General features: G+C 42.5%; 4 protein-coding genes across 4 annotated transcripts; all 4 read left to right on the forward strand.

Annotated features, from left to right (window-relative positions):
* Positions 1-23,085: 23,085 nt before the first annotated feature.
* On the forward strand, positions 23,086-23,652 carry LOC145417110 (uncharacterized). The gene has a single exon (XM_080285895.1). It carries the CDS (start codon positions 23,086-23,088, stop codon positions 23,650-23,652), a length of 567 nt encoding a protein of 188 aa, XP_080142021.1.
* A 5,024-nt stretch (positions 23,653-28,676) lies between these two features.
* Positions 28,677-34,283, forward strand: LOC145417111 (uncharacterized). Its single transcript, XM_080285896.1, has 3 exons — positions 28,677-29,041; positions 29,106-29,214; positions 34,044-34,283. Exons 1-3 carry the CDS (start codon positions 28,677-28,679, stop codon positions 34,281-34,283), a joined length of 714 nt encoding a protein of 237 aa, XP_080142022.1.
* LOC145417112 (uncharacterized) lies at positions 34,284-39,879 on the forward strand. The gene is made up of 2 exons (XM_080285897.1): positions 34,284-34,823; positions 39,640-39,879. The coding sequence occupies exons 1-2, from the start codon at positions 34,284-34,286 to the stop codon at positions 39,877-39,879; spliced, it is 780 nt and encodes a 259-aa protein (XP_080142023.1).
* On the forward strand, positions 39,880-40,446 carry LOC145417113 (uncharacterized). The gene has a single exon (XM_080285898.1). The coding sequence runs from the start codon at positions 39,880-39,882 to the stop codon at positions 40,444-40,446; it is 567 nt and encodes a 188-aa protein (XP_080142024.1).
* Positions 40,447-72,089: the final 31,643 nt, after the last annotated feature.

Raw genomic sequence — 72,089 nt, forward strand, 5'->3', positions numbered from 1 at the left:
AAATTAATACAAAGGAGTATTTATTTTACGGAATATTTTTGGTGTAATCTAATAAGTTCTTTTTAGTATTTTCAGGTCAGGAAATCAGAGGTAGATAATGAGCCACATGACACAATATTCAGCACTGCCTGACTTCCTTGCTCACTCGCTCGAACACATTCCACACTTTCAATGTGGACGCCTATTAAATGTTAAGTACGAATGTACTAGTTTTAGGGGTATAGGTCTCTTGATCGTCGTAGGAAAGGTGTATGGTAGAGTGTTACATAAGAGAGTTAGAGAGGGTACAGAGGGAGTGATTGATGATGAGCAGAGTGATTTTAGGAGGGGGAGGGGGGATGCGTGGAGCAGGTGTTTGCTGTAAGACAGGTGGTTAATGTATATGGCGAAAAATAAAGATGGGCGTTCATAGATTTAGAGAAAGCGAATGATAAAACTGATAGGGAGACTTTTTGGACTATTCGAGATTGTTTGGACTAGGTGGTAAGTAGTTAAAAGGAGAGAAAGGTTTCTAGGTAATTAGTAGAGCGTGTGTACGAATGGAAAATACTGAGTGATAGGTTTTCCGTAAGAGTGTGGCTGCCGCAGGGATGTGATATCTCCTTGGTTGTTTAATATTTATATGGATGGTGTTGTAAGGAAGGTGAATGCGAGAGTGTTAGGTGTAGGTCTGAGTCTGGTGAATGCTGATGGTAGAGAGTGGAATCTGAATCAGCTCTGTTTATGGATAATATTGCACTGGTGGCTGATTCGGAGAGACTAAGACAGTTGGTAGAGGAGTGTAAAAGAAGGATATTGAGAGTAAATGAGACTAAAAGTAAAGTGATGAAGTGTATGAGGTTGGTAAATGGTAGGAGGATGAATGTAGTTTTGAATGGCCAGTTGCTTGAGAAGGGAAAGTGTTTTAAGAATTTAGGGTCACATGTTGCTCTGGATGGTAGTAGAGATATAGAGGTAGACTAAAAAAAAAAATCTAAAAAAAATAAAATCACAGAAAACACCAAAAAGAAGCACTTATCAGTACGATTTAAACACTGAATACCAGTTCTTATGAAGCAGTCCAGCTGCCTCCACAAAGTGGAGGGTTTGCCCTCTCATGCAACAAGCAATCTCCCCAAGCACTGACGAAAGATGGTACGAGCCATTACCCGCCTGGAGCTCAGACATGTACCGACTGAGTAAATCCTAAACACTGTAGCGCTGTACTAGCAAGTGCCGAACAGTCAGGTTAACCAAGCATTCCTCACAAAGATGAGGGGGAGTGCCAAGAAATAAAAATCCACGAAAGAACCAGGTGTGGCCAATTCACAACTGGTCTGTCTCTGATGAGACAGACTCAGTAAATGAAGGAACCCACCTCACCACAAATAGCATGCATCTTGTTAGCCTCCACTGCATCCCAGTTGTCTTACCAACGACGCTGAATCCGTCCAGCAATAAAAGGGCAAATCTCATATGCAGACTGCTGATGCAGAGGAGAATGGGATCCCACAGTAGCAGGAGGTCGAGCCAATGCTGCCTTAACCAGCAGATCAGCACACTCATTACCAGCCATCCTCACATGTGCAGGAATCTAACGAAACTCCAGTGCAGAAAGAACACAGCAGGAGTAACTAAAAACCACAGAAACAGACTGGGGGATGGTAAAAAATTGGAGAGCAAATGAAATGCAGTCAGTTCTACTACAAAAACTGAAGTCCTAACAGGAAGGTTACCACCCAGACAAGGTAAGGAAGATGACACCAAGGCCTATTCCAGTATTAGTCTTCGATCCATCACTGAAGACAGGGACAGAGCCCTCACGAGTAGAAGCATGTTCTAAAATGAGAGAAAGAGACAGGGACACATGAGAGGAAAGTGAGCTCATTTTACCAACAATGAACCTATGTCATATGAGGGAGTAGCCAGAAACTCACCTTCGGGATCCAATCTCGGCAAATTGTCAGCCAAGGAAGAGAGTGGGCTGACAAAATATACCAGATCCTGTAACCAAAGAGCTTCTGTAAACTACAGTGAGTGTCAAACAGAAGATCGGGAATCGTGGAAGATCATGGCACAAGCCACAGAAAATGGAAGGCGATGAAGACAGTATCGACACCTCATCATCAATGACTGGTAATGTAAATCCAAAGGGAGGGTATCAACTTCCATGAACAAACTCGAAATCATGGACGACCTGAATATCCCAATTGCCAGACAAACACCAGCATGATGTATTGAATCTAACATCCTGAGATGGGCATCTGTTGCAAAGGAATAGACTTCACATCCATATTCAAGCTTTGAAAGAATAAGGGATCCATGCAAGAGGAGGAGAGTTTAATGGTCAGTTTCCCTGGTAGTATGAGCCAAAACCCCCAGAAGACTCAAAGCCTTAATACAAGCTGTCTTAACATGATAAATATGGGGAGACCAGGTCAGTCGTCTACCAAATGTAAGACCTAGAATCCGAATCTTCCACACAGGAGTTTTGGCAGCCGTAGCGATACAGGTCAGGGCCTTTTTTACGAAAGGAAAAAGGAACCAAAGGTCAGGGGCCTGCAACTTGTTCCCTCCAAGAAAAAACAAAAACAAGATAACAGACAGCCATATTCACGATTCATTCATTTCCAGATGCCTGGACACAATGCTTTTGAAAGACTGAAGATTGTAGACAGTAGGAAAACCAGACAGAGGGAGAGAGTTCCAGAGTTGGCCTGTTGCATACATGAAGGACTGGAAGTAACGGTTAACTTTTGCTTTCGAGAGTTGGACAGAAAAAGGATGAGAGTTTGTTGCTAGACAGGTGCTACGTGCCCACCATAGTGGTGGAGGGATTCAATACTGTAGACAGTTCAGAGGAGCAGTGACCATTGAAGATAGAAAAGAGATAAAGATGCGACAGTGTAGCGAAGGGACAGAGGTTGAAGGGAGCCAGTAAGAGGAGAGTTAATGAGATGAAAAGCATTTGACTCCACCCTATTGAGAAGAGCTGTGCGTGGGGAGCCTCCCCACACATGACAGTTGTACTCTACACAGGGGCGAATAAACCCGTTTATAAGTCAACAATTGCGCAGAGGTAAAGAAGGAACAGAGTCGGCTTAGCACACCCAATCTCTTGGAAGCTGATTTTAGAGAGAGGTAATATGTTCCTTCCAAGATAAATCCCGAGAGAATGAAACCCCAAGTATGTTTAAAGACGATGCAGAATTGAGCTGGACATTGTTAAAAATTAGAGGGTACTCCTATGAAAGATTTTGTCGAGTTGCTAGATGAAACAACTGTGTTTTTGATGCATTAAAAACAAGGTTATCTCTACACCAATCAGACATAAGAGCCAAGTCAGACATTAAGTGTGCCATAGCCTCATCCCTTGTTTGTTGAAGCAACTGCTGAGATGGACACTGCGGGAAGCGAATGTAAAGGTGAAGAGTGGAGTCATCAGCGTATGAGTCGATTTGCTTAGATGTACAGCTTAAGTCATTGATGAATAAAAGGACGAGAGTTAGTGATAGGACAGAGCTCTAAGGAACACCACTATTGATAGTTCTAGGAGAAGAAGAGCGGCCATCTACAACAGCATCAATAGAACGACCAGAAAGGAAACTAGAGATGAAGGCACAGTTAGAAGGATAGAAACAGTAAGAGGGTAGTTTGGAAATTAAAGATTTATGGAAGACTCAATCGAGAGCATTTAAGACGTCAAGGGCAGTGGGAAAGGTTTCATCAAAGTCCTGAAAGGAGGATGACCAGGAGTCTGAAATGTAGGTGAGATCACCAGGGAAGCATCTCTGGCAGAACCCATACTGACGATCAGAAAGAGGGTTGCGATAGGATAGATGCTTTAATTTTTTTTTTTTTTTTTTTTTGTGATAAGCATAGACTCGAAAAATTTTAAAATATAGGATGTTTTAGTAACTGGGCAATAGTTAGAGGCTGGGAATGGTCACCCTTCTTTGGGACAGGCTGAATGAAAGCAAACTTCCAGCAAGAAGGAAAGGTGCAAATTGACAAAGAAGAAAAAGTTTACCTAGGCAGGGCACAGTTCTTGGAAACAGCAGGAGGAACCCCACTAGACTCATATGCCTTGTTAGTAATGAGGCCAGTGATGGCAGAAAATACATCAGCACAAGAAATTATGTCAGCCATGAGGAAGTTAGAGGCGGGAAGTGATGGAGGAACAGCACCAGAATCGTCTAAGGTGGAATTGGACGAGAAAGTCTGTGAAGAGTTATGTCTTATCAGAGCCATCAGAGAGTAGAAGAGGAGGGAAGGATGATGAGGTAAAGTTTTTAGAAAGGTCTTTGACGAGGTGCCAGAAGGAGCGGGAAGAATTCGAGTTGAAGAGCTCAGAGCAATTAGTATGCAAGAAATTATTTTTAGCAGAGCAAAGAACAGACTTAGCACGATTCCAGGCAGAAATATAAAAATATGAGATTCAGGGGTGGGTTGGCTCCAGTACCTTCTGTAGGTGCTTCTCCATGTTGTGGAAGGCATTATAACAAGCATGATTAAATCAAGTTTTTTTTTTTTTTTGCATTATTCAAAGGATATGAGAAAGGAATGTATACTTCCATGCCTGAGAGAATAACCTCCATAATGCACATGGAACACTCAGATGGCTCTCGGTCATGGAAGCCATAATAATTCCAGGGAAAATCAAAGAAATACTGCCTTAGGGCCTCCCAATCAGCAACTCCAAAGTGCCACAACCGATGTTTCTTTAGAGGGTCCATAGGCCGTACTGGAGCAATAGGACAGGTTAAGGTAATAAGGTTGTGATCAGAGGAGCTCAACAGAGAGGAAAGATTTACATCGTAAGCAGAAGGATTAGTTGTAAGGAAGAGGTCAAGTATGTTGGAACTCTCTCCAAGGCAATCAGTGATATGGGTAGGGTGCTGTACAAGCTGCTCTAGGTCATTAAGAATAGAAAAGGTGTTGGCTTGTTCACCTGGTGGATCAGTGAAAGGAGAGGAGAACCAATAAATCATTGTGTACATATATGCAACAACCACCTTTGGCTTTGAAATGAGTGTAGAGAACACAAGAGGATACAGAGAAGGGTATGCTATCAGTTGCCTCAGACAGCTGAGTCTTAGTTAGGAAGAGAAGGTGAGGTTTAGAGGAGGAGAGGTGTTCAACAGAGAGAAATTTAGAGGAAACACAGCGAATGATGCAGAAATGAAGAAGTGAGCCAGACAGTTGTTCTAGGCATCACGCTGGGTCGTCACCGGGAGAGGGGTGGATGGTGGGGGCAGTTATGGTCCCCTTCCCCTGGGGACTCCGAGGCTTGGTTAAACGAAGCCATTTTTGGTTAATTTTGATTAGGAAGTGTAGTGTGTAATGCGCATGTAGTTTGGTGTTGACAGAGTTACTTGTTATGGAGAGCATACTGGGCTACTCTGTTACTGAAACACTGAAAAAGTTCAGCAATGGGAGATGGTCAGGAAGTGGTCTCGAGGGCTGATGAAACGGGAGCTCCAGGTCTCTCTGTCACCAGCTTTTCATCCACCTTGCGAGCACCACCCTGCTCAACTGGTGCTACAGTTTACTCCTGGGTGAAGCCCATGAAGTCAACAAAAATGTAATAGTCACTAATTTTTAGAAAAAAAGAAAAAAGAAAAAGAAACCATGATACTCAGTCCACTGGGAAACTTTATTAAGAGCCAACTGAACTTTCAACCAGGGACACTCGAGATGCAGTAATGGAAATCGAATGGCCATCCACATAAAGTGGGCCACGTACACCACCTGGGAGTACACTGATTACTGATGGCCACAGCAAAGAGAGTAACACTGTTGATACTCCCCTGTGGCATTCCATCTTGAAGTGCAGGGGCATTAGAAAGCATCCCCTCCCCCCTCAAATCAAGCCGTTAATAAAAATAAACAAGCTCTCACAAAGACCAAACTCATGAAAAGAGAATATAAATGCCATGATGCCAGCCAGTGTCATAAGCCTACTCCAAATCAAAGAAAACCATGACCTGGTGTTGGTCAGTGGAGATTGCCTCACAGACAGTTGATTCCAATGACAGTAGGGCATCAGAGGTAGACCACATTTTAAGAAAACTGTACTGGACAGAAGATAAGAAGTCACCTCTCTCCAAAAACCACACAAGCCGACGACTGACCATCTTTTCCAAGACCTTACATATACAAGAAATTAGAGAAATGAGCCAATACTCTTTCACCTGTAGATGGTCTTTATCTGGCTTGAGGATGACTATAACTACAGCAACGCTTGACCAAGCCGAAAGTTCACCAGTACACCGCATCTTATTAAACAATGACAGCAAAAACGACAGGGAACCATGATACACGTGATGCAAAAAGGCATACAGTAAGGAATATCATCACAGCCAGGAGAGGAATCATGGCACTGCAACAAAGCTGCCTGAGTCCAAAAACAGAAAAGGGGACATTATAAGACTCTCCCCCAGAAGAGGCAAAACTGAGAAATGAAACTCTAAGCTCCGACGAGGGCATGCCAAAGGCTAATCTGTGTTCTTCTGTGACACAATGGTAAAATAATTGACGAGCAACTCTACAACAGAAAAAGGATCAGTCACAGTCCCATTTGTCCTTTTCGTCGTTTTCGTTTTTGAAGGCTCCAACATGCAAGCATGCATCGGCCTTGATCACCTAATAGCGACTGTCCATGCTGCACGATCTCTGGCAACTTTCCTATTTTGTCCCTTAACCCTGAAGTCACACTCAATGACCTCGTCCCAGGTCTTTTTCGGTCTACCTCTCACTGCCTACCCCCAAAATTAACTCTTCTCACTTTCTGCACCCAATCATCATCTCCCATCCTCTCCACATGCCCAAACCATCTCAATCTACCTCTCCTCATCACAACACCAATATACTCCAGTCCCATCTTACCTCTCAACTCTTCCATCGTAAACTTAGCTCTCCCAGGCCTCGCACTCAAATTGTACTGCACATCCACCTAAATGTTGCCATTTCTGCATGTTTGAGCTTGTGAATATCCTCTTCCTTTACTGTCCAGGTCTCACTACCATACAGCTTAACACTCCTAACACATGTCGCATACAAAGATCCCTTCACACAGAGGGAGAGCCCTCTCAGTGTCAGGAGAGGGAAGAGCTTCCTGAACTTCTTCCAACCACTCCTCACTTTAGCCACAAAGCTAAATCTTTCCCCACCTCCAGCACATAACATGTCTCCCAAATAACAAAACACTTCTACACACTCAAAAGACTCACCAGCAAGTTCAATCCTTTCATACCTGGCCATATCCACATGCTCTCCCTGACACACCGCACACATGAAATCAACATTATCTCGCAGTCTACCTCTAATACCACTGCATCTCTTATGCACCTACCTATCACAAACACTGCACAAGATGGAATTACTTCCCAAGCCCTTGTGACAAATTGCACATGCCTGCTGTCCACTTTCTTTGACAGTACCATCCCCAGCCATAGCTACCATCACTATTGCTTTATCTGCATTTACTCTTAAGCCCTTGTGCCCCGTACCATCTCTCCATTTCTTAAATCTTTCCTCAGCCTCCCTTTCATTCTCTGCAACCAACACCAAATCATCAGCACACATTTCCCACGGGAGTCCGTTGCTGAAGTCACGTGAAAGGGCTTCAAGTACCATGATAAACATCAAGGGGCTCAAGACTGACCCCTGATGCATACCAAGATTCACGTGTTGCAGACGAAACAGGAGCGAAGAAAATGGTAAATATTTCAGAAACTTTCCTCACCTGGTTCCTCACCTGAGGGAGGGAAGACTGCGAACTGATGGAGGAAACACCCTTTCCAGGATGAGCGTCTGGCATCCTTTATAACCTAGAGCACATGAACTCTTACCTGAAATACACCACCAAATACCGAGGATCCCCACGGTGGTGCTGAAGCTGCAAGAAGGAGATTCATTTGGCTCTTACTGTGGAACTGCAATGAGGGATCCACCAAGGAACTGGATGTTTAGGAGACTGACCTTTCTTTTTTGGAATAGATAACAGGGTCGCTCAGTGCAATATTCAATGAAAAAAAATACTGCCTCATTAACACAGCAAAAATCAATCAAAGAAATGTCAATGGAACTTAAATGAAAAGTGTCCAGTCTGCCCTATCCAGGCACCAGCAAGCAAGACAAGGATGAGATCCCCCTTGACAGCAGTTAAAAGGAATGGGACCTGGTCGCTGCCATACAGGTGTAGCAACACACCCCAGCTAAAATGTAAAAAGCATCAGCTGAGCAGAGGGACAAACTGATAGCGGTAAAATTCCCAGTCTGGCTATGGAAATGCATCTCACTGGAATTCAAAACTACCAGCTCTTCATTCTTCACAAAGGAAGCCAGTATAGCACCCTGAGGATTGGTCTCACTGTCACTCCACTGTGGTTGATGAACATGCAAATCGCTCAGTAAAGAAAGGGGGAAGGAAGACTATGAAGAAAGTGTTCCAGACCCACCCTTTTGACAGTAGCACTAGGGAGAAGATAACTAATATAAACTGTATATCAACGACATAGAAAAACCTGGTCAGCAATAGCTTTCAGGTGAGTGAACACGTCCGGATGAATGAATGGAACATCAAAATGAAGAAAGATGGCAGCACCTCCGTGACGACCTTGGCCTGGAACAGGATAAGAATAATGGGTAGGATCACCTGAAGGAATGGAAGAAACAGCATCACCAACCATGGTCTGGATGCACAGGCATACATTATGCAAACGTGTGATGCGATTCCTCCCAGTTGGCACATAATCCCCAACAGTTCTACTGAATGATAGAACCCATTGTGGAGAAAGGCTTAGGATAAGCTGTAGGACTGCACTGCCCTTGACAACCAATCAGGTTTGGATTGATGCCTAAGACAGACCATCAAAAGAGATCACTCAGCATCAGGAATCTGCACATTGTACCAAGCATCCGAGGGCAAATGTGAGGATGAGAAAGAAAAAAGTTTTACAGTGCTACTCTTCTGATCCTGAATAGCAGGATGTTTGGAAGGCAGCTTGCAGTCTGCCCTGGGTGAAGTAGAGCAGGCGGCTAGTGCTACTACCAGAAGCCTCAGAAGTAGAAGCAGACTCCACAGAACCAGAAACCTGTGAAGATGATATCCTTGTTGCAGAACTAAAGTAACAACAATACATGCAACACCATTCCCAAGCAGGGGCTGGACCACCGGTGAAACACCAACTTCAGCCAGCACCTGGCTAAACTCCAGAGATTGAAGGGCAGGGGGAACAGTAGAGGTTCCATATCGGAGACTTGGTGCAAGGTCTTCCAGCTCAGAGGGCTCTGAAGAAGCACGGCGATGCTTAGCAGGTACAGATGCGACTCTGAGGAAGCTGGAAAAAGCAGGACAAGGAGACATGTCAGCGTGGACATCAGCCAGACCGTTCAAGGACAGTGTCCAAAAGATGCAGCATGGGGACCCCTACAGTGATAGCATTTATGTGGTCCTGGACAGTAATCAGCATGGCTTGAGCCACCACAGGAGACAGACAACAGGAAGGTCAGCCTGTGCATGATGGCAAAAGTGGCTAACATGTCTATGCCTTTGTCAGCGGAAAGGTTGCTTTGGGGTCGGCACGTACAGCTGCATAGGAAATGATAGCCAAGTGAGTTTCACAGAAGCAGGCAACATTAACTTGTAAATTATCAAGAACAAGGTCGGAGTTGGGGTCAGAATTACATTTACTTTTGTAGGCACTCAACAATCACCACGCCAGAAGAATGTTGCTCCTCCAATAACCATGCCTCTGAGTATTGGATGTCATAGGAAAAAATGACACCCTTACAGCAGTACAAGGTAGCATGAGGAACACAAGAAATATAATCAGCAGCAACAGGTCAAAGACTGTAGACAAGAGCTCTCATCTCGGAAGAACACCTCAACAAGGATACTTCCATGCCCCTGGGACAAGATTTTATGTTCGCAGTCACAGGGATAAAAAATGGCATGATGCTAGTCAAAAATGACAAAATCCAACACTGGCCCACCCACAGAAGATTTCAGCAATAGATATTTCACATAATTTATAAACCACTGTTTCGTCAGAGCCAGAGCCAAAAGCCGCACCATCCTAATGCGAATGCCTCCCAGTCCCAGTTGGACACTGTGGCAATGGAGGACTGTCCCCAGGGGTCTCAAAAGGCTCCACAGTGGCTATGAGAGATGAGTCCAAAAAGCCAGGTTAGAGACAGTCCGAGTCATCAGCATAATTATTTTGCAACGAAGTCATATGTAGCAAAAAATACTTTGTTCCCTCACCCTTCCACCTTCCATGGAGCCCAGCAAAGGGAGGCTATATGCCAGGGATGACACCGGTGGAGATCCCAGAGGCAGTGTTGAGTACACACAAGTAACCACCAAGGGACCCGGACAAGGGTGACACTAGGACGACGGGAGCCACCAGGCCCCACAGTGCCCACTTAACCCTAGTTAACAAGTGACCACCCGACTGACCTAGCTAGTAAAGGGGACCAAAGAGGTGTGTTGCTAACTACAGGGTGCATCATGCAGCATCATAAAACCCCCAGGACTCCCATTTCCGAGCATTACAGGTTTAAACCACCTCGAAGGAGTGGATTGACGGGAGATCGAGGCTGGCAAGTTTCAAAATAGATATGGAATTATTCTTTCTTTGTCAACATACGTATGAGATTATTCTTCCCAATGGCAAACAGGTGGGGGAGGCAAAAGCCTTGCCAAGATACGGGATGAGTAGGGATAAGAAACATCACCAGCAGGCCTTCTCTACCAGTGATGTGAGGGAGAGGTGAGTGGTCCAAAAGACAGACAGATACCGAACCCTACAAAGGTAGGCAGGCCTCCAAAGTAGATGGCATTGCCAGCCACACTTCAAGTCCTGCCACCATATCAAGGTGACCCCCCTTCGCTTCAGTGGGGAACCTTGCGTAAGAACCCCCAAATATACAAAGAGTAAAACTGGAGGTGCGTTTTCATGCACAGCAATATATATAAATATATATATCTATATATATCTATCTATCTATCTATCTATATATATATATATATATATATATATATTGTTACGGAACAGAGATAGATAATGAATACTTCAAGTGAGAACACCAAAATCACTACTGTCCCGCAAAGTTCCAGGTTTAAAACAAAAGAGTTAGGTAAAATTACAAGTTAAAGTTTAATGCTCAAACTAACAACTAAACATTCAGGACTCATAAGGATAATGTAATGGCAAAACAGGTTACATATATGGTTAACTGCAATATCCTCTATTAACACGAATTTAGCAAGAACAAATTTATCTAAGGCAGCCCTGATAAAACGAGAAAACCGGATAATGCTCAGTTAGAGCAAGATATATTATTACAGATACAAAATATTATTAATAATGGCTGACATCAAAAGCTCTACATGAATCACCAAAAACCTTACCAGGCCTACGAATTAACGCCTTATGCTATACAGTACAAGAAAATATGTAATAACACTTATACTCAAATTTTACAGCAGCTAGATGGTTGGAGACTTCCTGAGCACTCACAAAGATAATACACTATACAGGAGAGGACAGAGATGTGAACAAAATGAGGAGTAGATCTTAGTGCCAATTAATGCAGAGACTGAGCTCATTATATAGGGGCCAGCAGAGCTTGATACAACTTGTAAGAGGACGCGCAAATGAAGCCATAGGGGACAAAGAGTTCACAATCCTGCTCTGAACAACAGAAAGAACGACTTACTCTACTACAAGGGGGAGAAAGGGGGAGTGAGGCAGAACACGCAAGTCCGGTCACTATGGAAGCCACGAGGCGAATCGTGATCAAACATGCAGCATACTGTACGTTAGAATTATACAAAGGATGATGAAATCATAGGCTATGTAACACCTCCCCACAAAGAAAAAGAAATTTACAAAGGAAATTTCTTATTACTCTAAAATAATCTGTCTAAAGTCAAGATAAGCAATCTGCAATAACATTTTCTTTCCCCTTGACATGTTGTATGTCTAATGAATACTCCTGAAGAAGTAGACTCCATCTTGTCAATCTCTGATTTTTATCTTTAAACTTACTAAGGAATCTCAGTGGGTTATGACCGGTATAAATGACTATGGGGTCAAAACCAGAACACAAATAAAATGAAAAATGCTGTAAACCCAAAATCAAGGCCAAAAGCTCTTTCTCAATAGTGGAGTAGTTCTTTTGAGGTGGAGTGAACTTCTTACTGTAATAAGATACAGGGTGTTCAATACCCTGATCATCCTCTTGCAGCAAAACAGCCCCAGCTCCTGTATCACTTGCATCAACAGCCATCTTAAAAGGCTTAGCAAAATTTGGAGTAGCGAGCACTGGCTGACTTAATAGGATAGCTTTAAATTTGCTGAAAGAGGATTCACAGTTATCGGTCCAGACAAATTTAACTCTCTTTTTCAGTAGGTCTGTAAGTGGTGATACAAGAATTGAAAAGTTAAGAACAAATCTCCTGTAATAACCTACCTCTCCCAAAAATCTTTGAAGCTCTTTCCTACTTTTAGGTCTGGGAAGATCACTTATAACCTGAACCTTAGCTGCTGGTGGTGCAACATGTCCATCACCAATTACGTACCCAAGGTACTGAACTTTAGCTTGACCAAACTCACACTTTGATAAATTAGCTACAAGATTAGCCTGAACCAAACGCTCAAGAAATTTACTGACATGGCATAGGTGATCTTTCCAGTTGTCACTAAAGATTAATACATCATCAATATAAACAACACACCCTGCCAAACCCTCTGTTACAACATTCATGAGCTTCTGAAATGTGGCTGGTGCATTCTTCATACCATATGGCATTACAGAACATGCAAAAGTCTTTCCTAGTGTTACAAAACATGAGATCTCCCTAGCACGTTCAGTCATAGGTACTTGCTAGTATCCCTTTAACAAATCAAACTTACTTTACCTACCCTTTCCGATCTTCTCTATGCAATCTTTCACGCGAGGGAGAGGGTAAGTGTCTGTTTTGGTTATCTGATTAACAAGTTTGTAGTCGATGCAAAGCCGCTGTCACCCACCTGGCTTAGGAACTAGAGTGACAGGAGAACTCCACTCGCTCTGACAGGGCTCAATCATCTTGTGGTCCAACATGTAGCCAAGCTCCTTCTGGATGAGAGGAACTTTCACTGGGTTCACACGGTAAGGAGGCAGTTTAAATGGTTTTGCATCTCCAACATCGACATCATGCATCAACAAAGTGGTTCTTTCTGGAGTGGCACGGAACACTTTCGGGTACTCCTGCGGTAATGCCGAAAACTCCTGCCTTTCCTTGGGAGCTAGATGAGAATTCTTAGTCTGGAGATCATTCATGATATCAGGATTCTTCCCCATCACTCAGGCTCATGCTGCATGGGAGAACTTCACTTGCAGACTCGGGTGGAACAGCTACAGTGCAGACTGGCTTATTTTCGTCCCGCCTGTGATATAACTTTAGCATGTTGATGTGACAAAGTTGCTTGTTCTTTCTACGATCTGGTGCGGCAATGACATAGTTGACATCACTGAGTTTCTTCTCCACGAAATAAGGACCACTAAACTTGGCTGGAAGAGGTTGCCCATGCACTGGTAGCAGAATCAAAACCTGATCTCCTGGCTGAAAGTGGCGTAACCTGGACTTCTTATCATACCAAGTTTTCATCTTCTGAGCAGCTCCTAAATTCTCTCTCGCCAGCTGTAAAACAGTGGACAGCCGTTCTATGAACTTCATCACATACTCCAGCAGATTGACGTCATCTTCCTCCGACAGCCAGCATTCCTTGAGTAGCTTAAGGGGTCCTCTTACTTCATGGCCAAACAGTAGTTCAAAGGGTGAGAAGCCCAGCGATTCATTTGCTGATTCTCTTGCGGCAAATACAACAAATGGAAAACCTTTATCCCAGTCTTTCTGATGTTCCAAACAGTATTTCCTGAGCATCGATTTGAGTGTTTGATGATATCTCTCCAACGCTCCTTGGGTCTGGGGATGGTAAGCTGAAGACGTGATCTGGGTGATGCCCAACTCTTTCAGAGACTGCTTGAAAACATTTGACATGAAATTACTTCCCCGGTCTGACTGTACCTCCTTGGGCAGACCAAACTTGGTGAAGAACCCTAGCATTTCCTTAACCACGTTCTTTGCTGAGATATTTCTAAGTGGAATGGCTTCAGGATAACGAGTAGCCATATCAATCAGGGTCAACACATAAGAAGTCTTAGGAAGAGGGCCCACAATATCCACAAACACACGGGTGAAAGGCGCCTCAAAAGGAGGAATGGGAACTAGAGGTGCAACCTTTTCGGTCTGATTACACTTCCCCACAACTTGACAGGTGTGACAAGACTTACAATACCAGAAAACATCTCTGAAGATACCTGGCCAGTAGAAGTGTTTCAAAATGCGTGCCACAGTCTTCCTCACTCCAAGGTGTCCTGCCAAACTGGAATCATGAGCCACTCTAATGATATCCTGCCTACAAACACGAGGGATGACAACTTGATGTACAACCTCCCATTCACAGTCAGCTGATGCTGTTGGGGGTCTCCACTTTTTCATAAGTACTCCTGACTTTATATAATAAGAAGTAGAAGCATCAGCTGACTCGTCCTCACTGCAAGCAGAGTTAGCTAGACCTTTCAACTCAGGGTCAGCAACCTGCAACTCAACCAACTCTTGACGAGACAAATTATCAACACTACGGGGTACTGCCTCATCTGGTGAGTGGTCCAAATTAGCAAGAAAAGTGTCAGCTAGGATAACATCATCATCATCATTATCCTCTAAGTCACCAGTAACTTTAGACTTAGCCCTAGTGACAGCACATGCAGAGAACACATCAGGGACATCACAATCCTGGGTCGCAGTCACTGGTTCACCAGACAACTGAGGAGCTGGACACACTTGACTTCCACCAATATCATTTCCAAGTAAGAAAGTTACACCTGACATTGGGAGTGTCTCAACCAACCCAATCATAACGGAACCATTAACAAAACCAGACTCTGAATTCACTCTGCACAGAGGGACAGAGAAGTAATTATTCCCTACACCTTGTAAGATTACAGTTTCATCAGAGGAATTAACATTAGAGCCTAGAACACTGGTCAGTTTAAGGGATTGGCAAGCACCTGTATCACGTTATATTTTAACTGATTTCCTGTCATTACTGTCCAGAGGACTGACAAAACCATCAGACAGGAAATTAGCACATGAACTCTTGAGAGTGTCACCATCGTTACTGCTCAAAAGAGGAGCTTCATCATGAGAATTTAATTTACCCCTCAAAGCAGGTTCAGTTAACTCGGTTAAAGAATTCTGGGAACTCTCAAGGGTGGACACTAGACCAATTGACTGAATATTTAAAGACTCCTTTTTGTTCACATCATGCTGTCTCCAGAAACATTTCTCCGTAGTATGACCAACCTTACTACAATAAGTACATTTACTTTTCTGAAATCTAGAGGTGGAGCTGGTATTTACTTCCTGAGAAACATCCTCTTTATTCTCTTTCCCATTACCTGTACCCTGAGTAGAGGCAACGTACTTATTCTCAGCTTTCCTTTTTTCTTTAGAATATCTCTTGTGAGTGAGAACATATTCATCAGCTAAAACTGCAGCATCAGACAAATTATCTATTCTTCTCTCATCAAGATATAGGCTTACATCATTATTAATACACCTTTTGAAGTCGTCCAAGAAAATCATCTTCTTCAATTTATCAAAATAAGAATTTACATTCTTAGAATTTAACCACTGATCTAACAGATCTTCTTTGATTTTTGCATACTCAACATAGGATTGCTTATCTTGCTTATAAGTTGTCTTAAACTTTACTCTATAGGCTTCAGGAACAAGCTCATAGGCCTTAAGAATCACGCTCTTAACTACATCATATTTATCAGATTGATCCTGAGGGAAAGATGCATAAGGTACTTGAGCTTTACCGGTGAGAACATTCTGTAAGAGTACTGGCCAATACTATTTGGGCCAATTAAAACCTGTAGCTACCCTCTCAAACAACTGAAAATACTTTGTTAAATCAGATTCATTAAAAGGAGGGACAAGTTTAACATTTTTAGCCACATCAAAATCATCAGAACTAGATGATCCAGTTCCACTTTGTTTCATGCGATACTCATGGTCTGCCTGAATCCTAGCAATTTCAATTTGTGCCTGTGCCTCCTTAGAACGTGCCTGAAACTCAGCCTCCTTAGCACGAGCCTCCTGCAGAGCTACCTGTAACTTAGCTATTTCAATCTGCGTTTGCTCATCTGGAGGAGTTACATTAAACAAGCTTTTATTAATCATGGCAACAATTTGATCTTTAGACTGATGAGAGCGAACAGCAATTCCCAATAGCTGAACAACAAGCTTAATTTCATTCTTTGTTCTGTTTTCTACATCACACACTGTTTGCACATTTGACAAAAAATCTTTGGCTTCATCAAGAGTAGTAATAGTAGACATCATGAATAAATCACAGTCACAAAATATCAAGCAATATCCTTATGATAATATACTGAATATCCTGGCGAGGTCGCCAAATTTATGTTATGGAACAGAGATAGATAATGAACACTTCAAGTGAGAACACCAAAATCACTACTGTCCCGTAAAGTTCCAGGTTCAAAAGAAAAGAGTTAGGTAAAATTACAAGTTAAAGTTTAATGCTCAAACTAACAACTAAACATTCAGGACTCATAAGGGTAATGTAATGGCAAAACAGGTTACATATATGGTTAACTGGAATAGCCTCTATTAACACGAATTTAGCAAGAACAAATTTATCTAAGTCAGCCCTGATAAAATGAGAAAACCGGATAATGCTCAGTTAAAGCAAGATATATTATTACTGATACAAAATATTATTAATAATGGCTGACATCAAAAACTCTATATGAATCACAAAAAACCTTACCAGGCCTACGAATTAACGCCTTATGCTATACAGTACAAGAAAAAATGCAATAACACTTATACTCAAATTTTACAGCAACTAGATGGTTGGAGACTTCCTGAGCACTCACAAAGATAATACACTATACAGGAGAGGACAGAGATGTGAACAAAATGAGGAGTAGATCTAAGTGGCAATTAATGCAGAGACTGAGCTCATTATATAGGGGCCGGCAAAGCTTGATATAACTTGTAAGAAGGACGTGCAAATGAAGCCATAGGGGACAAAGAGTTGACACTCCTGCTCTGAAGAAGAGAAAGAACGACTTACTCTACTACAAGGGGGAGAAAGGGGGAGTGAGGCAGAACACGCAAGTCCGGTCACTATGGAAGCCACGAGGCGAATCGTGATGAAACATGCAGCACACCGTACGTTAGAATTATACAAAGGATGATGAAATCATAGACTATGTAACAATATATATATATATATATATATATATATATATATATATATATATATATATATATATATATATATATATATATATATACAGTATATTAACCGAGTCTGTGGTAGTGGAGAGATTAGAAGTTTCATGAGCATAGTCTGAGTACTATAGTTCATTCAATTTAACAGAAATTTCCGTCGTATTTGCTCCATATTTCTTTAGCTCATTGTCAGAATAAACAGTGCTATGGCCCTGCCTTCCGTCTTCAGCTGTTCTTTGTCACTGACACCATATTGCACGGTTAATCTGTTACAGTATCCCAACATTCAAAATGGAAAGATGGTACTCTTACATCTTGTTACAGTGAACTGAATACAGTATAGTATAGTCAAAACTATACTTTATTTCAAAGTTATTTTTCCTACTCCACAGATTGGGCAAGGCATGATATGTCTCTAGGATGAAGGAGGAGAAGAAGGAAGAGGGGCATATACTCTAAGAGGACATGATTTCCCGTAACCAGGAGCTTCTGAAATGATGTAGTCCAGAAGATTTCAGTCAGGACCAGGTTTTGGCAGGATTGGCCAAGGGGCCAGGGTGATCCCTGAGGCTCAAATTCAAGTCTCAGTTCTGAACCCAGTCCCTGGGTTAAACCCTGTATTACAGCATAATCCCTGATCACCGATATTCAGAATGAGGTTTTGGGTTGCTGAGGTTATTTTAGTCCATCCACGGGTTAAACCACCTCAAGGGAGCAAATTGACAGGAGATCGAGGCTGGCAAATGTCAGCATAAATTTGAAATTATTCGTTCTGTGTTAGCATAAGTAAGAAAATATTCTTCCAAAACGTTTCTACAGACTGAAGAGTTTGTGGAGAGGGGAATAACGAGGGATATCGTGATAGTAGTATGAAAATTAAGCATGAAACTTTTTTGTCCTCTCTACGTTGAGAAAGGTGCTCAAGCCAAACATTAGCCTATTATTACCACAACTTACTTTTCTATCATGAAACTGCGCAAATATTCTAGCTTTATTCTTTATTTAGCGCGTTTTGAAATCCAGTTTATCACGCATTTTTAACTGTTCACCCATGGTTTACCGAGTTTTGAAATTCAGTTTAACACTTTTCCTGATTTCTGTTTGACAACACTGCGCGATTACTTCCCTGCTGCAGCCTGAGTGTTTTCTCAAAGAGCTGGGCAGGAACCGAATTCTTGGATGCTCACGGTTCTGGTTCCCAAGGCTGACGGTACCGTCGGAACTGGTTAAGCCTGGTAATCGTTCTCGGCAGTCAGGAGCCGCAGGCGTGGCTGGCTGATGTGTATCGAGTATCACGAATATCACGGTTTCCACTCGGCGTGAGACCTGGCTCATTTAATACTGGTTCCAATAATCGTTTTTCAAGTGTTAAGTATGAAAATTTTCTAGTGGAGAGAACCTTTTCTCAGCACCCCAGCTATTCCCAAGTACTGAATGACTCCTGGCATAATGCTTTCTTTCATTTACATTGGAATAATTAGAACACATTATACTTTTATTATTATAGTAATATTTAATCAAGTAGATCATATAGTTTATTACAATATACATCATTTCCTTATAGACACTATAACAAAGTATCTGAAAGTATCAGCAAAAAATATATTCATTCTGTGCAATAGCACATACTGTACATGACTAGTAAACACAAAATGGAAGCAAAGTTGGAGCCAGTATAATGTTTATTCCTTCAAAATATCATATTCAAGCCAAAAATTTCGTGTTCCTGGACCAGAAAGTTCCTTGTTGTACAATTATTCAACACATTTGAAATACCACAGTGAGTATCCATACTTAAATGCATAAAATCAGTAATTGGTAAAATACGTTTTTTCCGTTCACATATATGAAAGAAATCATTAATGAATCTATTAATGATATGACAGTAAATCATGAACCATTCATTTCCTTACGAACCACATTATAAGTGTCACAGCACATTTCAAACAAAAAATATAGTACTCCTGCAAAAGACAAAAATTACACCATTTTTTTTTTTTTTTAAGAAGAGAATCATGTCAGCATTTGTTTCCTTCAGACTGACAGGCCTCTGTGAACCTAGCTCTCCTGCTGTGCAGAAGTCTCTCTGCTGGGGTACATGATGCTCTGTACAAAGAAACTTTTCTAAACCAAGAAGCTTAGGAAAAAATGTAGCACGCTCCTTCCACCAGTGCAAAGGGCCCTCATTCATAGAAATAGAGGCATCGTCCAAATATCTCCTCAGCTCAGTATATAGCCCTGTAGATTCTGAGAAGAGATCTGTGCATCAAACATATTTCAATGTTATTTTTTCTTGTCTCTTCTGCAAGGTCTGTGTGGAAAGGAAGTGAAACTTGCGACATGCTGGACCTCGTGTCTGAGTCTTTTGTGCGCAGTAGATTTATTAAGCACTCTTCTATTACCTTAGCAGTACTGCTGTCTCCAGAAGGCACTTTTTTAAAACGAGGATGGTAGCAGCTCCGAGGCAGAAAACTCCATCCACTGCAGGAAATCACTGTCCCATTTGTTACTTTCAGTTCTCGTCCAAGAGAAAATTATCTACTCGTGTGCATGTCCTCGCAGTTCATGCACTCATGTATTTCTTTTACCATAAGTATGGCCTTGGAAAAAAAGGTAAACTTTTCTGCACATATTTCTCTTGTCACTTCTTCAAATGGCTTTAGTACACTTATAGCGTTTTCGATCAGCTCAAGTTCTTCGTTACAGATGCAAATGTCGATTTTGCCCACCAAGCAAAGTGTAGTTGTAATGAATTCGCTTTCCTGAACGTAGCGTTTCAGCATTATGCTGAGTTGCATCTTGTCTCAGCATCCTGAATGAGCTTCTTTACTGGCAGACTATTCTGCACCTGAAGTTGCCTCATTCACACTATGGTGAAAGAATAAAACAATTTGCTTGACTTTTTCTTTTATTCTTTTAACTTCCTCTGTATTTTTTATTGAATCTTGCACAACCAAATTCATGGTGTGTGCGAAACAAGGAACATGACTTAGTTTCATGAAGTTCACTGCTGAACTCATGTTGGCTGCATTATCAGTAACACACACACACACACACACACACACACACACACACACACACACACACACACACAAACATTGAAATATTCCACTTCATACAGATTCGTGCCAACTCTCCTGCTCTATTTTCTCCAATATGACTTGATTATTCTGGCAGTTTCTGAGACCACAGTCATGAGAATCCACATTAACAGTACCCACTCTGGTGAAATGAAGTGAGCTGTCACTATAATGAACACTTTGGTTTGCCTAGATATCCAAACTCCCTTGATATGGCCTATCATCTTTTGTTCCATTGATTTCATCATATCTTAGTGACAGAAAGATAAGAGCAAAAGTAGATGATATATATTCCAGTTGTCACGATTAGTGCCGGCGTGCCACAAGCACCAGTTCTGGCTCCAACGATCTTCCTAATTCATATTAATGATCTGTCGCCCATAATCTCATTCATTCTTACGCAGATAACTTAACACTTTACAGTTCATTCACATCCATTTACAGAGTTTAATATCTCTGACTCACAACTCACTACAGCAACCTCCATAAATCAAGACTTAACTAAGATCACTGAATGGGGACAAAATAACAGTCTCATTGAACGTTAGGAAAACCAGATATATACAGCTTCCCTATAGATAGATATTGCTTGGTTCCAACATTACCTTTAATGCTACAAATAATCCTATTTCTAAAAGTATTGAAATTCTCGGTGTTTCACTTAACAATGTCCTCATCTGGAGGGCAAGTTACATTACTTGCTTAAACCGTTTCAAAGAAACTTGGATTACTGTTCAGAGTCTGTAAGTTCTTCACTGACGAGCAGTTAACTATAATTTACAAGAGTCATGTGCACTCTCAGCTGGGATACTGCTCACCCTTGTGGGGTGGATGTGGAGAGGTTGCACTAAAACAACTGGACAAAATTCAGAACAAAGTTATTAGAATTATTAATAACCCTACTATTGCAAATGAACTACCTCCCCTAAAAGTAAGAGGGAACTTTGCCTCCCTTGCATTACTTTACAGGTACAGTACTTTTATGGCAAATTCTCAGACGAATTTGCATCCCTTGTGCCACTTCTCCACACCTTCCGCGCTACACCTGCATCAGGTAGCGCTCATGACTGGACTGTCACACTGCCATATTGCAGAACTCCTGCATAATAGAATTCTTATATTCCCCGAATTGTATCTCTTTGGAACTCGCTTCCCCAGAGTGGTTTCCCCCCAAACTTCAAACTACAGCTGTTCAAATCCAGCTGTTACAGATTTTTTTATGAATGGAGAAGACCATCATCTGGTGTATGGATTATTTTTTTATTCTATTGTTTTTCCTTCTTCCATTCCGTTATTGTAAAAAAAAAAAAAAAAAAAAGTCTGTGGTTAGTAAGATATATAACTCTGCCTTTTCCAAGTCATTTTTCTACTCTCTTTACCTCCTGGTTGTAGAAAGACAGGAGGTAAATTCAAGTTAGCTCCCAGTAGTAGCATAGATTCAGACCAAGAACTGGCTGTTTAAATCTTCTACCACTGACAGTAAGTGAAGATTTTTCACAATCATCCTCATGACAAGCTGGTCTACCTCCTTCTTTTTCTTAATCGTTTGGGTAGAGTTGTGTTTTGCTGCTTGTTTCTGCCAAAATGGGTTGCACTGATTAACTAGATGCCCTGGGTAATTTGGCAGCCATCTCGTTTCGACTCGTCTCTCAGCTCCGCATACTCGAGTGGATGTCTGGTTCGCAGGTCTTTCATATATGAAATGCTACTACAACTGTACTGTACGTTAACTGCCTTTATGAACCAAACATTCGACAGAGTCAGCTTCAATGCACTCCATTTAAGTCCAGATTGGAGCTTTTTTTGTCTATTTTTGGTGCCATACTGTAAAAGGCCAGTGTAGAATTAATTACTTATCAATACTGTAACCTCTTGCTTAGTAGGCTGACTCTATCTGAGTAAATATTACGCTATACCGTTCCTTTTTACCTGGGGGTTTCAAAACTTATAGAAGTCTTCTAGACGGGGGCGTTAGTTTGTTAAATGTTCCCTCACACTGTAGGGAACAAGGCCACAAATTCTCGGCGAACAAGCCGATGTCCAAGATTCTGTGCCGTTGTCGCCGAGGAGTCCTGAAACATGGTTATCGGCGAAAGAACCGCGAAGGATCGGGGAAAGACTGGGGAAAAATATGGGAAAGATCGGGGAAATATCAGGGGATGGTCAGAGAAGAGTCGGAGATACTGAACTGATAAATGATAACTGTCAAGTTCATCAGCGACACGACGGTGCATTATTGGGGAGGTAACCACGATTGGATAGCAAAAGAATGGCGAGTGATTGGCAAATTATTGACAGTGAATCCGAATTGTGACTGCAACTATATATAAACCTATACGAACAGGACATCCCCATTCCACGTGTGGCAGGTGATTGGACAATACTAGCAACATGGTCCTCCTCAAACAGCAGCAAAAGTTGTGGTGTCAGATGGAGTTGGACATCATCTGCACCCAAGGCCGTGCCATACCATTGGCAGAACTGCAACAGAAGGACCGGGAGAAGAAGAAGGAGAGGAAAAGGAGGGATTTTTGGGTTCGGCCATGGCTAGCAAGGAGGAAGTTGTTTGGCCACTGGGAGCATCTCATCCAGGAACTCATCAGAGAAGATAAGTCATCGTTCAGGAACTTCCTGTGAATGGATAAGGAGCTCTTCATGGAGATACTTAGCAGAGTTGGCCCTCGTATTGAGAAACGAAGCACCTTCTGGAGGAAGCCCTTGGAGCCTGGCCTTTGGCTAGCACTGACTCTCCGGTATCTAGCCACGGTAGACTCGTATCAAAGTCTCCAGTACGGATTCAGGGTTGCAACCAACACCATCTGCAGGATTGTGAGGGAGACCTGTGAAGCAGTCATCAAAGAGTACATGGAGCAGGTTATCCTGTGCCCAGTGACCCCAGAGGGATGGAAGGCAGTGGCCCAGGGATTCTCCTATCGCTGGAACTTCCATCACTGTGTAGGAGCACTTGATGGTGAACACATGGCCTTGCGCGCCCCACGGAAGGGTGGTTCCTATTATTACAACTATAAAGTTTTCCATTCACTCATCCTCTTGGCTCTGGTGGACAGCAGTTACAATTACAAGTTCATCTACGTTGATGTGGTGGCCAAGGGTGCAAACAGCGATACAGGTGTATTTTTCAACACACCGCTGAGAAGAGCCCTTGACAACGACCAAGTAGGATTGCCACCACCTCCGAAATAGCCCCGCCCCTACGCTCATACGTCACAGGAACCCCTTCAGAAGGGGCGGCGCCTAATCGCCGGTTTCTTCCAGAACATTCTGGGAGTGGTCTGGGACGAACCGGCTCTTACACTGCGATGATTCTGCATTTATTCGGCAAGAATTCGTCAAACATGCCTTTTTGACACTTGACTCCAATGTTATTCCCCGAGTACTCGCCGATAGTTGGCAAATACATCTTGGACTATTCTTGTGAATGTCTTGTGAATGTCTTGTGAATGTCTTACGAACTTCGGCATGTAAAATAACAAAGTTACCTAAAGTCTGGTTGGACGCCGTCATGACTCCGAATTACACGCCAACTATTCCCAGACTCTTTGGGGTTGCCGCCGAGTGTTCATCTAGTATTCGCCGACTACTCGTTCCCGAATTTCGGGCCGAATTTCGTCTCTTTCTTTCGCCGGTGAATCAGCGTGGGTTTGGCGAGGGACCGTAGTTTATTCGGGGTTAGAACGGCGAAAAAAATTAATCGGCTAGTATCCCGACGGATCAGCACAAGTTCACATCTTTCGGGACCGAACCCGACTTGTCCCAGAACCAATTGAAACGACCCAAATGTGGCCGAATAAGGTCCCGAATGTTACCGAACATTGCCCGATTTTGTTAATTTTGCCAATTCGCCGACGCTTCGTGCTGTAATTCCCTATAATGTGAGTGGGCTTTAAGTGATGTCACTTTCTTCTTTTCCCCTGAAAAGGATAATGTATTTTACAGCAAAACAATAACACCATTAAGTAAAGGAGATGTTATGGTACGTATGCGAAGCACCAAAATCTTATAGATCCTTAACATCTCTGATCATTTGGAGATGTTGAGATGTAGCATAGCAAACCCCTCTGAGTGTCTGGACTTGGCTGAGGCTGGCGTGACGTCGTCCCGAGTTATCCCAACACTAAAGCGGGACGTTATGTAGGGTTGCCAGATTCTTGTAATCAAAAGTAGCAAAAACAACCTCAAAAGTTGCGAACCTCAACAAGTAGCCTAATGTTATTTACAGTATGCTCATATGAACGTGTGTGTGTGTGTGTGTGTGTGTGTGTGTGTGTGTGTCAACTATGCACTACAGCTTACCAGTTAAATATGTTCCTACTCTTCACTTCACCTTACAGATGAAATTACCATAACTTTGAGCTTCTTGCTACGGACACTTATTTTTTTTTTTTCTCGTTATTACAGTTTTTTATTGTTCCATTAATTTTCTCAGCTTAATGAAACAAAAACATCATGGGGCCGAATGCTAATAAAACGCCAAAATATGTTGTCGGATAAGGTATAAATTACCTACAAACCCATTTTGAAGAAAATTCGCAAAACAACGGAATTCAGTCACCACGTTTCGCAAAACCAATCCATAATTAAAAATGCGTGTGGCGGCTGGCATTCGGTCATTTTATATCAAATCCTCACTAGAAGTAATAGGCGTCTGCTCATTCACATATTACTATTTTCTGAAAGTTTGGTGAAAATTCGTCAAAAGCTTTTTGAAATATTTTGGCATCACACACACACACACACACACACGAGTCAAACGTATCACTGAGCTCCGCTCTGGGGATACCGGTACCTTAGTTGTACTGTATCTATTTATGGGTCTAGCTCGTTTAGGCTAATTTAAGTGATGATCCAACATAGTTAAACCAGCAGCAGCAAAGAAAGTGTAGCCTAAAGTAAGTAAACATCTATAAATCAGTGTCATGGAATGTGCTGAGCTTCCTTACGTCAGCTAGACAACACCAAGGCGAGCGCAGTGATGCAGCTACTTGTACGAGTAAGTAGAGATTGTAGGGGTTTATTGTGTCGTCCTGGAACCTCTAATACATTAGCATTGTCCCGTGCATACCCCTTCTGCGCAGGGAACTTCATTAGAGTTGTGGTATCAGCTCATCCATGCGTTATATCTGCACTCTATGGAAAGGTTAACAACCAATCAGAATGTTCCCGACTGAGAGTAGTGGGTATATTGTATCAGAAAAAGATCGAGTTTGGAGTATACGTCAAATAAATATGAAAGTATGAACGAATTATCGACTATAAAAGAAAAATATATGAAGAGTATTTATATTTTTGCCTACAGGAGCAGCTGCTAAGAAGAGGGTAAAGAAGCTACAGCATAAAATATATAAATCTATATCTCTCTCTCTCTCTCTCTCTCTCTCTCTCTCTCTCAATATATATCAATATATATATATATATATATATATATATATATATATATATATATATATATATATATATATATATATATACATATATATATATATATATATATATATATATATATATATATATATATATATATATCTATATCTATCTATCTATATCTATATATACTGTATATATATATATATATATATATATATATATATATATATATATATATATATATATATATATATATAATTATGGTTCACTGGTACTTGTTTCAGCTCCACCCCTCCGTTCAGCGGGTTGTGTTCGATTTCTTTTCGTTGTTTTTGACACAAACACAGTGATATTGACCTTAATCCATATTTGTTCACAATTGTATATAGACATTCAAGGTTTACAATAAAAATCATTAGAAAACAGATCATTGTCTTAAAAGCATTGACAATACCGCTTAGAATCATTGATGATTTTCCGGTTTACCTTGAACCGTGCACAAAAACGAACGGAAACCGTTCGAAGAGTAAACAGTAACACGGTAGCAGATAAGGCAATCGGAGCAGGATAGACGTTGGTAACGAATGGATGTTGTGTTTAGTGTGACACGGAACAGAGAAAGATAATGAACACTTCAAGTGAGAATACTAAAATCACTACTGTCCCGCAAAGTTCCAGGTTCAAAACAAAAGAGTTAGGTAAAATTACAAGTTAAAGTTTAATGCTCAAACGAACAACTAAACATTCAGGACTCATAAGGATAATGTAATGGCAAAACAGGTTACATATATGGTTAACTGCAATAGCCTCTATTAACATGAATTTAGCAAGAGCAAATTTATCTAAGTAAGCCCTGATAAATGAGAAAGCCGGATAATGCTCAGGTAAAGCAAGATATATTATTACAGATACAAAATAATATTAATATTGGCTGACATCAAAAACTTCACATGAATCACAAAAACCTTACAAGGCCTACGAATTAACGACCTAGGCCATACAGTACAAGAAAAATGGTAACAACACTTATACTCAAATTATACAGCAGCTAGATGGCTGGAGACTTCCTGAACACTGACAAAAATAATAATACACTATACAGGGGAGGACAGAGATGTAACTAAAATGAGGAGTAGATCTAAGTGGCAATTAATGCAGAGACTGAGCTCATTATATAGGGGCCGGCAGAGCTTGATACAACTTGTAAGAAGGACACGCAAATGAAGCCATAGGGGACAAAGAGTTGACAATCCTGCTCTGAACAACAGAAAGAACGACTTACTCTACTATAAGGGGGAGAAGGGGGGAGTGAGGTAGAACACGCAAGCCTGGTCGCTATGGAAGCCACGAGGCGAATCGTGATCAAACATGCAGCATACTGTACATTAGAATTATACAAAGGATAATGAAATCATAGGCTATGTAACACCTCCCCACAAAGAAAAAGAAATTTACAAAGGAATTTTCTTATTACTCTAAAACAATCTGTCTAAAGTCTAGATAAGCAATCTGCAATAACATTTTCTTTCCCCTTGACATGTTGTATGTCTAATGAATACTCCTGAAGAAGTAGACTCCATCTTGTCAATCTCTGATTTTTATCTTTACACTTACTAAGGAATTTCAGTGGGTTATGATCGGTATAAATGACTATGGAGTCAAAACCAGAACACAAATAAAATGAAAAATGCTGTAAACCCAAAATCAAGGCCAAAAGCTCTTTCTCAATAGTTGAGTAGTTCTTTTGAGGTGGAGTGAACTTCTTACTGTAACAAGATACAAGGTGTTCAATACCCTGATAATCCTCTTGCAGCAAAACATCCCCAGCTCCTGTATCACTTGCATCAACAGCCATCTTAAAAGGCTTAGCAAAATTTGGAGTAGCGAGCACTGGCTGACTTAACAGGATAGATTTAAGTTTACTGAAAGAGGATTCACAGTTATCGGTCCAGACAAATTTAACTCCCTTTTTCAGTAGGTCTGTAAGTGGTGATACAAGAATTGAAAAGTTAAGAACAAATCTCCTGTAATAACCTACCATTCCCAAAAATCTTTGTAGCTCTTTCCTACCTTTAGGTCTGTGAAGATCACTTATAACCTGAACCTTAGCTCCTGGTGGTGCAACGTGTCGTTCACCAATCACGTACCCAAGGTACTGAACTTTAGCTTGACTAAACTCACACTTTGATAAATTAGCTACAAGATTAGCCTGAACCAAACGCTCAAGAAATTTACTGTCATGGCAAAGGTGATCTTTTCAGTTGTCACTGAAGATTAATACATCATCAATATAAACAACGCACCCTGCCAAACCCTTTGTTACAACATTCATGAGCTTCTGAAAAGTGGCTGGTGCATTCTTCATACCATATGGCATTACAGAACATGCAAAAGTCTTTCCTAGTGTTACAAAACATAAGATCTCCCTAGCACGTTCAGTCATAGGTACTTGCCAGTATCCCTTTAAAAACTTACTTATGTACCTAGCCTTTCCGATCTTGTCTATGTAATCTTCTACGCGATGGAGAGGGTAAGTGTCTGTTATGGTTATCTGATTAACACGTCTGTAGTCGATGCAAAGCCGCTGTCACCCACCTGGCTTAGGGACTCAAACAGCAGCAAAAGTTGTGGTGTCAGATGGAGTTGGACATCATCTGCACCCAAGGCCGTGCCATACCATTGGCAGAACTGCAACAGAAGGACCGGGAGAAGAAGAAGGAGAGGAAAAGGAGGGATTTTGGGTTCGGCCATGGCTAGCAAGGAGGAAGTTGTTTGGCCACTGGGAGCATCTCATCCAGGAACTCATCAGAGAAGATAAGTCATCGTTCAGGAACTTCCTGTGAATGGATAAGGAGCTCTTCATGGAGATACTTAGCAGAGTTGGCCCTCGTATTGAGAAACGAAGCACCTTCTGGAGGAAGCCCTTGGAGCCTGGCCTTTGGCTAGCACTGACTCTCCGGTATCTAGCCACGGTAGACTCGTATCAAAGTCTCCAGTACGGATTCAGGGTTGCAACCAACACCATCTGCAGGATTGTGAGGGAGACCTGTGAAGCAGTCATCAAAGAGTACATGGAGCAGGTTATCCTGTGCCCAATGACCCCAGAGGGATGGAAGGCAGTGGCCCAGGGATTCTCCTATCGCTGGAACTTCCATCACTGTGTAGGAGCACTTGATGGTGAACACATGGCCTTGCGCCCCACGGAAGGGTGGTTCCTATTATTACAACTATAAAGTTTTCCATTCACTCATCCTCTTGGCTCTGGTGGACAGCAGTTACAATTACAAGTTCATCTACGTTGATGTGGTGGCCAAGGGTGCAAACAGCGATACAGGTGTATTTTTCAACACACCGCTGAGAAGAGCCCTTGACAACGACCAAGTAGGATTGCCACCACCTCCGAAATAGCCCCGCCCCTACGCTCATACGTCACAGGAACCCCTTCAGAAGGGGCGGCGCCTAATCGCCGGTTTCTTCCAGAACATTCTGGGAGTGGTCTGGGACGAACCGGCTCTTACACTGCGATCATTCTGCATTTATTCGGCAAGAATTCGTCAAACATGCCTTTTTGACACTTGACTCCAATGTTATTCCCCGAGTACTCGCCGATAGTTGGCAAATACATCTTGGACTATTCTTGTGAATGTCTTGTGAATGTCTTGTGAATGTCTTACGAACTTCGGCATGTAAAATAACAAAGTTACCTAAAGTCTGGTTGGACGCCGTCATGACTCCGAATTACACGCCAACTATTCCCAGACTCTTTGGGGTTGCCGCCGAGTGTTCATCTAGTATTCGCCGACTACTCGTTCCCGAATTTCGGGCCGAATTTCGTCTCTTTCTTTCGCCGGTGAATCAGCGTGGGTTTGGCGAGGGACCGTAGTTTATTCGGGGTTAGAACGGCGAAAAAAAATTAATCGGCTAGTATCCCGACGGATCAGCACAAGTTCACATCTTTCGGGACCGAACCCGACTTGTCCCAGAACCAATTGAAACGACCCAAATGTGGCCGAATAAGGTCCCGAATGTTACCGAACATTGCCCGATTTTGTTAATTTTGCCAATTCGCCGACGCTTCGTGCTGTAATTCCCTATAATGTGAGTGGGCTTTAAGTGATGTCACTTTCTTCTTTTCCCCTGAAAAGGATAATGTATTTTACAGCAAAACAATAACACCATTAAGTAAAGGAGATGTTATGGTACGTATGCGAAGCACCAAAATCTTATAGATCCTTAACATCTCTGATCATTTGGAGATGTTGAGATGTAGCATAGCAAACCCCTCTGAGTGTCTGGACTTGGCTGAGGCTGGCGTGACGTCGTCCCGAGTTATCCCAACACTAAAGCGGGACGTTATGTACGGTTGCCAGATTCTTGTAATCAAAAGTAGCAAAAACAACCTCAAAAGTTGCGAACCTCAACAAGTAGCCTAATGTTATTTACAGTATGCTCATATGAACGTGTGTGTGTGTGTGTGTGTGTGTGTGTGTGTGTGTGTCAACTATGCACTACAGCTTACCAGTTAAATATGTTCCTACTCTTCACTTCACCTTACAGATGAAATTACCATAACTTTGAGCTTCTTGCTAAGGACACTTATTTTTTTTTTTTTTTCTCGTTATTACAGTTTTTTATTGTTCCATTAATTTTCTCAGCTTAATGAAACAAAAACATCATGGGGCCGAATGCTAATAAAACGCCAAAATATGTTGTCGGATAAGGTATAAATTACCTACAAACCCATTTTGAAGAAAATTCGCAAAACAACGGAATTCAGTCACCACGTTTCGCAAAACCAATCCATAATTAAAAATGCGTGTGGCGGCTGGCATTCGGTCATTTTATATCAAATCCTCACTAGAAGTAATAGGCGTCTGCTCATTCACATATTACTATTTTCTGAAAGTTTGGTGAAAATTCGTCAAAAGCTTTTTGAAATATTTTGGCATCACACACACACACACACACGAGTCAGACGTATCACTGAGCTCCGCTCTGGGGATACCGGTACCTTAGTTGTACTGTATCTATTTATGGGTCTAGCTCGTTTAGGCTAATTTAAGTGATGATCCAACATAGTTAAACCAGCAGCAGCAAAGAAAGTGTAGCCTAAAGTAAGTAAACATCTATAAATCAGTGTCATGGAATGTGCTGAGCTTCCTTACGTCAGCTAGACAACACCAAGGCGAGCGCAGTGATGCAGCTACTTGTACGAGTAAGTAGAGATTGTAGGGGTTTATTGTGTCGTCCTGGAACCTCTAATACATTAGCATTGTCCCGTGCATACCCCTTCTGCGCAGGGAACTTCATTAGAGTTGTGGTATCAGCTCATCCATGCGTTATATCTGCACTCTATGGAAAGGTTAACAACCAATCAGAATGTTCCCGACTGAGAGTAGTGGGTATATTGTATCAGAAAAAGATCGAGTTTGGAGTATACGTCAAATAAATATGAAAGTATGAACGAATTATCGACTATAAAAGAAAAATATATGAAGAGTATTTATATTTTTGCCTACAGGAGCAGCTGCTAAGAAGAGGGTAAAGAAGCTACAGCATAAAATATATAAATCTATCTCTCTCTCTCTCTCTCTCTCTCTCTCTCTCTCTCTCTCTCTCTCTCTCTCTATATATATATATATATATATATATATATATATATATATATCTATACATATATATATATATATATATATATATATATATATATATATATATATATATATATATATCTATATCTATATCTATATCTATATCTATCTATCTATATCTATATATACTGTATATATATATATATATATATATATATATATATATATATATATATATATATATATATATATATATATATATATATATATATAATTATGGTTCACTGGTACTTGTTTCAGCTCCACCCCTCCGTTCAGCGGGTTGTGTTCGATTTCTTTTCGTTGTTTTTGACACAAACACAGTGATATTGACCTTTAATCCATATTTGTTCACAATTGTATATAGACATTCAAGGTTTACAATAAAAATCATTAGAAAACAGATCATTGTCTTAAAAGCATTGACAATACCGCTTAGAATCATTGATGATTTTCCGGTTTACCTTGAACCGTGCACAAAAACGAACGGAAACCGTTCGAAGAGTAAACAGTAACACGGTAGCAGATAAGGCAATCGGAGCAGGATAGACGTTGGTAACGAATGGATGTTGTGTTTAGTGTGACACGGAACAGAGAAAGATAATGAACACTTCAAGTGAGAATACTAAAATCACTACTGTCCCGCAAAGTTCCAGGTTCAAAACAAAAGAGTTAGGTAAAATTACAAGTTAAAGTTTAATGCTCAAACGAACAACTAAACATTCAGGACTCATAAGGATAATGTAATGGCAAAACAGGTTACATATATGGTTAACTGCAATAGCCTCTATTAACATGAATTTAGCAAGAGCAAATTTATCTAAGTAAGCCCTGATAAATGAGAAAGCCGGATAATGCTCAGGTAAAGCAAGATATATTATTACAGATACAAAATAATATTAATATTGGCTGACATCAAAAACTTCACATGAATCACAAACCTTACAAGGCCTACGAATTAACGACCTAGGCCATACAGTACAAGAAAAATGGTAACAACACTTATACTCAAATTATACAGCAGCTAGATGGCTGGAGACTTCCTGAACACTGACAAAAATAATAATACACTATACAGGGGAGGACAGAGATGTAACTAAAATGAGGAGTAGATCTAAGTGGCAATTAATGCAGAGACTGAGCTCATTATATAGGGGCCGGCAGAGCTTGATACAACTTGTAAGAAGGACACGCAAATGAAGCCATAGGGGACAAAGAGTTGACAATCCTGCTCTGAACAACAGAAAGAACGACTTACTCTACTATAAGGGGGAGAAGGGGGGAGTGAGGTAGAACACGCAAGCCTGGTCGCTATGGAAGCCACGAGGCGAATCGTGATCAAACATGCAGCATACTGTACGTTAGAATTATACAAAGGATAATGAAATCATAGGCTATGTAACACCTCCCCACAAAGAAAAAGAAATTTACAAAGGAATTTTCTTATTACTCTAAAACAATCTGTCTAAAGTCTAGATAAGCAATCTGCAATAACATTTTCTTTCCCCTTGACATGTTGTATGTCTAATGAATACTCCTGAAGAAGTAGACTCCATCTTGTCAATCTCTGATTTTTATCTTTACACTTACTAAGGAATTTCAGTGGGTTATCATCGGTATAAATGACTATGGAGTCAAAACCAGAACACAAATAAAATGAAAAATGCTGTAAACCCAAAATCAAGGCCAAAAGCTCTTTCTCAATAGTTGAGTAGTTCTTTTGAGGTGGAGTGAACTTCTTACTGTAACAAGATACAAGGTGTTCAATACCCTGATAATCCTATTGCAGCAAAACATCCCCAGCTCCTGTATCACTTGCGTCAACAGCCATCTAAAAAGGCTTAGCAAAATTTGGAGTAGCGAGCACTGGCTGACTTAATAGGATAGATTTAAGTTTACTGAAAGAGGATTCACAGTTATCGGTCCAGACAAATTTAACTCCCTTTTTCAGTAGGTCTGTAAGTGGTGATACAAGAATTGAAAAGTTAAGAACAAATCTCCTGTAATAACCTACCATTCCCAAAAATCTTTGTAGCTCTTTCCTACCTTTAGGTCTGTGAAGATCACTTATAACCTGAACCTCAGCTCCTGGTGGTGCAACGTGTCGTTCACCAATCACGTACCCAAGGTACTGAACTTTAGCTTGACTAAACTCACACTTTGATAAATTAGCTACAAGATTAGCCTGAACCAAACGCTCAAGAAATTTACTGTCATGGCATAGGTGATCTTTTCAGTTGTCACTGAAGATTAATACATCATCAATATAAACAACACACCCTGCCAAACCCTTTGTTACAACATTCATGAGCTTCTGAAAAGTGGCTGGTGCATTCTTCATACCATATGGCATTACAGAACATGCAAAAGTCTTTCCTAGTGTTACAAAACATGAGATCTCCCTAGCACGTTCAGTCATAGGTACTTGCCAGTATCCCTTTAAAAACTTACTTATGTACCTAGCCTTTCCGATCTTGTCTATGTAATCTTCTACGCGATGGAGAGGGTAAGTGTCTGTTATGGTTATCTGATTAACACGTCTGTAGTCGATGCAAAGCCGCTGTCACCCACCTGGCTTAGGGACTCAAACAGCAGCAAAAGTTGTGGTGTCAGATGGAGTTGGACATCATCTGCACCCAAGGCCGTGCCATACCATTGGCAGAACTGCAACAGAAGGACCGGGAGAAGAAGAAGGAGAGGAAAAGGAGGGATTTTTGGGTTCGGCCATGGCTAGCAAGGAGGAAGTTGTTTGGCCACTGGGAGCATCTCATCCAGGAACTCATCAGAGAAGATAAGTCATCGTTCAGGAACTTCCTGTGAATGGATAAGGAGCTCTTCATGGAGATACTTAGCAGAGTTGGCCCTCGTATTGAGAAACGAAGCACCTTCTGGAGGAAGCCCTTGGAGCCTGGCCTTTGGCTAGCACTGACTCTCCGGTATCTAGCCACGGTAGACTCGTATCAAAGTCTCCAGTACGGATTCAGGGTTGCAACCAACACCATCTGCAGGATTGTGAGGGAGACCTGTGAAGCAGTCATCAAAGAGTACATGGAGCAGGTTATCCTGTGCCCAATGACCCCAGAGGGATGGAAGGCAGTGGCCCAGGGATTCTCCTATCGCTGGAACTTCCATCACTGTGTAGGAGCACTTGATGGTGAACACATGGCCTTGCGCGCCCCACGGAAGGGTGGTTCCTATTATTACAACTATAAAGTTTTCCATTCACTCATCCTCTTGGCTCTGGTGGACAGCAGTTACAATTACAAGTTCATCTACGTTGATGTGGTGGCCAAGGGTGCAAACAGCGATACAGGTGTATTTTTCAACACACCGCTGAGAAGAGCCCTTGACAACGACCAAGTAGGATTGCCACCACCTCCGAAATAGCCCCGCCCCTACGCTCATACGTCACAGGAACCCCTTCAGAAGGGGCGGCGCCTAATCGCCGGTTTCTTCCAGAACATTCTGGGAGTGGTCTGGGACGAACCGGCTCTTACACTGCGATGATTCTGCATTTATTCGGCAAGAATTCGTCAAACATGCCTTTTTGACACTTGACTCCAATGTTATTCCCCGAGTACTCGCCGATAGTTGGCAAATACATCTTGGACTATTCTTGTGAATGTCTTGTGAATGTCTTACGAACTTCGGCATGTAAAATAACAAAGTTACCTAAAGTCTGGTTGGACGCCGTCATGACTCCGAATTACACGCCAACTATTCCCAGACTCTTTGGGGTTGCCGCCGAGTGTTCATCTAGTATTCGCCGACTACTCGTTCCCGAATTTCGGGCCGAATTTCGTCTCTTTCTTTCGCCGGTGAATCAGCGTGGGTTTGGCGAGGGACCGTAGTTTATTCGGGGTTAGAACGGCGAAAAAATTAATCGGCTAGTATCCCGACGGATCAGCACAAGTTCACATCTTTCGGGACCGAACCCGACTTGTCCCAGAACCAATTGAAACGACCCAAATGTGGCCGAATAAGGTCCCGAATGTTACCGAACATTGCCCGATTTTGTTAATTTTGCCAATTCGCCGACGCTTCGTGCTGTAATTCCCTATAATGTGAGTGGGCTTTAAGTGATGTCACTTTCTTCTTTTCCCCTGAAAAGGATAATGTATTTTACAGCAAAACAATAACACCATTAAGTAAAGGAGATGTTATGGTACGTATGCGAAGCACCAAAATCTTATAGATCCTTAACATCTCTGATCATTTGGAGATGTTGAGATGTAGCATAGCAAACCCCTCTGAGTGTCTGGACTTGGCTGAGGCTGGCGTGACGTCGTCCCGAGTTATCCCAACACTAAAGCGGGACGTTATGTAGGGTTGCCAGATTCTTGTAATCAAAAGTAGCAAAAACAACCTCAAAAGTTGCGAACCTCAACAAGGAGCCTAATGTTATTTACAGTATGCTCATATGAACGTGTGTGTGTGTGTGTGTGTGTGTGTCAACTATGCACTACAGCTTACCAGTTAAATATGTTCCTACTCTTCACTTCACCTTACAGATGAAATTACCATAACTTTGAGCTTCTTGCTACGGACACTTATTTTTTTTTTTTCTCGTTATTACAGTTTTTTATTGTTCCCTTAATTTTCTCAGCTTAATGAAACAAAAACATCATGGGGCCGAATGCTAATAAAACGCCAAAATATGTTGTTGGATAAGGTGTAAATTACCTACAAACCCATTTTGAAGAAAATTCGCAAAACAACGGAATTCAGTCACCACGTTTCGCAAAACCAATCCATAATTAAAAATGCGTGTGGCGGCTGGCATTCGGTCATTTTATATCAAATCCTCACTAGAAGTAATAGGCGTCTGCTCATTCACATATTACTATTTTCTGAAAGTTTGGTGAAAATTCGTCAAAAGCTTTTTGAAATATTTTGGCATCACACACACACACACACACGAGTCAGACGTATCACTGAGCTCCGCTCTGGGGATACCGGTACCTTAGTTGTACTGTATCTATTTATGGGTCTAGCTCGTTTAGGCTAATTTAAGTGATGATCCAACATAGTTAAACCAGCAGCAGCAAAGAAAGTGTAGCCTAAAGTAAGTAAACATCTATAAATCAGTGTCATGGAATGTGCTGAGCTTCCTTACGTCAGCTAGACAACACCAAGGCGAGCGCAGTGATGCAGCTACTTGTACGAGTAAGTAGAGATTGTAGGGGTTTATTGTGTCGTCCTGGAACCTCTAATACATTAGCATTGTCCCGTGCATACCTTCTGCGCAGGGAACTTCATTAGAGTTGTGGTATCAGCTCATCCATGCGTTATATCTGCACTCTATGGAAAGGTTAACAACCAATCAGAATGTTCCCGACTGAGAGTAGTGGGTATATTGTATCAGAAAAAGATCGAGTTTGGAGTATACGTCAAATAAATATGAAAGTATGAACGAATTATCGACTATAAAAGAAAAATATATGAAGAGTATTTATATTTTTGCCTACAGGAGCAGCTAAGAAGAGGGTAAAGAAGCTACAGCATAAAATATATAAATCTATCTCTCTCTCTCTCTCTCTCTCTCTCTCTCTCTCTCTCTCTCTCTCTCTCTCTCTCTATATATATATATATATATATATATATATATATATATATATATTTATGCATATATATATATATATATATATATATATATATATATATATATATATATCTATATCTATATCTATATCTATATCTATCTATCTATATCTATATATACTGTATATATATATATATATATATATATATATATATATATATATATATATATATATATATATATATATATATATATACATATATATATATATATATATATATATATATAATTATGGTTCACTGGTACTTGTTTCAGCTCCACCCCTCCGTTCAGCGGGTTGTGTTCGATTTCTTTTCGTTGTTTTTGACACAAACACAGTGATATTGACCTTAATCCATATTTGTTCACAATTGTATATAGACATTCAAGGTTTACAATAAAAATCATTAGAAAACAGATCATTGTCTTAAAAGCATTGACAATACCGCTTAGAATCATTGATGATTTTCCGGTTTACCTTGAACCGTGCACAAAAACGAACGGAAACCGTTCGAAGAGTAAACAGTAACACGGTAGCAGATAAGGCAATCGGAGCAGGATAGACGTTGGTAACGAATGGATGTTGTGTTTAGTGTGACACGGAACAGAGAAAGATAATGAACACTTCAAGTGAGAATACTAAAATCACTACTGTCCCGCAAAGTTCCAGGTTCAAAACAAAAGAGTTAGGTAAAATTACAAGTTAAAGTTTAATGCTCAAACGAACAACTAAACATTCAGGACTCATAAGGATAATGTAATGGCAAAACAGGTTACATATATGGTTAACTGCAATAGCCTCTATTAACATGAATTTAGCAAGAGCAAATTTATCTAAGTAAGCCCTGATAAATGAGAAAGCCGGATAATGCTCAGGTAAAGCAAGATATATTATTACAGATACAAAATAATATTAATATTGGCTGACATCAAAAACTTCACATGAATCACAAAAACCTTACAAGGCCTACGAATTAACGACCTAGGCCATACAGTACAAGAAAAATGGTAACAACACTTATACTCAAATTATACAGCAGCTAGATGGCTGGAGACTTCCTGAACACTGACAAAAATAATAATACACTATACAGGGGAGGACAGAGATGTAACTAAAATGAGGAGTAGATCTAAGTGGCAATTAATGCAGAGACTGAGCTCATTATATAGGGGCCGGCAGAGCTTGATACAACTTGTAAGAAGGACACGCAAATGAAGCCATAGGGGACAAAGAGTTGACAATCCTGCTCTGAACAACAGAAAGAACGACTTACTCTACTATAACGGGGAGAAAGGGGAGTGAGGTAAAACACGCAAGCCTGGTCGCTATGGAAGCCACGAGGCGAATCGTGATCAAACATGCAGCATAGTGTACGTTAAAATTATACAAAGGATGATGAAATCGTAGGCTATGTAACACCTCCCCACAAAGAAAAAGAAATTTACAAAGGAATTTTCTTATTACTCTAAAACAATCTGTCTAAAGTCTAGATAAGCAATCTGCAATAACATTTTCTTTCCCCTTGACATGTTGTATGTCTAATGAATACTCCTGAAGAAGTAGACTCCATCTTGTCAATCTCTGATTTTTATCTTTACACTTACTAAGGAATTTCAGTGGGTTATCATCGGTATAAATGACTATGGAGTCAAAACCAGAACACAAATAAAATGAAAAATGCTGTAAACCCAAAATCAAGGCCAAAAGCTCTTTCTCAATAGTTGAGTAGTTCTTTTGAGGTGGAGTGAACTTCTTACTGTAACAAGATACAAGGTGTTCAATACCCTGATAATCCTATTGCAGCAAAACATCCCCAGCTCCTGTATCACTTGCGTCAACAGCCATCTAAAAAGGCTTAGCAAAATTTGGAGTAGCGAGCACTGGCTGACTTAATAGGATAGATTTAAGTTTACTGAAAGAGGATTCACAGTTATCGGTCCAGACAAATTTAACTCCCTTTTTCAGTAGGTCTGTAAGTGGTGATACAAGAATTGAAAAGTTAAGAACAAATCTCCTGTAATAACCTACCATTCCCAAAAATCTTTGTAGCTCTTTCCTACCTTTAGGTCTGTGAAGATCACTTATAACCTGAACCTCAGCTCCTGGTGGTGCAACGTGTCGTTCACCAATCACGTACCCAAGGTACTGAACTTTAGCTTGACTAAACTCACACTTTGATAAATTAGCTACAAGATTAGCCTGAACCAAACGCTCAAGAAATTTACTGTCATGGCATAGGTGATCTTTTCAGTTGTCACTGAAGATTAATACATCATCAATATAAACAACACACCCTGCCAAACCCTTTGTTACAACATTCATGAGCTTCTGAAAAGTGGCTGGTGCATTCTTCATACCATATGGCATTACAGAACATGCAAAAGTCTTTCCTAGTGTTACAAAACATGAGATCTCCCTAGCACGTTCAGTCATAGGTACTTGCCAGTATCCCTTTAAAAACTTACTTATGTACCTAGCCTTTCCGATCTTGTCTATGTAATCTTCTACGCGATGGAGAGGGTAAGTGTCTGTTATGGTTATCTGATTAACACGTCTGTAGTCGATGCAAAGCCGCTGTCACCCACCTGGCTTAGGGACTCAAACAGCAGCAAAAGTTGTGGTGTCAGATGGAGTTGGACATCATCTGCACCCAAGGCCGTGCCATACCATTGGCAGAACTGCAACAGAAGGACCGGGAGAAGAAGAAGGAGAGGAAAAGGAGGGATTTTTGGGTTCGGCCATGGCTAGCAAGGAGGAAGTTGTTTGGCCACTGGGAGCATCTCATCCAGGAACTCATCAGAGAAGATAAGTCATCGTTCAGGAACTTCCTGTGAATGGATAAGGAGCTCTTCATGGAGATACTTAGCAGAGTTGGCCCTCGTATTGAGAAACGAAGCACCTTCTGGAGGAAGCCCTTGGAGCCTGGCCTTTGGCTAGCACTGACTCTCCGGTATCTAGCCACGGTAGACTCGTATCAAAGTCTCCAGTACGGATTCAGGGTTGCAACCAACACCATCTGCAGGATTGTGAGGGAGACCTGTGAAGCAGTCATCAAAGAGTACATGGAGCAGGTTATCCTGTGCCCAATGACCCCAGAGGGATGGAAGGCAGTGGCCCAGGGATTCTCCTATCGCTGGAACTTCCATCACTGTGTAGGAGCACTTGATGGTGAACACATGGCCTTGCGCGCCCCACGGAAGGGTGGTTCCTATTATTACAACTATAAAGTTTTCCATTCACTCATCCTCTTGGCTCTGGTGGACAGCAGTTACAATTACAAGTTCATCTACGTTGATGTGGTGGCCAAGGGTGCAAACAGCGATACAGGTGTATTTTTCAACACACCGCTGAGAAGAGCCCTTGACAACGACCAAGTAGGATTGCCACCACCTCCGAAATAGCCCCGCCCCTACGCTCATACGTCACAGGAACCCCTTCAGAAGGGGCGGCGCCTAATCGCCGGTTTCTTCCAGAACATTCTGGGAGTGGTCTGGGACGAACCGGCTCTTACACTGCGATCATTCTGCATTTATTCGGCAAGAATTCGTCAAACATGCCTTTTTGACACTTGACTCCAATGTTATTCCCCGAGTACTCGCCGATAGTTGGCAAATACATCTTGGACTATTCTTGTGAATGTCTTGTGAATGTCTTACGAACTTCGGCATGTAAAATAACAAAGTTACCTAAAGTCTGGTTGGACGCCGTCATGACTCCGAATTACACGCCAACTATTCCCAGACTCTTTGGGGTTGCCGCCGAGTGTTCATCTAGTATTCGCCGACTACTCGTTCCCGAATTTCGGGCCGAATTTCGTCTCTTTCTTTCGCCGGTGAATCAGCGTGGGTTTGGCGAGGGACCGTAGTTTATTCGGGGTTAGAACGGCGAAAAAAAATTAATCGGCTAGTATCCCGACGGATCAGCACAAGTTCACATCTTTCGGGACCGAACCCGACTTGTCCCAGAACCAATTGAAACGACCCAAATGTGGCCGAATAAGGTCCCGAATGTTACCGAACATTGCCCGATTTTGTTAATTTTGCCAATTCGCCGACGCTTCGTGCTGTAATTCCCTATAATGTGAGTGGGCTTTAAGTGATGTCACTTTCTTCTTTTCCCCTGAAAAGGATAATGTATTTTACAGCAAAACAATAACACCATTAAGTAAAGGAGATGTTATGGTACGTATGCGAAGCACCAAAATCTTATAGATCCTTAACATCTCTGATCATTTGGAGATGTTGAGATGTAGCATAGCAAACCCCTCTGAGTGTCTGGACTTGGCTGAGGCTGGCGTGACGTCGTCCCGAGTTATCCCAACACTAAAGCGGGACGTTATGTACGGTTGCCAGATTCTTGTAATCAAAAGTAGCAAAAACAACCTCAAAAGTTGCGAACCTCAACAAGTAGCCTAATGTTATTTACAGTATGCTCATATGAACGTGTGTGTGTGTGTGTGTGTGTGTGTGTGTGTGTGTGTCAACTATGCACTACAGCTTACCAGTTAAATATGTTCCTACTCTTCACTTCACCTTACAGATGAAATTACCATAACTTTGAGCTTCTTGCTAAGGACACTTATTTTTTTTTTTTTTTTCTCGTTATTACAGTTTTTTATTGTTCCATTAATTTTCTCAGCTTAATGAAACAAAAACATCATGGGGCCGAATGCTAATAAAACGCCAAAATATGTTGTCGGATAAGGTATAAATTACCTACAAACCCATTTTGAAGAAAATTCGCAAAACAACGGAATTCAGTCACCACGTTTCGCAAAACCAATCCATAATTAAAAATGCGTGTGGCGGCTGGCATTCGGTCATTTTATATCAAATCCTCACTAGAAGTAATAGGCTTCTGCTCATTCACATATTACTATTTTCTGAAAGTTTGGTGAAAATTCGTCAAACGCTTTTTGAAATATTTTGGCATCACACACACACACACACGAGTCAGACGTATCACTGAGCTCCGCTCTGGGGATACCGGTACCTTAGTTGTACTGTATCTATTTATGGGTCTAGCTCGTTTAGGCTAATTTAAGTGATGATCCAACATAGTTAAACCAGCAGCAGCAAAGAAAGTGTAGCCTAAAGTAAGTAAACATCTATAAATCAGTGTCATGGAATGTGCTGAGCTTCCTTACGTCAGCTAGACAACACCAAGGCGAGCGCAGTGATGCAGCTACTTGTACGAGTAAGTAGAGATTGTAGGGGTTTATTGTGTCGTCCTGGAACCTCTAATACATTAGCATTGTCCCGTGCATACCCCTTCTGCGCAGGGAACTTCATTAGAGTTGTGGTATCAGCTCATCCATGCGTTATATCTGCACTCTATGGAAAGGTTAACAACCAATCAGAATGTTCCCGACTGAGAGTAGTGGGTATATTGTATCAGAAAAAGATCGAGTTTGGAGTATACGTCAAATAAATATGAAAGTATGAACGAATTATCGACTATAAAAGAAAAATATATGAAGAGTATTTATATTTTTGCCTACAGGAGCAGCTGCTAAGAAGAGGGTAAAGAAGCTACAGCATAAAATATATAAATCTATATCTATCTATCTCTCTCTCTCTCTCTCTCTCTCTCTCTCTCTCTCTCTCTCTATATATATATATATATATATATATATATATATATATATATATATATATATATATATATATATAATTATGGTTCACTGGTACTTGTTTCAGCTCCACCCCTCCGTTCAGCGGGTTGTGTTCGATTTCTTTTCGTCGTTTTTGACACAAACACAGTGATATTGACCTTAATCCATATTTGTTCACAATTGTATATAGACATTCAAGGTTTACAATAAAAATCATTAGAAAACAGATCATTGTCTTAAAAGCATTGACAATACCGCTTAGAATCATTGATGATTTTCCGGTTTACCTTGAACCGTGCACAAAAACGAACGGAAACCGTTCGAAGAGTAAACAGTAACACGGTAGCAGATAAGGCAATCGGAGCAGGATAGACGTTGGTAACGAATGGATGTTGTGTTTAGTGTGACACGGAACAGAGAAAGATAATGAACACTTCAAGTGAGAATACTAAAATCACTACTGTCCCGCAAAGTTCCAGGTTCAAAACAAAAGAGTTAGGTAAAATTACAAGTTAAAGTTTAATGCTCAAACGAACAACTAAACATTCAGGACTCATAAGGATAATGTAATGGCAAAACAGGTTACATATATGGTTAACTGCAATAGCCTCTATTAACATGAATTTAGCAAGAGCAAATTTATCTAAGTAAGCCCTGATAAATGAGAAAGCCGGATAATGCTCAGGTAAAGCAAGATATATTATTACAGATACAAAATAATATTAATATTGGCTGACATCAAAAACTTCACATGAATCACAAAAACCTTACAAGGCCTACGAATTAACGACCTAGGCCATACAGTACAAGAAAAATGGTAACAACACTTATACTCAAATTATACAGCAGCTAGATGGCTGGAGACTTCCTGAACACTGACAAAAATAATAATACACTATACAGGGAGGACAGAGATGTAACTAAAATGAGGAGTAGATCTAAGTGGCAATTAATGCAGAGACTGAGCTCATTATATAGGGGCCGGCAGAGCTTGATACAACTTGTAAGAAGGACACGCAAATGAAGCCATAGGGGACAAAGAGTTGACAATCCTGCTCTGAACAACAGAAAGAACGACTTACTCTACTATAAGGGGGAGAAGGGGGGAGTGAGGTAGAACACGCAAGCCTGGTCGCTATGGAAGCCACGAGGCGAATCGTGATCAAACATGCAGCATACTGTACCTTAGAATTATACAAAGGATAATGAAATCATAGGCTATGTAACACCTCCCCACAAAGAAAAAGAAATTTACAAAGGAATTTTCTTATTACTCTAAAACAATCTGTCTAAAGTCTAGATAAGCAATCTGCAATAACATTTTCTTTCCCCTTGACATATTGTATGTCTAATGAATACTCCTGAAGAAGTAGACTCCATCTTGTCAATCTCTGATTTTTATCTTTACACTTACTAAGGAATTTCAGTGGGTTATGATCGGTATAAATGACTATGGAGTCAAAACCAGAACACAAATAAAATGAAAAATGCTGTAAACCCAAAATCAAGGCCAATAGCTCTTTCTCAATAGTTGAGTAGTTCTTTTGAGGTGGAGTGAACTTCTTACTGTAACAAGATACAAGGTGTTCAATACCCTGATCATCCTCTTGCAGCAAAACATCCCCAGCTCCTGTATCACTTGCGTCAACAGCCATCTTAAAAGGCTTAGCAAAATTTGGAGTAGCGAGCACTGGCTGACTTAATAGGATAGATTTAAGTTTACTGAAAGAGGATTCACAGTTATCGGTCCAGACAAATTTAACTCCCTTTTTCAGTAGGTCTGTAAGTGGTGATACAAGAATTGAAAAGTTAAGAACAAATCTCCTGTAATAACCTACCATTCCCAAAAATCTTTGTAGCTCTTTCCTACCTTTAGGTCTGTGAAGATCACTTATAACCTGAACCTTAGCTCCTGGTGGTGCAACGTGTCGTTCACCAATCACGTACCCAAGGTACTGAACTTTAGCTTGACTAAACTCACACTTTGATAAATTAGCTACAAGATTAGCCTGAACCAAACGCTCAAGAAATTTACTGTCATGGCATAGGTGATCTTTTCAGTTGTCACTGAAGATTAATACATCATCAATATAAACAACACACCCTGCCAAACCCTGTGTTACAACATTCATGAGCTTCTGAAAAGTGGCTGGTGCATTCTTCATACCATATGGCATTACAGAACATGCAAAAGTCTTTCCTAGTGTTACAAAACATGAGATCTCCCTAGCACGTTCAGTCATAGGTACTTGCCAGTATCCCTTTAAAAACTTACTAATGTACCTAGCCTTTCCGATCTTGTCTATGTAATCTTCTACGCGATGGAGAGGGTAAGTGTCTGTTATGGTTATCTGATTAACACGTCTGTAGTCGATGCAAAGCCGCTGTCACCCACCTGGCTTAGGGACTAGAGTGACAGGAGAACTCCACTCGCTCTGACAGGGCTCAATCATCTTGTGGTCCAAGAGGTAGCCAAGCTTCTTCTGGATGAGAGGAACTTTCACTGGGTTCACACGGTAAGGAGGCAGTTTAATTGGCTTTGCGTCTCCAACATCAACATCATGCATCAACACAGTGGTTCTTCCTGGAGTGGCACGGAACACTTGCAGGTACTCCTGCAGTAATGCCGAAAACTCCCGCCTTTCCTCGGGAGCTAGATGAGAAAGCTTAGTCTGGAGATCATTCATGATATCAGGATTCTTCCCCAAACTATCACTCAGGCTCATACTGCATGGAAGAACTTCACTTGCAGACTCGGGTGGAACAGCTACAGTGCAGACTGGGTTTTTTTTCATCCCACCTGTGATATAACTTTAGCATGTTGATGTGACAAAGTTGCTTGTTCTTTCTACGATCTGGTGTGGCGATGATATAGTTGACATCACTGAGTTTCTTCTTCACGAAATAAGGACCACTAAATTTGGCTTGAAGAGGTTGCCCATGCACCGGTAGCAAAATCAAAACCTGATCTCCTGGCTGAAAGTGGCGTAACCTGGACTTTTTATCACACCAAGTCTTCATCTTCTCCTGAGCAGCTCCTAAATTCTCTTTTGCCAGCTGTAAAGCAGTGGACAGCCGTTCTTTGAACTTCATCACATACTCCAGCAGGTTGACGCCATCTTCCTCCGACAGCCAGCATTCCTTGAGGAGCTTAAGGGGTACTCTTACTTCATGGCCAAACAGTAGTTCAAAGGGTGAGAAGCCTAATGATTCATTTGGAGATTCTCTTGCGGCAAATACAAAGAAAGGAAGACCTTTATCCCAGTTTTTCTGATGTTCCAAACCGTATTTCCTCAGCATTGATTTGAGTGTTTGATGATATCTCTCCAACGCTCCTTGGGTCTGGGGATGGTAAGCTGAAGACGTGATCTGGGTGATGCCCAACTCTTTCAGAGACTGCTTGAAAACATTTGACATGAAATTACTTCCCCGGTCTGACTGTACCTCCTTGGGCAGACCAAACTTGGTGAAGAACCCTAGCATTTCCTTAACCACGTTCTTTGCTGAGATATTTCTAAGTGGAATGGCTTCAGGATAACGAGTAGCCGTATCAATCAGGGTCAACACATAAGAAAATCCTGAAGAAGTCTTAGGAATTGGGCCCACAATATCCACCAACACACGGGTGAATGACGCCTCAAAAGGAGGAATGGGAACTAGAGGTGCAACCTTTTCAGTCTGATTACACTTCCCCACAACTTGACAGGTGTGACAAGACTTACAATACCAGGAAACATCTCTGAAGATACCTGGCCAGTAGGAGTGTTTCAAAATGCGTGGAACAGTCTTCCTCACTCCAAGGTGTCCTGCCAAACTGGAATCATGAGCCACTCTAATGATATCCTGCCTACAAACACGAGGGATGACGACTTGATGTACAACCTCCCATTAACAGTCGGCTGATGCTGTTGGGGGTCTCCACTTTCTCATAAGTACTCCTGACTTTATATAATAACAAGTAGAAGTACTAGCTGACTCTTCCTCACTGCAAGCAAAGTTAGCTAGACCTTTCAACTCAGGGTCAGCAACCTGCAACTCAACCAACTCTTGACGAGGCAAATTATCAACACTACGGGGCACTGCCTCATCTGGTGAGTGGTCCAAATTAGCAAGAAAAGTGTCAGCTAGGATAACATCATCATCATCATCATTATCCTCTAAGTCACCAGTAACTTTAGACTTAGCCCTAGTGACAGCACATGCAGAGAACACCTCAGGGACATCACAATCCTGGGTTGCAGTCACTGGTTCACTAGACAACTGAGGAGCTGGACACACTTGACATCCACCAATATCATTTCCAAGTAAGAAAGTTACACCTGACACTGGGAGTGTCTCAACCAACCGAACCATAACGGAACCATTAACAAAACCAGACTCTAAATTCACTCTGCACAGAGGGACAGAGAAGTAATTATTCCCTACACCTTGTAAGATTACAGTTTCATCAGAGGAATTAACATTAGAGCCTAGAACACTGGTCAGCATAAGGGATTGACAAGCACCTGTATCACGATATATTTTAACTGATTTCCTGTCATTACTGTCCAGAGGACTGACAAAACCATCAGACAGGAAATTAGCACATGAACTCTTGAGAGAGTCACCCACGTTACTGCTCAAAAGAGGAGCTTCATCATGAGAATTTAATTTACCCCTCAAAGCAGGTTCAGTTAACTCAGTTAAAGAATTCTGGGAACTCTCAAGGGTGGACACTAGGCCATTAAACTGAATATTTAAAGACTCCTTTTTGTTCACATCACGCTGTCTCCTGAAACATTTCTCCATAGCATGACCAAGCTTACTACAATAAGTACATTTACTTTTCTGAAATCTAGAGGTGGAGCTGGTATTTACTTCCTGAGAAACATCATCTTTATTCTCTTTCCTGTTTCCTGTACTCTGAGTAGAAGCAACGTACTTACTCTCAGCTTTCCTTTTTTCTTTAGAATATCTCTTGTGAGTGAGAACATATTCATCAGCTAAAACTGCAGCATCAGACAAATTATCTATTATTTTCTCATCAAGATATAGGTTTACATCTTTATTAATACACCTTTTGAAGTCCTCCAGCAAAATCATCTGCTTAAATTTATCAAAATCAGAATTTACATTCTTAGAATTTAACCACTGCTCTAACAGATCTTCTTTGATTTTTGCATACTCAACATGGGATTGCTTATCTTGCTTATAAGTTGTCCTAAATTTTACTCTATAGGCTTCAGGAACAAGCTCATAGGCCTTAAGAATCAAGCTCTTAACTATATCATAATTATCAGATTGATCCTGAGGTATAGATGCATAAGTTACTTGAGCTTTACCAGTGAGAACACTCTGTAGGAGTACTGGCCAATACTTTATGGGCCAATTAAAACCTGTAGCTACCCTCTCAAACAACTGAAAATACTTTGTTAAATCAGATTCATTAAAAGGAGGGACAAGTTTAACATTTTTAGCCACATCAAAATCATCAGAGCTAGATGATCCAGTTCCACTTTGTTTCATGCGATACTCATGGTCTGCCTGAATCCTAGCAATTTCAATTTGTGCCTGTGCCTCCTGAATACGAGCCTGAGACTCAGCCTCCTTAGCACGAGCCTCCTGCAGGGCTCGCTGTAACTTAGCTATTTCAATCTGCTTTTTCTCATCTGGAGGAGTTACATTAAACAAGCTTTTATTAATCATGGCAACAATTTGATCTTTAGAATGATGAGAGCGAACAACAATTCCCAATTGCTGAGCAACAAGCTTAAGTTCATTCTTTGTTCGGTTTTCTACATCACACACTGTTTGCACATTTGACAAAAAATCTTTGGCTTCATCAAGAGTAGTAATAGTAGACATCATCAATAAATCACAGTCACAAAATATCAAGCAATATCCCTATGATAATATCCTGAATATCCTGATAAGAGGTCGCCAAATTCATGTTACGGAACAGAGAGAGATAATGAACACTTCAAGTGAGAACACTAATTTCACTACTGTCTCGCAAAGTTCCAGGTTCAAAACAAAAGAGTTATATAAGTAAAATTACAAGTTAAAGTTTAATGCTCAAACTAACAACTAAACATTCAGGACTCATAAGGATAAAGTAATGGCAAAACAGGTTACATATATGGTTAACTGCAATAGCCTCTATTAACATGAATTTAGCAATAGCAAATTTATCTAAGTCAACCCTGATAAATGAGAAAACCGGATAATGCTCAGTTAAAGCAAGATATATTAATACAGATACAAAATATTATTAATAATGGCTGACATCAAAAACTTCACATGAATCACAAAAACCTGACCAGGCCTACGAATTAACGCCCCAGGCCGTACAGTACAAGAAAAATGGTAACAACACTTATACTCAAATTATACAGCAGCTAGATGGGTGGAGGTTTCCTGAGCACTCACAAAAATAATAATACACTATACAGGCGAGGACAGAGATGTAAACAAAACTGAGTAGATCTAAGTGGCAATTAATGCAGAGACTGAGCTCATTATATAGGGGCAGGCAGCGCTTGATACAACTTGTAAGAAGGACGCGCAAATGAAGCAGTAGGGGACAAAGAGTTGACAATCCTGCTCTGAACAACAGAAAGAACGACTTACTCTACTATAAGGGGGAGAAGGGGGGAGTGAGGTAGAACACGCAAGACTGGTCACTATGGAAGCCACGAGGCGAATCGTGATCAAACATGCAGCATACTGTACGTTAGAATTATACAAAGGATGATGAAATCATAGGCTATGTAACACCTCCCCACAAAGAAAAAGAAATTTACAAAGGAAATTTCTTATTACTCTAAAACAATCTCTCTAAAGTCTAGATAAGCAATCTGCAATAACATTTTCTTTCCCCTTGACATGTTGTATGTCTAATGAATACTCCTGAAGAAGTAGACTCCATCTTGTCAATCTCTGATTTTTATCTTTAAACTTACTAAGAAATTTCAGTGGGTTATGATCGGTATAAATGACTATGGGGTCAAAACCAGAACACAAATAAAATGAAAAATGCTGCAAGCCCAAACTCAAGGCCAAAAGCTCTTTCTGAATAGTGGAGTAGTTCTTTTGAGGTGGAGTGAACTTCTTACTGCAATAAGATACAGGGTGTTTAATACCCTGATCATCCTCTTGCAGCAAAACATCCCCAGCTCCTGTATCGCTTGAGTCAACAGCCATCTTAAAAGGCTTAGCAATATTTGGAGAAGCGAGCACTGGCTGACTTAATAGGATAGATTTAAGTTTACTTAAAGAGGATTCACAGTTATCGGTCCAGACAAATTTAACTCCCTTTTTCAGTAGGTCTGTAAGAGGTGATACAAGAATTGAAAAGTTAAGAACAAATCTCCTGTAATAACCAGCCATTCTCAAAAATCTTTGTAGCTCTTTCCTGCTTTTAGGTCTGGGAAGATCACTTATAACCTGAACCTTAGCTCCTGGTGGTGCAACGTGTCCATCACCAATCACGTACCCAAGGTACTGAACTTTAGCTTGACCAAACTCACACTTTGATAAATTAGCTAGAAGATTAGCCTGAACGAAACGCTCAAGAAATTTACTGACATGGCATAGGTGATCTTTCCAGATGTCACTGAAGATTAATACATCATCAATATAAACAACACACCCTGCCAAACCCTTTCTTACAACATTCATGAGCTTCTGAAATGTGGCTGGTGCATTCTTCATACCATATGGCATTACAGAACGTGCAAAAGTCTTTCCTAGTGTTACAAAACATGAGATCTCCCTAGCACGTTCAGTTATAGGTACTTGCCAGTATCCCTTTAACAAATCAAACTTACTTATGTACCTAGCCTTCCCGATCTTGTCTATGCAATCTTCCATGCGAGGGAGAGGGTAAGTGTCTGTTTTGGTTATCTGATTAATACGTCTATAGTCGATGCAAAGCCGCTGTGACTCACCTGGTTTAGGGACTAGAGTGACAGGAGAACTCCACTCGCTCTGACAGGGCTCAATCATCTTGTGGTCCAACACGTAGCCAAGCTTCTTCTGGATGAGAGGAACTTTCACTGGGTTCACACGGTAAGGAGGCAGTTTAATTGGCTTTGCGTCTGCAACATCGACATCATGCATCAACACAGTGGTTCCTCCTGGAGTGGCACGGAACACTTGTGGGTACTCCTGCAGTAATGCCGAAAACTCCTGCCTTTCCTCGGGAGCTAGATGAGAAAGCTAAGTCTGGAGATCATTCATGACATCAGGATTCTTCCCCAAACTATCACTCAGGCTCATACTGCATGGGAGAACTTCACTTGCAGACTCGGGTGGAACAGCTACAGTGCAGACTGGCTTATTTTCGTCCCAACTGTGATATAACTTTAGCATGTTGATGTGACAAAGTTGCTTGTTGTTTCTACGATCTGGTGTGGCGATGACATAGTTGACATCACTGAGTTTCTTCTCCATGAAATAAGGACCACCAAACTTGGCTTGAAGAGGTTGCCCATTCACCGGTAGCAGAATCAAAACCTGATCTCCTGGCTGAAAGTGGCGTAACCTGGACTTCTTATCATACCAAGTCTTCATCTTCTCCTGAGCAGCTCCTAAATTCTCTCTCGCCAGCTGTAAAGCAGTGGACAGCCGTTCTTTGAACTTCATCACATACTCCAGCAGGTTGACGTCATCTTCCTCTGACAGCCAGCATTCCTTGAGGAGCTAAAAGGGTCCCCTTACTTCATGGCCAAACAGTAGTTCAAAGGGTGTGTATCTTCCAATACTTTGGTGATAGAAACTCCTTGTACAAACAGCTAGATAAGGAGTTTATTATAAGCTCACAGTAAAATAGTCTGCCCGTCTCAGCTGTCTGCTATCAACTGATGCAATAACACTGTCTTCAGGCGTGGGACAGCATGCTCACCTAGCAAGTTTAGTGGGGGCATGTATGCATTGGGGGGGGGGACATATATACATCGGGGGTAGACATATTGTGGAGGGGGTACACTACTCCCCCGGGTAGCTGAGATGGTGTCTCCTGACACCGGGAGTTAAATGGTGTTTGATTATAGTAGTAAGGCAGGACCGGGAGGTGTGGACAAAGGATAAGTATAATACAGGGGCAGGAGGGGAGACATGGCCATGTTGAGGGGAGGGAATTAGAAGGATATATACATATAAGATATACAAGGAAGAAGACATAATGGGAATTATATAATAATAGATTGATACATGAGAAACAAGTAGATATGAGAGTTCAACTGTTGTTCTTCCTTCATTTTTTTTTTTTTGTATTTTCTGTAGGATACACTGGCACTCAGTAATGCATTAAAGAAATACCATCATTGTCTAGTAGGCAGAGTTCTGTTCACAGTTTGGTTAATTGTCAGATGGCATTGGTAGGCACTGAATGGGAGGGCACTAAGTACGGGGAGTTTCTACGTCATGTGTAGGGCGTACTATGCCTGTAGCGACTATGATTTCCTGGAGTCGACGTTCCATTTTTCTGACACAACAATGCACTGCACAGATGAGTAGAAAACCTATGAAAGCAATAACCACAGTGGGAAACACAACTGTTTGATGAAACCATGAACGGCTGAAGGCCAGAGAAAATTGATCCATAATGAAATCACTGTCATTGAGGAAGGTTAGCATGCGCAAGTTAGGGGAGGTGATGGTAATGTTGGCAGATGGTAGGGTTGAAGGCATGTCGATTGGTTGAAAGATGTCATAGGAGTGTTTACGAACAGCCTGGTGATGGCGAGTGGCGTAAGTGATGACGGACTCTGATTTGACGGTACAATAGTCAGGTGCTTTGTAGAGACCACTAGCGGGGACGGAGCGAACGGAAGAACCAGGACACATGATTGTGACAGAGATGGGAACAGCAAAGAAGAAATACTGGACATGGGTGAGGTGAGCATGGTGGACCGGGAGGTCAGGAGCTGGGACAAAAGAACAGACCGAGTACATGGAATGGTTGCGAACTAAAGCAGACTCACAGGGTGTAGCACTGCTAGGGAAGATAGCGAAAAGGTGGGCAGCACAGAGACGAGAGGTCGGAGTAAGGGAGGAACATTGCTGGAGGTCTGTGGAAGAAAGGAAGGCATCTGAAAGATGATCATTGGAGAGGAGGAAATAGTCTGAAGGAACAGATACCTGTAACAAGGAGTTGTTGAGGCGGAAAGGGAAGGGAATGATGTGGAAAAGGTTAAAGGTTATGGCAGAACGGAGAGGAATATGGACGACGACGTATGTGGTGAGAAGAGTGGCTTCGAGAACAGGATAATAATATTCAAGGGAGGAGTAAGGGAGGATTGGGAGAGACCGAAGGTGGAGTGAGCCCATTCCAGGACAGAACGGAGAGCTGAGACAGTTACTAAGTCGGCAGTGACACGTCCATTGATAGCATCGACCAGGATACGAACCAAGGTAGAGACTCGAGACAGGAGAGAGTCAAAGGCCAGTTGGAGATTATCCATGTTTATTTTGAGGTAGAAGAACTGAGAGATAACTTTGAGATCTGAAAGGTGGTGTTGTAAGACACTGGTGAAATTGGGTAGAGTGGACGTGACTTCATTGAGTTGGGTTCAGGGAATCTGTTACTTATGAATTGCAATTGCCAGGAGCGTGGGAGGAAAAGGTTATAGAGATATTCATTCGGGTTGTGTGTCCCCATGAGGGCCGTGAGATGGTTCCTGATTCCGCGGAGCTGGTGCGCGTAGGCAGGTAGGGCAATGGCTACGTCGGCCAGGGGCGCAAGATCGTAGCGCAAAGAGGCTACTCGATAAGCATTACCTCGCCTCCTGAGCCGACCAAGGCCCCGGGACGTACTCCACCATCGTCCTGACCTGAGGGTCAGCACTGCCAGCAGGGAGATCACTAACATCGTACCTAGAAAATCAGGGTAGAGTTAATGGGGGAGGTCGTGAAGAGGTTGATGGGCAGAGCGCAGTTTGGACCGAAATTGATTGATTGATAAATGAGCAGGTGGAGGTGGAGAGGAAGGAGACTGAGGGATAGGTGGAGACAAGGTAGACTGAGGGATGGGAGGAGGGGAAGAGGGGGCAGAAGGTTGTGTAAGTGACTCTTCCATGACGAGGCCATGGGGTACTCGCTTTAAGTCATCGACGTGGACCTCTGGTGTCCCTAGTGGACAGGTCCTGGAGGTGGAATTTGTTGCCTTGTTGAGTGAGGACGCGGTGGGGCCTTGTAAATTTGTCATCCAACTTAGAGGAACGTGTATGGGAATGAGCAAAGACAAGATCACCTACACTGATAGTGATAGGAGAGGCAGACTTATGTTGGTGCTGCAGCATATCCTCCTGAGAGGAAGCCAAAGTGGATTGGACATACTGGTGGATTGTCTGGAAGTTGACCAATTTTAGTTTAACATAATCATCCATGTTGTAAATGGGTTCTGGCTTTGAGGATAAGAGAGAGTATGGGAGGTCCTTGTCAAAACCAAAGAGGACGAAGAAGGGAGATTCAGCAATGGATGCATTGATGGAGCTATTGATGGAGGATGCCACTTGGGGAATCCAGTCATCCCAGGAAGAACTATGGGAGCCTAGATGTCTGAGGCACTCTAAGATTTTACGGTTATGGCGTTCTACAAGGCCATTGGAAGCCGGATGGTTAGGCACGACATTGCACTTACTGATATGAAAGTGGCGACAGATCTCATCTAGAAGGCTATTGTTGAACTCTGTACCGTTGTCAGTAAGAATGGTATGAGGGGTACTGAACAGGCAAATTACGTGATCTACAAAGGGCACGTGCAACGCTCTTCGCAGTCTTGTCGAAGAGGGGTATGAGGACACAGTAGCGGGAGAAGTGGTCGACCGCTACGAACAAGTACTCAGCGCCAGATTCTGTGAGAGGTAGTTTTAAGAGATCGATTGAGACAGTTTCCCATGGTCGTGATGGGATTGGGTATTGTAAGAGAGGTGCTGGTAAGCCGGTTGATCCTTTGTGGCGGTGGCAGGAGAGGCAAGAGTCACAGTGGGCTTTGATATCGCGGCGCATGGTTGGCCAATAGTATTTGAGACGTGCTTGGCGCAAGCATCGGTCTTTACCTGGATGGGAAGCTTGAGGAGTATTATGAACAATATGAAGAACCTTTGGTATCAGGGCAGTGGGGACAACAAGTTGGCGTACTTCGCGATTGGGCATATCTTTGCCTGTTAGTAGTGTTTTCCTGTACAAGAGATCATCATCTAGCATGAACTCATCTAGTGATACTGGCAGAGTAAGTAAGCTCAAGGCATCGCCAGATTCTAGGAAAAAAATGACTTTGGACCACATGGGGTCTTGGCGCTGAAAGTTTCGAACAACTTCTGACGTTAGTGTAGTGTTTGCAGTTACTTCAGGCTGCAGTGATGTTATAGCTGCTGCTACGTGACGTGAAAGTGCATCTGCGACTACATTCAACTTGCCTGGTACATATTGAAAAGTGGAATTAAAGTCCTGGATGATGACAGACCATCTAGCTAGTCTACCCGTTAGGTTGCGATTCTTCAACAAATCACATAGTGGAAGGTGGTCTGTTTGGATATGCACTGGATAACCATAGACTATATCTCTGAAATGTTTCAAGGACCAGATTACCGCTAGCGCTTCGAGATCTGTGACACTGTAGTTACGTTCAGCGGTTGTAAGAGTGCAACTAGCATACGCTATTACGCTCTTCCTCGATGCTTCATCGAGTTGCATCAAAACGGCACCAAGTCCAGTGCCTGAGGCGTCTGTGCAGAGAAGGAAGGGTTTGGTATAATCAGGGAACGCTAGAACAGGGGCATTAACAAGAGCTGTCTTTAGCTTTTGGAAAGCCTGGGACTGGTCGTTAGTCCAAACAAAGGGCACATTCTGCTTGAGTAAGTGGGTCAGAGGAGCGCCGATCTTTGCATAATTCCGGATGAAGCGACGATAATAGCCACTGAGGCCCAGGAAACTTCGTACAGCTTCGGTAGTGGTAGGTTCTGGGAAGGTAATGATCGCCTTAGTTTTATCCTCATTAGTATGAATGCCTTGTGCATCTACGACATGGCCTAGGAGTTTGATTTTCTTTCGCAGGAAGTCACATTTACTGAGATTGATTTTCAGGCCTGCGAGCTGGAGGCGTTCAAAGACTTGCTGGAGTTTGGTAAAATGATCAGGGATGGATTTACTCACAACAATGATATCATCTAGGTAAGTAAAAAGAGAGTGTCCCATCATACCGCTGAAGACTGAATGGATAAGTCGCTTGAACACGGAAGGAGCATTTCTCAGACCAAAAGGGAGTCTCTTAAACTGAAAATGTCCGGAAGGGGTGCTAAAGGCTGTAAGTGGACGAGAGGACTCTTCCATTTCGACCTGCCAGTACCCGCTGAGGAGGTCTAAAGATGAAAAGACTACGTTATTTTCACCAAGGGATTCTAGCAAATCAGTGAGGACAGGTAACGGGAAACGGTCTGGAACGGTGACAGAATTGACCTTACGATAGTCGACTACTGGTCTAAGGTTGCCGTCCTTCTTTGGTACTAAAAAAAGCGGGCTATTCCATGGACTGACGGAGGGTTCAATAATGTCCTGGTCTAACATGTTCTGTACCATTTGATCTGTCTGCTTTCTCTGGCTATGAGGAAATCGATACGCTGGTATGTAAATCGGCTGAGTTCCTGGGAGTAGTTTAATCGTATGTTTGACAAGGTCTGTTCTACCCATCGGTTCACCGGGTAAGGCAACCACGTTTCTGTACGAGATCAGAAGGTCGAGGAGTTGAGGCGTATTTTCTGGGAAATCTGTGCAAGTGAGATGTGAGAGCATATCGGGTGAATATGTCGGCGCAGATCCCGTAGAGTTAATAGTACATACACCGATTGGCGTATCATCAGTCTGAATAGTAAGGAATTGAGGAATCCTGGCACACCTTTACGGCCGCTGGGTATACTAGGAAGTCTCCAATCTTTACACCACTTTTAAGTTTTAGTGGAGCATTTGTGACACTGAGCAAGTACAGGTAGCATAAACTGTCCTCTAAGACTGTACACCACGCTGACTCGTAAGTCAAGCCATTCACACAACACGTCTCAGGTAGGGTTAGTACATCCACTCCTTCTTTCGCACCGGCAACACAAACAGAGACTTTGGTGAACTCATGCGGTAACAAAGTTGTGCACGTATTCGTTACTGCACGTTTCGTCTCTGCGTGTTGGAGAAGATCATTCAGACTGTGGGAGGTAGGTAACTGAGACATGTCTGAGTCAGCGATAGTGTTGTCGGGAGAGGATGTAAGAGCCATGTTCAAGGGCTGAGATGATGTATCAGGAGACATTGAGGAATTTATGTCCTTGCTCGCAGTCAGTAAAGGAATGATCTCTGTATTCTCAGATGATGATAGTGGTGGTTTGGGCTGGGTTGGACTTTTTGGTAGTGATAGGGACAGAGGTAATGGAAGGACTGATTTGATCGTAAGAACAGGACGGGGACATTCCATAGTGTAAACCGGGAATCCAGAAATGTCTATACTACCACAAGCAGGTAATAATGCAATGGGGTGTTGTACCATGGTGGAGAAACCAATAAGGGCATCTGCAGGATACTGCAAGTCATTAGTGACATGAAATTCAATGGGGATAGGGGGCAAATCTCTGTGGAGTTTGACTTCAAGGGTGACTCTTCCCTTAACCTTAAACTCTGAGCCGTTACCACCACATAGGCGAATGTCTGGTGGTTCTAGGAAACTGACGTGGTTGTGATGGCGATGAATAATTTGTAAGGAATTTTCAGAGATGAGATTTATTATAGATCCTGTGTCCAAGAAGAATGACGTTGGTATGTCATGACTGCTGCCGAGAATGACTAAACCCGAGGATGTTATGGGACCTACATGGCGGATGGGGAGTTGAGTTTCTGGTTCTACGTGATATTGGCCCGATACGGGCGCGGCGCTTCCCCCGACTGTTGGCGGTTGAGGTAACGACATTCCTCAGTGGTTGAGTCATGCTTGATTTGTGGTATTTGCAGTATGGACGACGTGACAGGGAAGGCGTACGCTGTCTGGTTTGGGAGTTAGGACGTCTGTATGTACGGTGGCAACTGGATGCTCGATGTCCAGGATGACCACAGTACCAGCAAAAAATCGAAGATTGTCTGTTCCGTCGGGCGCTAGATTGATCACGACCTGCGGTAGGAGAACGATGTGTGGCAGGTCTGCCGCGTGTGGTGGGACGGGAGCGAAATTGGTCTGGGGTAGTGGAGGTGTGACAGACTGAGGAGGCCAAGGGTTGGGTGGTGCCCTGACGCATGTAGTTCGAACCTGTTCTTTCATGAATGGCTTTAGTGACCTGAATAAATTTATCCCCTGGACTGAAACCGATTTCCAAGGCTAGCTCTCGCTGTTTAGGAGTAAGCCAGTGAAGGAATCTCAGGTAACCAATTAAGTCAGCAAAGTTGGTGAGTGAAAGCATTGGAACGCCATTCTTGTCTTCTAACCATTTCGTGCCTACCAGTAATTGGAGCATCTCGCTACTAGTTGCTTTCATGGCGGCGGCAGCTTCGCGGAGCTTGGCATATTGCGCTGGGACGCGCAAGTCCTCATCTAGTTCGTTAGGAGATTAATGAATCCCATGAGAGACGCGGTATTTGAATGCTGGCAACAAAGGCTGATGAGTTCCGTACGAAAATCAGCAAAGGTAGGAATGCTATCGAAATGTCCTGCACGGATCGCAGATCCGATGTCCGATTAACCGTGGTGCAAGCGACCAAGGAGGTAGGCTACTTTGAGCGATTCCTCGGTTATTTGTCTATTGTGTCTGTGTCGACTTCTCTGAGGAAATCATAGACAGACCAAGCTGGGTCCTGGCCGGTAAATTTGGGATGATTGGCATCGTCGAGATAGATAGACTGTGGAGGGTTGGCCATGGCTGGAAGTGTAGAAGTGGCGGCAGGAGAGGTGTGGTTTGAGAGAGAAGGTAGTGGCAGTTAAGGGCGACCAAGACGGGGTATGAAGGGAGGCAGGAGAAGGAACGACAGGGGAAGGAGTAGAGGAAGAAGGGAGTGTAGAGGCAGGAGTAGAGGAGGAGGTATCTGGATTTACGAGTGTAGGATGGGTAGTAACTGATTCTGCGGGAAGTGAAACGGGAGTCTCAGGTACAGGGCGGAGGTACTCTTTGCCACTTCGTAAATGAGTGATTGTGTTAGAGTCGGCAGACGGGGTATGATCAGGTGATATATCCGGGGCGAGAGGGCTGGTGTCAAGCGTTTGTCGTGGAAAGTATGACATTTAATGCGGCAATGGAAAATGAAAGGATGAAAATGGATACGTAGGTGGAAATGTATAAATAACAATGAGAGAATGGAATACACGAGTAGGTGGGAAAATGAATGAAGGTGCGGGGATGGATGGCTTAAATAAAAGGCGAAGGATGAGATGGAGTATAAATAATGGAGGTGAAGATGAAAACGGGGTAATGGAAATGAGATGGAATATTTACAATAACCAATCTGTAGAGAAAATCGAGGATAATCTCTATAGAAAGGAAAGATGTACTATAGTTACACAGTAGAGATTTGAGATGTATGACGTGCAGGGGTGGCTGGGCGTAGCTGGGCCGGGGCGGGGCGGGGCAGGGCGGGGCGGGGCTGGGCGGGGCGGCGGGGGTAGAGACAGCTGGGCGGAGAGGAGAAGAGACGCCGCGATGAATCACTGGCAGGGAGTGACGGTCTTAGGAGGGTCCGTAATTCAGACCAGATGCGGGCGACAGCGGAGGCCGGTGTTGGGTGGTGAGGCCAGATGTCGGCGCAAGACAGGTGTAGAGCTGTTGAGTTGCAAATGCAGAGAATGGTGGTGGGCAGGCAGTGGGCAGACAGTGATAAGTGGCACCGTGGGGGCAGGAGTTATGATGAGTTCGGAACAGGTGCTGGGAACAGGTGCAACAGGTGCGTAGGTCGGCGACGGTGACATGTGCGGTCAGGAACAGGGCGTATGGGTGCGGTTGTTGGAGAGGTGAGCACTGGTGAGAAAAATTGGACACTCGGAAAGCACAGCCAGGTAGTACACCACTAGAGGCGCGGAGGAGGGGCGAGGCAGGCAGATGCGAGACGTCGTGTATCTTGCTGTATCACTAAAAATCCAAGGAGGCGGTCAGAATCTGATGGTTTGAAACACCGCTGCTACCAAATGTAACTTGCCATACTTTGGTAATAGAAACTCCGTGTACAAACAGCTAGATAAGGAGTTTATTACAAGCTCACAGTAAAATAGTCTGCCCTTCTCGGCTGCCTGGTATCAACTGATGCAATAACGCCGTCTTCAGGTGTGGGAAAGCATGCTGACCTAGCAAGTTTAGTGGGGGCATGTATGCATTGAGGGAGGACATATATACATCGGGGGTAGACATATTGTGGAGGGGGTACAGGTGAGAAGCCCAGTGATTCATTTGGAGATTCTCTTCCGGCAAATACAACGAATGGAAAACCTTTATCCCAGTCTTTATGATGTTCCAAACAGTATTTCCTGAGCATCGATTTGAGTGTTTGATGATATCTCTCCAACGCTCCTTGGGTCTGGGGATGGTAAGCTGAAGACGTGATCTGGGTGATGCCCAACTCTTTCAGAGACTGCTTGAAAACATTTGACATGAAATTACTTCCCCGGTCTGACTGTACCTCCTTGGGCAGACCAAACTTTGCGAAGAACCCTAGCATTTCCTTAACCACGTTCTTTGCTGAGATATTTCTAAGTGGAATGGCTTCAGGATAACGAGTAGCCGTATCAATCAGGGTCAACACATAAGAAAATCCTGAAGAAGTCTTAGGAAGAGGGCCCACAATATCCACCAACACACGGGTGAATGACGCCTCAAAAGGAGGAATGGGAACTAGAGGTGCAACCTTTTCAGTCTGATTACACTTCCCCACAACTTGACAGGTGTGACAAGACTTACAATACCAGGAAACATTTCTGAAGATACCTGGCCAGTAGGAGTGTTTGAAAATGCGTGCCACAGTCTTCCTCACTCCAAGGTGTCCTGCCAAACTGGAATTATGAGCCACTCTAATGATATCCTGCCTACAAACACGAGGGATGACAACTTGATGTACAACCTACCATTCACAGTCGGCTGATGCTATTGGAGGTCTCCACTTTCTCATAAGTACTCCTTGCTTTATATAATAACAAGTAGAAACACTAGCTGACTCTTCCTCACTGCAAGCAAAGTTAGCTAGACCTTTCAACTCAGGGTCAGCAAGCTGCAACTCAACCAACTCTTGACGAGACAAATTATCAACACTACGGGGTACTGCCTCATCTGGTGAGTGGTCCAAATTAGCAAGAAAAGTGTCAGGTAGGATAACATCATCATCATCATTATCCTCTAAGTCACCAGTAACTTTAGACTTAGCCCTAGTGACAGCACATGCAGAGAACACCTCAAGGACATCACAATCCTGGGTGGCAGCCACTGGTTCACTAGACAACTGAGGAACTGGACACACTTGACATCCACCAATATCATTTCCAAGTAAGAACGTTACACCTGACATTGGGAGTGTCCCAACCAACCCAACCATAACCGAACCATTAACAAAACCAGACTCTAAATTCACTCTGCACAGAGGGACAGAGAAGTAATTATTCCCTACACCTTGTAAGATTACAGTTTCATCAGAGGAATTAACATTAGAGCCTAGAACACTGGTCAGAATAAGGGATTGGCAAGCACCTGTATCACGATATATTTTAACTGATTTCCTGTCATTACTGTCCAGAGGACTGACAAAACCATCAGACAGGAAATTAGCACATGAACATTTGAGAATGTCACCCACGTTACTGCTCAAAAGAGGAGCTTCATCATGAGAATTTAATTTACCCCTCAAAGCAGGTTCAGTTAACTCAGTTAAAGAATTCTGGGAACTCTCAAGGGTGGACACTAGACCAATTGACTGAGTATTTAAAGACTCCTTTTTTTCACATCACGCTATCTCCTGAAACATTTCTCCGTAGCATGACCAAGCTTACTACAATAAGTACATATACTTTTCTGAAATCTAGAGGTGGAGCTGCTATTTACTTCCTAAGAAACATCATCTTTATTCTCTTTCCTGTTACCTGTACTCTGAGTAGAGGCAACGTACTTACTCTCAGCTTTCCTTTTTTCTTTAGAATATCTCTTGAGAGTGAGAACATATTCATCAGCTAAAACTGCAACATCAGACAAATTATCTATTCTTTTCTCATCAAGATATAGGCTTACATCTTTATTAATACACCTTTTGAAGTCCTCCAGTAAAATCATCTGCTTAAATTTATCAAAATCAGAATTTACATTCTTAGAATTTAACCACTGCTCTAACAGATCTTCTTTGTTTTTTCCATACTCAACATGGGATTGCTTATCTTGCTTATAAGTTGTCCTAAGTTTTACTCTATAGGCTTCAGGAACAAGCTCATAGGCCTTAAGAATCAAGCTCTTAACTACATCATAATTATCAGATTGATCCTGAGGCAAAGATGCATAAGTTACTTGAGCTTTACCGGTGAGAACACTCTGTAGGAGTACTGGCCAATACTTTTGGGGCCAATTAAAACCTGTAGCTACCCTCTCAAACAACTGAAAATACTTTGTTAAATCAGATTCATTAAAAGGAGGTACAAGTTTAACGTTTTTAGCCACATCAAAATCATCAGAGCTTGATGATCCAGTTCCACTTTGTTTCATGCGATACTCATGGTCTGCCTGAATCCTAACAATTTCAATTTGTGCCTGCGCCTCCCGAATACGAGCCAGAGACTCAGCCTCCTTAGCACGAGCCTCCTGCAGGGCTAGCTGTAACTTAGCTATTTCAATCTGCATTTGCTCATCTGGAGGAGTTACATTAAACAAGCTTTTATTAATCATGGCAACAATTTGATCTTTAGAATGATGAGAGCGAACAGCAATTCCCAATTGTTGAGCAACAAGCTTAAGTTCATTCTTTGTTCTGTTTTCTACATCACACACTGTTTGCACATTTGACAAAAAATCTTTGGCTTCATCAAGAGTTGTAATGGTAGACATCATGAATAAATCACAGTCACAAAATATCAAGCAATATCCTTATGATAATATCCTGAATATCCTGATAACAGGTCGCCAAATTTATGTTATGGAACAGAGAGAGATAATGAACACTTCAAGTGAGAATACTGAAATCAATACTGTCTCGCAAAGTTCCAGGTTCAAAACAAAAGAGTTAAGTAAAAGTACAAGTTAAAGTTTAATGCTCAAACTAACAACTAAACATTCAGGACTCATAAGGATAATGTAATGGCAAAACAGGTTACATATATGGTTATCCGCAATAGCCTCTATTAACATGAATTTAGCAAGAGCAAATTTATCTAAGTCAACCCTGATAAAAGGGAAAACCGGATAATGCTCAGTTAAAGCAAGATATATTATTACAGATACCAAATATTATTAATAATGGCTGATATCAAAAACTTCACATGAATCACAAAAACCTTACCAGGCCTACGAATTAACGCCCTAGGACATACAGTACAAGAAAAATGGTAACAACACTTATACTCAAATTATACAGCAGCTACATGGCTGGAGACTTCCTGAGCACTCACAAAAATAATAATACACTATACAGGGGAGGACAGAGATGTAAACAAAATGAGGAGTAGATCTAAGTGGCAATTAATGCAGAGACTGAGCTCATTATTTAGGGGCCGGCAGAGCTTGATACAACTTGTAAGGACGTGCAAATGAAGCAATAGGGGACAAAGAGTTGACAATCCTGCTCTGAACAACAAAAAGAACGACTTACTCTACTATAAGGAGGAGAAGGGGAGAGTGAGGTAGAACACGCAAGCCTGGTCACTATGGAGGCCACGAGGCGAATCTTGATCAAACATGCAGCATACTGTACGTTAGAATTATACAAAGGATGATGAAATCATACGCTATGTAACACCTCCCCACGAAGGAAAAGAAATTTACAAAGGAAATTTCTTATTACTCTAAAACAATCTGTCTAAAGTCTAGATAAGCAATCTGCAATAACATTTTCTTTCCCCTTGACATGTATGTCTAATGAATACTCCTGAAGTAGTAGACTCCATCTTGTCAATCTCTGATTTTTATCTTTAAACCTTCTAAGAAATTTCAGTGGGTTGTGATCGGTATAAATGACTATGGAGTCAAAACCAGAACTCAAATAAAATGAAAAATGCTGCAAACCCAAAATCAAGGCCAAAAGCTGTTTCTCAATAGTGGAGTAGTTCTTTTCAGGTGCAGTGAACATCTTACTGCAATAAGATACAGGGTGTTCAATACCCTGATCATCCTCTTGCAGCAACACAGCCCCAGCTCCTGTATCACTTGCGTCAACAGCCATCTTAAAAGGCTTAGCAAAATTTGGAGTAGCGAGCACTGGCTGACTTAATAGGATAGCTTTAAGTTTACTGAAAGAGGATTCACAGTTATCGGTCCAGACAAATTTAACTCCCTTTTTCAGTAGGTCTGTAAGTGATGATACAAGAATTGAAAAGTTAAGAACAAATATCCTGTAATAACCTGCCATTTCCAAAAATTTTTGTAGCTCTTTCCTACTTTTAGGTCTGGGAAGATCACTTATAACCTGAACCTTAGCTTCTGGTGGTGCAACGTGTCCATCACCAATCACGTACCCAAGGTACTGAACTTTAGCTTGATCAAACTCACACTTTGATAATTTAGCTACAAGATTAGCCTGAACCAAATGCTCAAGAAATTTACTGACATGGCATAGGTGATCTTTCCAGTTGTCAGTGAAGATTAATACATCATCAATATTAACAACACACCCTGCCAAACCATCTGTTACAACATTCATGAGCTTCTGAAATGTGGCTGGTGCATTCTTCATACCATATGGCATTACAGAACATGCAAAAGTCTTTCCTAGTGTTACAAAACATGAGATCTCCCTAGCACATTCAGTCATAGGTACTTGCCAGTATCCCTTTAACAAATCAAACTTACTTATGTACCTAGCCTTTCCGATCTTGTCTATGCAATCTTCCATGCGAGGGAGAGGGTAAGTGTCTGTTTTGGTTATCTGATTAACACGTCTGTAGTCGATGCAAAGCCGCTGTGACTCACCTGGTTTAGGGACTAGAGTGACAGGAGAACTCCACTCGCTCTGACAGGGCTCAATCATCTTGTGGTCCAACACGTAGCCAAGCTTCTTCTGGATGAGAGGAACTTTCACTGGGTTCACACGGTAAGGAGGCAGTTTAATTGGCTTTGCGTCTCCAACATCGACATCATGCATCAACACAGTGGTTCCTCCTGGAGTGGCACGGAACACTTGCAGGTACTCCTGCAGTAATGCCGAAAACTCCTCCCTTTCCTTGGGAGCTAGATAATAAGCTTAGTCTGGAGATCATTCATGATATCAGGATTCTTCCCCAAACTATCACTCAGGCTCATACTGCATGGGAGAATTTCACTTGCAGAGTCGGGTGGAACAGCGACAGTGCAGACTGGGCTATTTTCGTCCCACCTGTGATATAACTTTAGCATGTTGATGTGACAAAGTTGCTTGTTCTTTCTACAATCTGGTGTGGCGATGACATAGTTGACATCACAGAGTTTCTTCTCCACGAAATAAGGACCACTAAACTTGGCTTGAAGAGGTTGCCCATGCACCGGTAGCAGAATCAAAACCTGATCTCCTGGCTGAAAGTGGCATAACCTGGACTTCTTATCATACCAAGTCTTCATCTTCTCCTGAGCAGCTCCTAAATTCTCTCTCGCCAGCTGTAAGGCAGTGGACAGCCGTTCTTTGAACTTCATCACATACTCCAGCAGGTTGACGTCATCTTCCTCCGACAGCCAGCATTCCTTGAGTAGCTTAAGGGGTCCTCTTACTTCATGGCCAAACAGTAGTTCAAAGGGTGTGTAACTTCCAATACTTTGGTGATAGAAACTCCTTGTACAAACAGCTAGATAAGGAGTTTATTACAAGCTCACAGTAAAATAGTCTGCCCGTCTCGTCTGTCTGCTATCAACTGATGCAATAACGCCGTCTTCAGGCGTGGGAAAGCATGCTGACCTAGCAAGTTTAGTGGGGGCATGTATGAATTGGGGGGGGGGACATATATACATCGAGGGTAGACATATTGTGGAGGGGGTACACTAGTCCCCCGGGTAGCTGAGATGGTGTATCCTGACACCGGGAGTTAAATGGTGTTTGATTATAGTAGTAAGGCAGGACTGGGAGGTGTGGACAAGGGATAAGTATGATACAGGGGCAGGAGGGGAGACATGGCCATGTTGAAGGGAGGGAATTAGAAGGATATATACATATAAGATATACAAAGAAGACGACATAACGGGAATTATACAATAATAGATTGATGCATGAGAAACAAGTAGATATGAGAGTTCTATTGTTGTTCTTCCTTCATTTTTTTTTTTTGTATTTTCTGTAGGATACACTGGCACTCAGTAATGCATTAAAGAAATACCATCATTGTCTAGTAGGCAGAGTTCTGTTCACAGTTTGGTTAATTGTCAGATGGCATTGGTAGGCACTGAATGGGAGGGCACTAAGTACGGGGAGTTTCTACATCGTGTGTAGGGCGTACTATGCCTGTAGCGACTCTGATTTCCTGAAGTCAACGTTCCATTTTTCTGACACAACAATGCACTGCACAGGTGATGAGTAGAAAACCTATGAAAGCGATAACCACAGTGGGAAACACAACTGTTTGATGAACCCATGAACGGCTGAAGGCTAGAGAAAATTGATCCATAATGAAATCACTGTCATTGAGGAAGGTTAGCATGCGCAAGTTAGGGAAGGTGATGTTAATGTTGGCAGATGGTAGGGTTGAAGGCATGTCTATTAGTTGAAAGATGTCATAGGAGTGTTTACGAACAGCCTGGTGATAGCGAGTGGCGTAAGTGATGACGGACTCTGATTTGACGGTACAATAGTCAGGTGCTTTGTAGAGACCACTAGCGGGGACAGAGCGAACGGAAGAACCAGGACACATGATTGTGACAGAGATGGGAACAGCAAAGAAGAAATACTGGACATGGGTGAGGTGAGCATGGTGGACCGGGAGGTCAGGAGATGGGACAAAAGAACAGGCCGAGTAGATGGAATGGTTGCAAACTAAAGCAGACTCACAGGGTGTAGCACTGCTAGGGAAGATAGCGAAAAGGTGGGCAGCACAGAGACGAGAGGTCGGAGTAAGGGAGGAACATTGCTGGAGGTCTGTGGAAGAAAGGAAGGCAACGGAAAGATGATCATGGGAGAGGAGGAAATAGTCTGAAGGAACAGATACCTGTAACAAGGAGTTGTTGAGGCGGAAAGGGAAGGGAATGATGTGGAAAAGGTTAAAGGTTATGGCAGAACGGAGAGGAATATGGACGACGACGTATGTGGTGAGAAGAGTGGCTTTGAGAACAGGATAATAATATTCAAGGGAGGAGTAAGGGAGGATTGGGGAGAGACCGAAGGTGGAGTGAGCCCATTCCAGGACAGAACGGAGAGCTGAGACAGGTACTAAGTCGGCAGTGACACGTCCATTGATAGCATCGACCAGGATATGAACCAAGGTAGAGACTCGAGACAGGAGAGAGTCAAAGGCCAGTTGGAGATTATCCATGTTTATTTTGAGGTAGAAGAACTGAGAGATAACTTTGAGATCTGAAAGGTGGCATTGTAAGACACTGGTGAAATTGGGTAGAGTGGACGTGACTTCATTGAGTTGGGTTTCAGGGAATCTGTTACTTACGAATTGCAATTGCCAGGAGAGTGGGAGGAAAAGGTTATAGAGATACTCATTCGGGTTGTGTCCCCATGACGGCCGTGAGATGGTTCCTGATTCCTCGGAACTGGTGCGCATAGGCAGGTAGGGCAATGGCTACGTCGGCCAGGGGCGCAAGATCGTAGCGCAAAGAGGCTACGTCTTCGATAAGCATTACCTCGCCTCCCGAGCCGACCAAGGCCCCGGGACGTACTCCACCATCGTCCTGACCTGACCCAGACCCCAGGAGGGTCAGCACTGCCAGCAGGGAGATCGCTAACATCGTACCTAGAAAATCAGGGTTGAGTTAATGGGGGAGGTCGTGAAGAGGTTGATGGGCAGAGCGCAGTTTGGACCGATATTGATTGATTGATGAATGAGCAGGTGGAGGTGGAGAGGAAGGAGACTGAGGGATAGGTGGAGACAAGGTAGACTGAGGGATGGGAGGAGGGGAAGAGGGGGCAGGAGGTTGTGTAAGTGACTCTTCCATGACGAGGCCATGGGGTGCTCGCTTTAAGTCATCGACGTGGACCCATCTGGTGTCCCTAGTGGACAGGTCCTGGAGGTGAAATTTGTTGCCTTGTTGAGTGAGGACGCGGTGGGGCCTTGTAAATTTGTCATCCAACTTAGAGGAACGCGTATGGGATTGAGCAAAGACAAGATCGCCTACATTGATAGTGATAGGAGAGGCGGACTTATGTTGGCACTGCAGCATGTCCTCCTGAGAGGAAGCCAAAGTGGATTGGACATACTGGTGGATTGTCTGGAAGTTGACCAATTTTAGTTTAACATAATCATCCATGTTGTAAATGGGTTCTGGCTTTGAGGATAAGAGAGAGTATGGGAGGTCCTTGTCAAAACCAAAGGGGACGAAGAAGGGAGATTCAGCAATGGATGCATTGATGGAGCTATTAATGGAGGATGCCACTTGGGGAATCCAGTCATCCCAGGACGAACTATGAGAGCCTAGATGTCTGAGGCACTCTAAGATTTTACGGTTGTGGCGTTCTACAAGGCCATTGGAAGCCGGATGGTTAGGCACGACATTGCACTTACTGATATGAAAATGGCGACAGATCTATCTAGAAGGCTATTGTTGAACTCTGTACCGATGTCAGTAAGAATGGTATGAGGGGTACTGAACGGGCAAATTACGTGATCTACAAAGGGCACGTGCAACGCTCTTCGCGGTCTTGTCGGAGAGGGGTACGAGGACACAGTAGTGGGAGAAGTGGTCGACCACTACGAACAAGTACTCAGCGCCAGATTCTGTGAGAGGTAGTTTTAAGAGATCGATTGAGACAGTTTCCCACGGTCGTGATGGGATTGGGTATTGTAAGAGAGGTGCTGGTAAGCCGGTTGATCCTTTGTGGCGGTGGCAGGAGAGGCACGAGTAACAGTGGGCTTTGATATCGCGGCGCATGGTTGGCCAATAGTATTTGAGACGTGCTTGGCGCAAGCATCGGTCTTTACCTGGATGGGAAGCTTGAGGAGTATTATGAACAATATGAAGAACCTTTGGGGCAGTGGGGACAACAAGTTGGCTTACTTCAAGATTGGGCATATCTTTGCCTGTAAGCAGTGTTTTCCTGTACAAGAGATCATCATCTAGCATGAACTCATCTAGTGATACTGGCAGAGTAGGTAAGCTCGAGGCATCGCCAGATTCTAGGAAAAAAATGACTTTGGACCACATGGGGTCTTGGCGCTGAAAGTTTCGAACAACTTCTGACGTTAGTGTAGTGTTTGCAGTTACTTCAGGCTGCAGTGATGTTATAGCTGCTGCTACGTGACGTGAGAGTGCGTCTGCGACTACATTCAACTTGCCTGGTACATATTGAAAAGTGGAATTAACGTCCTGGATGATGACAGACCATCTAGCTAGTCTACCTGTTAGGTTGCGATTCTTGAACAAATCACATAGTGGAAGGTGGTCTGTTTGGATATGCACTGGATAACCATAGACTATATCTCTGAAATGTTTCAAGGACCAGTTTACCGCTAGCGCTTCGAGATCTGTGACACTGTAGTTATGTTCAGCGGTTGTAAGAGTGCAACTAGCATACGCTATTACGCGCTTCCTCAATGCTTCATCGAGTTGCATCAAAACGGCACCAAGTCCAGTGCCTGAGGCGTCTGTGCAGAGAAGGAAGGGTTTGGTATAATCAGGGAACGCTAGAACAGGGGCATTAACAAGAGCTGTCTTTAGCTTTTGGAAAGCCTGTGACTGGTCATTAGTCCAAACAAAGGGCACATTCTGCTTGAGTAAGTGGGTCAGAGGATGAAGCGACGATAATAGCCACTGAGGCCCAGGAAACTTCGTACAGCTTCGGTAGTGGTAGGTTCTGGGAAGGTAATGGTCGCCTTAGTTTTATCCTCATTAGTATGAATGCCTTGTGCATCTACGACATGGCCTAGGAGTTTGATTTTCTTTCGCAGGAAGTCACATTTACTGAGATTGATTTTCAGGCCTGCGAGCTGGAGGCGTTCAAAGACTTGCTGGAGTTTGGTAAAATGATCAGGGATGGATTTACTCACAACAATGATATCATCTAGGTAAGCAAAAAGAGAGTGTCCCATCATACCGCTGAAGACTGAATGGATAAGTCGCTTGAACACGGAAGGAGCATTTCTCAGACCAAAAGGGAGTCTCTTAAACTGAAAATGTCCGGAAGGGGTGCTAAAGGCTGTAAGTGGACGAGAGGACTCTTCCATTTCGACCTGCCAGTACCCGCTGAGGAGGTCTAAAGATGAAAAGACTACGTTATTTTCACCAAGGGATTCTAGCAAATCAGTGAGGACAGGTAACGGGAAACGGTCTGGAACGGTGACAGAATTGACCTTACGATAGTCGACTACTGGTCTAAAGTAGCCGTCCTTCTTTGGTACTAAGAAAAGTGGGCTATTCCATGGACTGACGGAGGGTTCAATAATGTCCTGGTCTAACATGTTCTGTACCATTTGATCTGTCTGCTTTCTCTGGCTATGAGGAAATCGATACGCTGGTATGTAAATCGGCTGAGTTCCTGGGAGTAGTTCAATCGTATGTTTGACAAGGTCTGTTCTACCCATCGGTTCACCGGGTAAGGCAACCACGTTTCTGTACGAGGTCAGATGGTCGAGGAGTTGAGGCGTATTTTCTGGGAAATCTGTGCTAGTGAGATGTGAGAGCATATCGGGTGAATATGTTGGCGCAGATCCCATAGAGTTAATAGTACATACACCGATTGGCGTATCATCAGTCTGAATAGTAAGGAATTGAGGAATCCTGGCACACCTTTACGGCCACTGGGTATACTAGGAAGTCTCCAATCTTTACACCACTTTTAAGTTTTAGTGGAGCATTTGTGACATTGAGCAAGTACAGGTAGCATAAACTGTCCTCTAAGACTGTACACCACGCTGACTCATAAGTCAAGCCATTCACACAACACGTCTCAGGTAGGGTTAGTACATCCACTACTTCTTTCGCACCGGCAACACAAACAGAGACTTTGGTGAACTCATGCGGTAACAAAGTTGTGCACGTATTCGTTACTGCACGTTTCGTCTCTGCGTGTTGGAGAAGATCATTCAGACTATGGGAGGTAGGTAACTGAGACATGTCTGAGTCAGCGATAGTGTTGTCAGGAGAGGATGTAAGAGCCATGTTCGAGGGCTGAGATGATGTATCAGGAGACATTGAGGAATTTATGTCCTTGCTCGCAGTCAGTAAAGGAATGATCTCTGTATTCTCAGATGATGATAGTGGTGGTTTGGGCTGGGTTGGACTTTTTGGTAGTGATAGGGACAGAGGTAATGGAAGGACTGATTTGATCGCAAGAACAGGACGGGGACATTCCATAGTGTAAACCGGGAATCCAGAAATGTCTATACTACCACAAGCAGGTAATAATGCAATGGGGTGTTGTACCATGGTGGAGAAACCAATAAGGGCATCTGCGGGATACTGCAAGTCATTAGTGACATGAAATTCAATGGGGATAGGGGGCAAATCTCTGTGGAGTTTGACTTCAAGGGTGACTCTTCCCTTAACCTTAAACTCTGAGCTGTTAACACCACATAGGCGAATGTCTGGTGGTTCTAGGAAACTGACGTAGTTGTGATGGCGATGAATAATTTGTAAGGAATTTTCGGAGATGAGATTTACTATAGATCCTGCGTCCAAGAAGAATGACGTTGGTATGTCATGACTGCTGCCGAGAATGACTAAACCCGAGGATGTTATGGGACCTACATGGCGGATGGGGAGTTGGGTTTCTGGTTCTACGTGATATTGGTCCGATACGGGCGCGGCGCTTCCCCCGACTGTTCGCGGTTGAGGTAACGACATTCCTCAGTGGTGTGAGTCGTGCTTGATTTGTGGTATTTGCAGTATGCACGACGTGACAGGGAAGGCGTACACTATCTGGTTTGGGAGTGAGGACGTCTGTATGTACGGTGGCAACTGGATGCTCGATGTCCAGGATGACCACAGTACCAGCAAAGAATCGAAGATTGTCTGTTCCGTCGGGCGCTAGATTGATCACGATCTGCAGTAGGAGAACAATGTGTGGCAGGTCTGCCACGTGTGGTGGGACGGGAGCGAAATTGGTCTGGGGTAGTGGAGGTGTGACAGACTGAGGAGGCCAAGGGTTGGGTGGTGCCTTTACGCGTGTAGTTCGAACCTGTTCTTTCATGAA

The sequence above is a fragment of the Coenobita brevimanus genome, chromosome 109 (assembly GCF_032717465.1).
Source record: "Coenobita brevimanus isolate Jiangsu-jjx chromosome 109, ASM3271746v2, whole genome shotgun sequence".
NCBI lineage: Eukaryota > Metazoa > Arthropoda > Malacostraca > Decapoda > Coenobitidae > Coenobita > Coenobita brevimanus.

Excerpts from the sequence above, each read along its gene's own strand:
- LOC145417111 (XM_080285896.1), top strand. The coding sequence starts at position 28,677 with ATGGATAAGGAGCTCTTCATGGAGATACTTAGCAGAGTTGGCCCTCGT. Across the intron at positions 29,042-29,105 it reads GCCTTGCGCCCCACGGAAGG|CAGTTACAATTACAAGTTCA; the intron begins GTGGTTCCTATT and ends TCTGGTGGACAG. Across the intron at positions 29,215-34,043 it reads GAGCCCTTGACAACGACCAA|GGACTCAAACAGCAGCAAAA; the intron begins GTAGGATTGCCA and ends CACCTGGCTTAG.
- LOC145417110 (XM_080285895.1), top strand. The coding sequence starts at position 23,086 with ATGGATAAGGAGCTCTTCATGGAGATACTTAGCAGAGTTGGCCCTCGT.
- LOC145417112 (XM_080285897.1), top strand. The coding sequence starts at position 34,284 with ATGGATAAGGAGCTCTTCATGGAGATACTTAGCAGAGTTGGCCCTCGT. Across the intron at positions 34,824-39,639 it reads GAGCCCTTGACAACGACCAA|GGACTCAAACAGCAGCAAAA; the intron begins GTAGGATTGCCA and ends CACCTGGCTTAG.
- LOC145417113 (XM_080285898.1), top strand. The coding sequence starts at position 39,880 with ATGGATAAGGAGCTCTTCATGGAGATACTTAGCAGAGTTGGCCCTCGT.